Source organism: Dreissena polymorpha, chromosome 10 (assembly GCF_020536995.1).
Source record: "Dreissena polymorpha isolate Duluth1 chromosome 10, UMN_Dpol_1.0, whole genome shotgun sequence".
NCBI lineage: Eukaryota > Metazoa > Mollusca > Bivalvia > Myida > Dreissenidae > Dreissena > Dreissena polymorpha.
Genome location: NC_068364.1, coordinates 4,763,209 through 4,817,154, shown reverse-complemented (window position 1 = coordinate 4,817,154; position 53,946 = coordinate 4,763,209). Strand labels below are relative to the sequence as shown.

The following is a 53,946-nucleotide window of genomic DNA, read 5'->3' as shown; positions in this document are numbered from 1 at the left end:
TTAACATATTTCTGGTCTAAAGAAAATTCCAGGTCACCTAGTTCACGGATAGCGTCTTTATTATATAACGATTATTTTACTGGCCGCCAACTCCGGTGATGACCTGTATATAAACTCTGAATGTCCGCGAATTGACCCGATATACCTCGCGGGTTGAAATGCAATGCTTTAAAGTGAGGCCTCGCTTCCATTGCTCTTTATACTTTTACATGTTAACATGTTGACAGGAATAAGGAAGTAAGTACTAAATATGAGAACATAGCCTTTTAAGTATAAACGCTCTTGCGCTGGTAATACTCTGAAAATAAAAGGTGTACGCACAAACTGTATTGATGTCGAGAATTGAGTGTAAAACTGTTCTATCTATTAAGCCTTTTCATTCGAGATAAAATTGTTTCATACAGTAAAACAGTGTTACAAAGACGCGGATATGTTTCCAATGTTCTGGTGGTATACTCAAATCAGCCAATGGAATAAATGAAGTGTATTCATTCGTACCTAGCCGCGGGAAATTTTATTGGAATTTTATTGGACACTTACAAAGGTCAGGCTAAGGTGAAAAGCTGGCTTATGCAGCTTACGCCGAAAAATTACGCCTCAAAGTGTTGCCACGTATACATACCCAAAACTATGCGTATTCACAAGCAAGAGTCATAAGCTTTCGTCAACGGTGCGTTCAAGCTCGCCCGAAAGCCAGAACGACCAAGAATAGGCGCCGACAAGTCATATAAAGCAGTTAGGAACTAGTGATTATTGGGTCTCATTGTCGGTAAAAAATTTCACATTGATGCTCTAACTTTGTCGTTCCCGCCTTTTGGTGGGTTTGAAAGCCGAACACACATAGACACGCTAACACGAGAAGGATCTTTATTAGTCGTATCGCTCGGTATATTTGGTTTTATTTAGGTACCTTGAAAAAAACCTTAAACTATATGGTAAAAAATTACCATCCTATCAGATTTCGGTTAAAACGAAGTTTATCTTCGTTTCGATTCCCCACCGTAATGTGTCGTCTGCTTGAAAGATGTACCTGCGAAAAATCAATGTGATTAAATTACCTGTGAGGGAAGTTAAAAAGTGGAATAAACTGGTTTTTAAAACACCGTTGTTGTGTTGTTTGATTGGTAATGCTGTTTATTTTACTAATATTGTTGATGATGCTCGGGGCGGTGATGTTGTTCATTGTAATGTGGATAAGAGGTCGTGTTGGCTGCATTAGCAGTGTTTAGGGAAGGAGTCCTGATTATGCTGATGTTGATGCTGATGCGAATGCCGATGATGTTGATGGTGTTGTTGTTGTTGTATTTGCTGCTACTTCTGCTTCTGCTGATAATGTTTTTGTGGATGATGATGATGATGATGATGATGATGATGATGATGATGATGATGATGATGATGATGATGATGATGATTATGATGATGATGATGATGATCATCATCATAATATTAATTGAGCGTTAAAACAGTTTATTTTTTGTAAACCAGGATAAACAGGTTAATCATAAGGAAACAAAAATCAGAATGAATGTGTATTGCCCCCAGAATAGTTTTGTGTCATGGGTGGTAATTCGAGATATAAAAGACGACCCTGTATTTTAGTGTCCGATGCATCTCGTGTTAACGTCTCGTGCGGAAGACGAGTAAGTAGGTTTGGGTTGAGCGGGAATCGAACCGCGACCCGCCGGTCCTGACACCACTTTGTTACCACGAGATCTCGGATCAGCTCTATATTGCAAATGTGCTTGTGTATTTCAAAGTTTGTTTTGTGAAGTATTAACGTTCCTGTGGTTGTATTTTTGGAGGAGCCGGAGTGACTCCCAGCACTAAAAACTAGTGAACTCGATTAAGTTGGGACGCATGTTGAATTCTAGCTGCAATTTCCAAGCACGTAATTTTGAGTTATCTATGCTTATTTGGAGTTGGGGGTAACATAGTAAACGGAGGAATCCTCCCGTCCTGTAGGGTTACCAAGAAACAAACTCACTGACACTTGCGCGCAGGGAACGTGTATTTAACCCTTCGTCGGCAAGGTACCAACAACTACGATTACTGGGAAACCCCGTATCGTTTAAGTTTGCGAGTGTATGTCGAGGATTATGATGTCCGTTCGAGCCTGAGGCTGAACATCTAGTCCCAGCACTCTTATTTACTCTGTATTTAAAAAGCGCACGAAACTTCGAAAGAATTCTTCAGTATAGCTGAAATGTCTACTTATTAATTTTGTTTACTGAAATGCATTCTATTTTGGTCTGGCCGTGTGAGGTGGGAACACCCGGCGCAACCGGATAAAACCTCAAAAGTCCGACATGTTGATTAAAAAACACTCGCATGTATATGTCGAAAGTAGGAACTAAACCTTAAGCGGAAATGGTATTGTGTTTTCTCTTTGCCGTGCTTCTTGTGTAATTAGGTCGATACTACGAAACATCCATTAACGTGACACGCTAGTTTCCAAATATATTCAGGGCTTGCTTAATCACACCACGTAGCCTGGCCTAGGCAACAGCAATAATATTTATGTCACGCTGTTCACTGGTTTGCTAACTCCAATTCATTATTGAAAGCTGAAACACATCGATGAATATGTATGTTCAGGTTCATATTGAAAGGTTTTGTTTGGTAATTGATTTTTCAGTAGACGACTTTCATAATCGGGTGTGTGTGTGTGTGTGTGTGAGTGTGTGATTTAATTGTGGCCAATGATTTTTTAAAATAGATAGAGTTATAAGTTAGAAGAGTAATAAAAGAAAGCAATTAGAGTAATTATGTTTGATTTATAGTTGTGCGAGTGCGCTGACACGAGTAGGTAAATTAATAGGACTATATTAAAACGCAACATTTCACAAATCATAGTCATATCTTTACAGGGGTGAACATTGTGAAATTACTGTGTACGTTTGCTGATTTAATGCTTATCAAATGCAAATCGAAACAATTGCCTAAACTTTTGCACTTCTCGTATGTAAATTAAAGTCAAACATGTATGAAGGACTCGAAAAAATCGAATGTATATAATAATTAATAAAAATAATAATTAAATCGATCTGCAACACTTGGTTTGTAGTAACGAATAGTATTTGATAAGAGAAATGTTTAAAACCAGTCAAACTTCTGCGCGGTGGTTGGTCAATGATGCAGCGTATGTTTGAAATGCAATTCTATCATATTATTCTGTGGCACAATTGCATTTCCCGTTTTACATTCAAGACAAAACGACTTACAAGTGCGTCAAATTATAATTTGTGAAAAACGCTATTATACAATGCCATAGACAGCAATGTTGGTGTTCGGTCTTTGTATTTCCACAAACCCGACCGACCGGCACCCTAATTATATATGCCCATTTTTTATGATTGTTTAAATCTAACTGAGTTTTCGATCATAATTGCTGCATTCGATTATACCCGATAAATTAACTTGATTTAAACTATCATAAATGTATCAAACTTTCTAACAATTCTACTTCTGGTTTATAAGCAATTCTCGGCATTCAGAAATAATGAAATGCATAATCTAACAAAAATACTCAAAATGAATTAACTTAAATGTTAAATACATTTGTATTTGCTTATTTTTCATATTTGAATATTATTTTTAATGCTATAAAAACTACATGTTTTACTAGATTGAAACATATCAGGCTGATAAATGCTGATTCTTATGTGATGTTACTGATGCTATCGCTACCGCTTCTGCTTATGTTGTTAGTGATGTTGCTGATGATGGTTATCGTCTTTCTCCCTCTCGATCGCCGCTACACTTTGAGTCTGGAGGCAGTGATGAAACGGATGGTCTTCTGCGGAGCCTCTTTCTGACCGTAAAGCTTCCCCTACACGCTCAAAGGTCCCGTTCATACATTTTCTTTCAGTGGTTGGTGGTCCCTGAATATCTGGAAAATAGATTCAGCCATTCCCCACAGAGGAACCTTTCGGGCGAAACGAGGTTGAATCTCCTGTGCATTTGATGATTTAGTCTATTAATTGTACCATGTACGCAATCGGATCAGAATGATTATCTGTTTTATGGTAGCTAGCCTTTGGCTGATTAGTTCCGCAGTGGTGATGATGAAATTTCTTCTAGACTGACTCTGTTCTCCTGTTGATCTTCTGCAGCTCTATGCTTAACCACTCTGTCTTCCTCAGCATTTCCGCCTATCCGCAGTGGGAGGGGATCTACGTACTGAAGTACGATTCTGAAGCACTTGATGTTTTGTGGTGGTGCATGGGAACAGAGGCGGTTTGTTGGTTAATACTGACAATTAAAGTATCTGTGAGGAAGACTATCTGAAAGGCATGACCTACTTTGCTGATGCTGCTGTTTGCTGCATGGTTCAATGTATTCCGCAACAGATATGTAGTTTGTGCATTGGAGACCTGTTGATATATTGCCTTTGACTGCCACTATCCATGTGGATACAGCACCTATACTCCAACTCCCTTGCCCCTTGACAGCATATGTTGCAGATAAATATGTTCCTCCATATATTTAATCATAGAGGGGCTTGGGGGCACACGCCTGTATAGTTCAGGGACCCTATATTCGCAGGCAGCTGACCCTGCTGCTTTCTCAGCATTGCTTTTCCATGGTATGTTTTGTCTTCCAATGTCTAATCTAATTTCATTGCACCAAGAGATCCTCCGAGAATCTACTTCGTGGCTTCGTGGCTTCGTGGCTTGTGATTGTCTTAATTTCTGAAGTGGAAGAATGCCAGTGATATGTTCAATTATGTACAGTTTCCTTATGGCTTTTGCATCTGCTCTCTGTATACAGAGCGCAGATGCAAAAGCCACCTGTCATTTCATGTAATTATTAAATTGAATGTGATCCCAAAAATAAGTCTTTTTCTCTTTTAACTGGAGCGGAGTGCTGTCAAGGTTATAGTTTGCCAGATTGAACTTTCGTGGAGAGAGTAAAAAATGGGTGGCTGAAGATTTCTCCTTGTTTATTATCATGCATCAGTTGGCGGTTCAAGCTTTTTTGTCAAAAGCCAGCTGCAGTCTTCATGTGCCGCTTGTTGCATACTTATCTGTGCACTAAAGCACCGGGTCATATGGACTGGGTTTCTCTTTTAGAGTGCTCTGATTAGATGTCGTTGATGATGAAGAAACTGGTTCTCTGGTGTTGCTGGTATGCCTTGATAAACCAGTTTAATTTTTCTGTCGGTTAAAAGCTATTCGTAGCTTATGTTATAATGTTTGTATATCTACCGGCAATAAATAAATAATGATTTGATTTTCCTTGGATACCACTGCTGAGGAGCTTGTCATTTCATACTTTGTCGAGGTCCATCTGTAAGTCTATGCAGACAGAGAGTTTAACCTTTTGGGCCTTGAATGAGTCTTATATTACTTGGGAAAGGTGTTCTTTGCCTGGTCTTCCGTTCTCTTGTATTTTCTGAAACCAACTTCTTCTGGTGCTATGATGAAACTTGTGCCTTTGTCCAACTACCTGTGCGTTTTGACAATGCGCCCTTTGGTCTTGCAGATGCAGCTTTCTTCTAGTGTGATTTCATTTGTCATGCGTTTCACGATGACGACGATAAATGTTAAAAGACATTTATACAATATATTATAAGTTTGATGTAACCTATGTAAAATATAAAAATAGTTAGACCATTCCCAATTTCCGCGGTTTTTCTCGCGAGACCTTAAACATGGCGGATTTGTAATGAATTTTCACCAACAATAAATGTGTGATTTACAACATTTGCTCGCGTGTGCAGTGACTAACACACGACTTTAATTAGAATATAATTCTGTTTCCTTGCATATCTATAGTTGTATCTTGAAACATTGTTTCGATCATTTTAATTAATTTAAAGCATTATTTTTTACGATTTATTCGTTCGGAACGAACATCGTTTTGCAAAGAAATTTAAGTTCAGTCATAATTACCGAGGCCCATTATGGAATTTAAGCCATTTGACAAAATATTTGCCAAAGTCAAAGGTTTCCCCGCTTGGCCTGCACGGGTAAGTTAATTACAAGTAGTTATTTGTATTTTGTAAATAGAAAAATCTTTTTTGTTAAAGCACATGTTTGAATATCATTGTAAATTTTTCACACAAAAATCATCTGAGTTCACTTATCAGGGGTTTCACTGTCAAGTTGCCAAAGTGCAACATTTGTATAACAGGAAGATTTCCCTAGCTGACTCAATAATTTTTTGTTCTGGCAAGGCCAAGAAATTTTGATATGGAATTTGTCGCACTCAAAATGCAGGTGACAACTTGTTAATATGCTTGATTGGTCATTGCTGGCTCCGGTACTATTTAAATGAACCCTGGGTACTCTTTATGTATACTGAAATGTACCATGGGTCCAGAAAATATCTGAAAACATAAAGTACCTGGCTTATGTAAACTGTACCCAATTTTTATTTCCACCCAAAATCTGATGTTGTAAAACATGCTACAGACTACAAAACAAAATTCTCTTTGAACATAACCTTCCACAACATTCTTTTTTGCAAACACATTTTTATTATATAGCGGCCGTTTTAATAAATATTGTCATAAATATGAACTTAATTAATTAGAAAAAATATCTTACAAGTGAACTACCAATTTAGTGTTTGATTTCCTGGGTAAATTTTAGAATATTTTCCCTACCCGTGGTACATTTAAGTATACTTAAGAGTACCCAGGGTACATTTAAGTAGTACCAGAGCCAACAATGACCAATAAAACATATTTACAATTTGTAACCCACATTTTTTGTGGGATAAATTAATTTAGATTTGCAACATTAATAATAAACAGTTTAACTAGAGTCTTTGTTGCTTTCAGATCGATGAAGTTGGCCCAGATGCTAAAATTCCAAAAGGAAAATATCCAATCTTCTTCTATGGGACCCATGAAACGTGAGTTGAAGCTCATGACTTTATGTTGAAAGTTAAACTTTTTTATTTTGGTCTTTGAGTTGAGAATTGCCACAGGACACCTGTGAGTGTAAATCGGAGTATTATTGCTTAAATCATGAAATTTTAACCCAAAAGTCAATTTTAAGAAAAGAATTAAATTAACTTTTAAGTTTATGGAGAGGATGATGTTGTCAAAGTACTTACCTGTTAACATACAATGCCAAATGTGCAGTGCCTTCCCAGTCAAAATATGATTCTAAACCTGCTAAGAATATAATTGATTTCATTTCAAAGTTTGTGTTTTTCAGGTACACACTCGGACCTAAGGACATATTTTCCTATGAGAAATTCAAGGAGAAATTTGGAAAACCACAAAAGAGAAAAGGTTTCAACGAGGGGCTATGGGAGATAGAACACAATCCAACAGTCAAGTACCAACAGGTAACAATTATTAGAAAAAATGATACATCTAGATTATTTATGGTATTCCTGAATCATCCTACTTTTTTTTACTGTTTGCACAAATCTAAATCACTGATTCTTTCTCAAAGAATAATGTACCTTTTTTTCTCTACTTTTACAAAACGTATCCTTATCAGAATTAAAATAACTTATCTTAAAAATCTTGTATTTGTGTCTGTTTTAGAATATATTGTGGATCTGTCTATTGTGAGGGCATCAGTGTGCGACACATTTTTTGTTTTCAACAAAATTGCAGTTTATCCAACAGATTTGATGCAACTTTCATGGAAGTCTGAACTTTCTGGCCTCTGATTTTGGAGTTTCTCACAAATCCAGAGAATATCAGATTTGTGACGAAGCATCAGGAATTATGATTATCATAGTTAATGTATGAATTATTACACTTTCTGACGGTATCAGCAAGTATAAATTGAACTCTTCTTACTTTCCAGGCTACATCTCAAGAAGAGGTCACTGAAGAATTCGCAGAAGAGTCTGATGCACCTGTTGACCAAGAAGAGGACAAAAAACAGAAACAGGTTACACTGCACTGAATGTTTGTAAATATTATATAAAAAAAAAATTGGCTTTTGACTGCGCCTATTTACATGCAGATCCGTCAAACACAATTACAAGCGCATGAGTTTCATTTAAGTTTTGACAGAACATGACACATCCGGTGCATATTGGAATTTAATGAAATAAAGTATAACAGGTTGTTTAAGGCCATTACAGCTTCAATGCTTACATGCACATACATTTATACAAAACAGGTATATACTTAAAATATTTTTTTTCCCACTCACTTTTTCAACTGCGTATGTTGTGGTACTGATTGGTTCAGTATATTAATACTTGGTGAGAGTTAAGCTCAGGCCATAATATACAAATTTTCTACCCTATATGGCACCATACAGGGTCATTTAGAAGCTTTGTAATTAATTTATTGTCCCCTACCGGTTTCACCGGAGGGGACCTATGGTTTGCGCTCCATCTGTCCGTCCAGCAGTCCGTCCGTCACACTTTTCTGGATCCTGCAATAACTTTCAAAGTTCTTAATATTTTTTCATTAAAATTGGAAAAAGGATAGATGGCAATATGGACATTATGCACGTCATTTCATTTTGTTCCTACGTCAAAAATTCTGGTTGCTATGTCAACAAATAGACTAGAAATACTGCTGAAAATGGTGTTTTTCTGGATAACTTTAAAAGTATGTAATATTTTTTCATGAAACTTGCAACAATGCCCCAGCCCTACCGGCTCCACCATTGTCAGAAATTCCACCATTTTCAGATTTTTTTGGTTGCCATAGCAACCACAATTTTTGATGTAGGAACGAAATGAAATGACGTGAATATTGCTTGACAATAGCCTTGTTGTACCAAGAACTATTTTTTGTGAGTCGCTCTGTAACCTCAACGTTATAACAGTGATGAAGTTAGCTACATCTTATTTAGGACATTATCTTGTTTATTACTGTGATGCCATTTCATGTTAATAGCCTAATGAGAAAAGCTACTGACCTTGTATTGAAAAATTCATGGTCAGCATGTGGCCTGGCTTGGCCAATGAAAAACGCATTTTCTGTTTGAAGTAAAATAAAGGAATTCATTTACAAGGAGTTATTGTAGTTATAGCTTTCAGTTTGCATTTAGATGCAGGGCTTCCCCTGGCTCAAAAATTTCTTTAGCCAACATTTTAGCCAATTGGATTTTTTTGTAGCCAAATTTTAGAAACTGTAGCCAAAGTTTTAGCCAAGCATTTGGGACCGCCTCGTGAAAGTCTAGGGGGGTAAGAACACAAATAACTACAATATGAAGCTTAAATATATTTATTACTATAATCATCCTTTTAAAATATTGTACATAACAGAATATCAGTTTATAACAAAAAACATTTATAGATATGCATACATCTAGATATACATACATCAATGTAATAATCATACTTTTATTCTACATAACAGAATATCAGTTTATACATACATCATAAGCACATGTTCAGTTCACATTGTTTACAAAATAAGCACATTTTCATTATATTAAAGATATTCATTCTTGAGCACATATTTCAATCTTTGCAAAACATAACAGTTGATCAAGACTAAAGATGCTTTATTTTCAAAGCCTCTCACTTCATATTGTTAAACAGTAATATTTGGTCATTTGGATATGATATACATCAGCTTTGACAGCTTCTGTTGTTAAAACATTTTCTGTAAGTGGTGGATGATTTCTAGGCTCAAATAAATATATGTTTTTCACGCATATTTCTTGACAGAAAGGCCCAGATAATTGCCACCATCCATTCTAGTTGCCTGAAATATGATAAAACATAGTTTTACAAACTATCAACAACAAACCAACACATAAATGTCCGTATCTTTAAATGTCCGAATTTTAACATATCCGAAGTATATTACAACGAGTGAATGGTATACTTTTTATTTCCGAAATTGTTGGTTTCTTAATCAAACTTTACCTTTCCCAAAATATTATAATAATGAAACTATTAAACAGAAATGCTCTGAAATTACTGTTGAAACAAGATTTCATGTGTTTTTGTGAAGAAATAGTTTTTTTGTTAAATGCTTTTGCCAGGCCCGTGGTATTGACATAATGTTCGATAACACCTTTTGTTTTCACACCAGCGAGCGTTCTATACATAGATGGTGACGTCACTGCCAGTACACAATGCACCAGCAAGTTTCCTTTGTTTCGATGACCGGTTCTGACCGGTGTTGCTGCAGACTGAGTATCAAATTTTTTGGTTAATAACACGATGATGTATTGACGCACAGTCGACGGTTTAAAGAGTTTTCTATCTGGGATGGTACTTGACAGGCAAAAAACGTTTCGCCGAGCATTTTCGCCAACCAAGAATTTTATTCGCCGAATTTTAAAAACGTTTCGCCGAGCATTTTCGCCAACTGAGAATTTTATTCGCCGAATTTGCGAAAATTTCGCCAACGGCGAATTTGGCGAACGACAGCGGAAGCCCTGAGATGATTGCAGTTTACTATAATTTACTATGAAGCCATGGAACTTTTAAGTCACATACAAAGATGCTATTGCCGTCCCTGTACAATAACTGCCCATCATATTTCCAAATCATTGTTTACTGGCCAAGAATCAATGATGATAAATTAAAACAAAAATCTGAAGAGACTTATTGTACTTTAATCATGTTTTCTCTAGATGTCAAAGGGGCATTTATATATTCAAGTAAAAATACACCATGAGAGGCATATGTAAGTTAAAATCACTGTTTTTTTTATGCCCCCGGTAGGGTGGCATATAGCAGTTGAACCGTCTGTCTGTCCGTCAGTCCGTCCGTCCGAAAACTTTAACTTTGCCCATAACTTTTCAGGGGTTTTTCAGCACTGTCTGCGCCTCCGAAAACGGAGGCGTTCCCAAAGCAAACGGACCCAATCCCAAACCGAAATGAAAAAAAATCCCAATTTCCAAAAAAAAAAAAAAAGAAGTGTCTTTTGACTTATGATTATTAGATTATCAATGTTCAAACTCGTCCAGCTGATGTTTATCATATCAAAAAGCACTGCTGTGGTTGAGCCAGGATTCAGAATCATGAACCTGCTGTGCTCCCCATTACGCAGCACATGCACACAAACCAAACTTACTCATCTGTTGCTTACCTGCATTGAAGGTCTAGACATGAATGACAAAACATTGGATGACCCGTGTGATGCTTTCAAAAACAGAAATCAGAGATCAATTATGCTGTGACTTATGTGACTAACCAGTGTTTGTTTTGGTACAAAATATCTGCTATAAGTTTTTGACTGTACAGTTCTTATCTCAGAGTGGAACTGTAATAGAAAAACAAAATTGCAGTACTTGAATAAATGTTGAACATGCCCAATATTGCATGTGTTTATATTTATAAAGAAGACAAAATAACAAATGAAAACAAATTTATTTATTAAACCACTAACTTATTTAAGCATGATAAATTCACAATATTTTCCCAAAATGAGCCGTTTCATCGAAGCAAAAATTCCCCAAATGGACAATTTTGTCGATAAAAAATTCCCAATTTGGTCAGACTCGTTTTCCCAAAATAGGCAGAAAAAACCCTGCTTTTGCAACATTGAAGATAGCAACTTGATATTTGGCATGCATGTGTATCCAGGGTTTTTTTTTACTAAGAAAGTGACGCCGATATTCGGCGTCTTCCCCTACCAGAATTTTTCCCCTAAAAAATACCTTTTCCCCTCCAAAAATATAGTTTTTCACCAAAATATAATATTTTACCCTCAAAGAAATGTTCTTTTTGTTTTAGGAAGTCGACACTTATCCAATTTGTACCATGTACAACGATCTCGCTCTCTCTCCCGACGAACGCTCAAATCTGGGAATCCCAGTGATTCTATATATAGCTCTTAAATTACGTCATGGAAACCGGGCAACTTATCGTATTAATCATGTGACTATTTTACTGGATTCCGGTCTTGCGCGAGAAGGGTGTTTCGTCAATTAATTACCGGAAACCAGTCGAATTTTCATCCGGGTTATGTGAAAGCCAAGATATAAACGTTAAAACAGAAAAAAAGTCTCACAATTGGCGTTCATACACGAACAAAATAAAACGTTCGGACTCGGAAAATATTAATTGCATTGACGCATTTTTTAAGAATGAATCATCAAAAACCGTTGAAACCCAGCAGGATTTGGAGGTACATGTAATCAACATCGATTAATACTGTCGGATTATTGTGAAAGTGAAAGTAGACAATCGGCAGCAGCCGCACCTTTCCCTTCCAATACTGTAACAGATCTAGATCGTCAACCCATTATCATGAAATTGAAATCATAATATTGACATCGTTTCGCGCTAGATTTTCCCCTTTTACCCAGCGTCCAGTGTCTTCCCCTTTTTCTTAAAAAAAACCCTGGTATCTCATGAAGCTGCACATTTTAAGTGGAGAAAGGCTAACTTAAGGTTAAGGTCATCCTTCAAGGCCAAATGTCAAATATATGGCTGCAAAGCTGTGCAGTAGGGGGCATTGAACATTCATTGAAAATCACTTTCTACAGATCTTTCAATAAAATACAAAGCCCAGACTTGAGCTTTTTTCTTTCAGAAAGTAAAAGCAGCAGTGAAACGGAAAAAGAAGACCAGTCCGAGTGGAAAACCTGCAGCAAAAAGGAAGAAATTGGAGGAAGAAGAGGAGGTTGAGGACGAGGAAGAAGAGGAAGTAGAATCTCCAGAAGAAAACTCAGATGCTGATGAGGTTAATTTTGGTTTGAACTTCAGCTTTTTTATTTACAGCACTTGTTTCTTTTGAAAGAAGGCGCTTTGAAAACAACAACAATCTATATTGCACATCTAAGTACTACATGATCTTATTGAGCAAATTGCAGGTTTTGTTAGTTAAACATTATAAGCAAGGCACATCAATATTTACAATTACATAATTTAATTCCTTATCCACCAAAAATGATTCATACTGATATGGTTTCAGTTCTTATGAAGGAAATTGAGGTTTATTTCAATTAACAGCTTACGCCACTTGACACTATTCTGTTAATAAAATATCATTTAAAATGTAATTTACAGTATGGTTTGCACAGAATGTAGTGTACTTATTGAATTTAGCCCTTATTTTGCTTCTATTTACACAATATGCTTAATAATAAACAAACCTTAATTATAAGTGTGAGTAAATGAGGTTTTTGTATTTGGTCGGTATGATGCCCTTTGGAAGAGATATCTGCATAATAAACAGTTTTATGGGACTAGTGGTCTGATATAAGTATTTTGATTGATTAACTTAGTATCTTTCCCTTGCCCTTCCTTTTATTTCAGACATACACTTTCATTGAATGATGTACAGGAATTAATTGACACTACAATATTTAGTCGTAACTTAAACAAAATCTCTCTTGACAAAGGCCCCTGAACCCTGACCACAAAAAGCTGCGTTTCCTTAAGTAGTTTACAAACAAGTCCAAATCTTGTTATAAAAAGTTGCCAGTTGCCAAGTTATTCATAGGCTTAATAGCATTTAAGAAACTTTGTTATCTTTACCATATTTATGCACATGGACGCTTAACACCCCCCCCTTTTCCCACACCTTTTAATGACACAGGTTTAATGAGTTGTTGTGTCCAGCAACTCAGACTCTTGCTGCAACTGAGCTATCCTAGTATAATATGGCCTCTGTAAATTTACCATAACATGTTTGTGCAATTTTTATTGCAAGGATATTAATTGCCTTTTAACTTGACACAATTAATGTACTCCATTTAAAATTTGGGATAATTTATTGACAGGATTTCCAGATAGATGAAGCCTCTTCAAAGAAACCGAAAAAGCGGGGTCGTAAATCGAAAGCTAAAGCCACAACAGAAGATGCTGACAATGATGCTGATGAGGAAAATACGCCTCTGAAAAAGATTGCAAAGCCACGAAAACAGAGCACCAGCGCCAAGAAAGGTTATAATCATTTAGGCATATAAAAGTATATTTTTCCGCTAACTTGACTTACCCCTAAACTTGTTTTTAGCTCACCTGAGTACAACGTGCACAATGGTGAGTTTTTGTGATCACCTTCTGTCCGTCATCTGTCTTGCGTGGTCAACTTTTGCCTTGTTAACACTCTAGATGCCACATTAATCAGAAGATTTGTCCTAATGATATCTTTGACAAGTTTGAAAATGGTTCGGGTTGGTTGAAAAACATGGCCGCCAAGGTGGGGCATTTTTCCTTATATGGCTGTAGTAAAAACTTGTTAACACTTTAGAGGTCAAATTTATAGTCCAATCTTCATGAAACTTGATCAGAACATTATTGTGTTCTAATGATATCTTGGATGACTTTGAAAATGGTTCTGGTCTGTTGAAAAACATGGCCACCAGGGGTTTGGGCTTTTTTCTTTATATGGCTATAGTAAACCTTTTTAACAATCTAGAAGCCACATTTATTGTTCGATCTTAATTAAAATTGGTGAGAAGATTTTTCTAAATGATATCTTGGAGGAGTTTGAAAATGGTTCTTGTTTGTTAAACATGGCTGCCAGGACTCGTGGGGCATTTTTCCTTATAAAAATTATGGCTATTGTAAAACTTTGTTTACACTCTAGAAAACACACTTATTGTCCAATCTTCATGAAACTTGGTCAGAAAATTTGTTTTTATGATATCTTGAATGAGTTGAAAATGGTTAGGGTCTGTTGCAAAACATGGTCGGCAGGGGGCGAGGCATTTTTTCTTCTATGGCTATAGTAAAACTGTTATAGGTCAATCTTCATGAAACTTGGTCAGAACATCTGTTCTAAGGATACAGTACACTCCACGCGTTTTCCCCAATTTCCCTCCTTACTCCGCAGGGATTGACCTGGAGGAAGATTAAGAAAATCCCGCGAGACGCGGCGTTTGCATGATTTTGGACGCGGCGGTTAACGATCGGCAAAACTGATAAGCCGACGCGGCGGCCCTTGGCGTTGGCAACGCGGGGGAAACTCCGCGTTTTACGAGATAACGATCAATTTAACTTTGTTTGACTTCCTGATTTTCAAATAAAATTACATTTACATGTATACAAGTACATATATATATATTTATTTATATATATTTAATTTACCATTAAAAAAACAACCAAGTTAGATCGATCCCCACGTGGTTGTAGAAGTAGTTGTATAGAAAACTCGTTGATTTACGACAAACAAAACGTCGTCTTTAAACTGATACTTACCAATTAATATAATCACAGTTTGCAACATTGTTTTTATTTGATAACTTAATCCAAAGTTTTCATGTAAGCAGGTGTTTTTTCTATACTGAACATGTAAACAAATGACCAAGGACCCTAAAAGTCTCGCAAATCTGTGTGGATTGACAGTTTGATGTTATCAAAGGAAAGCCGCTTCCTGTCTGAAGGCATAACTTACTCAAGTAAACACGTTCAACGAATGCATAAGGAATGGTTTTAATTGTTGGAACAAAGTCGATTCTCTGCACACTAATGCATTTATTTTCTCTTTGTAGGTAGGTTATTCCATTGATTGCTAAAAGAAGTTGGTAACTTGAGTTGATAGTTGCATTAAATATTCACAGTTGTATTCTAATTGCGTCGACATTTAAAACAATGTTTACCAGTAATTATGGACCAAATCGGAAGAGTGACATTCACACATGTTAATCCCTTTTGTCAAAACACCGCAGACAGCAGTCTACACAATAGGTCAGTAGACAAGCTTTGCGTGTTTTCATAACGTCGAACACTTAATCCAGTTCTGCCCAGATGTCTTCTTTAATCTGTTTACAGTACAATTACTGTTATAATAATTACTCTTCTAAAATACCGTAACGATAAAGATTCGGCGTGCTCGATTTGAAATTATTTTGGAGGAAATATCAACTTATTCGCGATATAATTTTGTTAAAAAATACCAAAGAAGCTTATATCCGAAATCAACAGAATTAAGTGTTCTCTGCGCTACAAAGTTTGTATAAAAAAATCAATACACGCACGCTTTGCAGGAGTATACCTTGTACATTGCAGCATAATTTTCGCGCGCTTTTGTCGGGAAATATACAGGATGACTGTATATTGGAAGCGTTTGTAAACGTCGTGTTAACATTTAAAATCGTAGTGTGTTTCGGATTACTTATTATTATTCTCATTTGGAAATTTTTACGGAACATTTATCCTTATAAACGTTCAACGATCTCCTGACGTATTAATTCATATTGTAGACGTACCTGTGAATTAAAACATATATTAATTTTCTATACAATTTTCTTTTTTATACATGTACTACAGTATTTAAACAATTTATTATAACAATGTTTTTATTTTTTGGCATGCCCAGTAGCACACTGCTAACGCGGCGTTGCGCGGCGGTCACTGATAAGAATGGAAATTGCCTGCATTTACCGACTAGGCTAAAGTAATACACGCCGCGGGAATTAGCAAACGTGGCGTAACGCAGAGTGTTTTATTGAGTTCACCTCGCTTTTCCAACGCCGCGTGAACACTCGCTAGCAGAAAAAAAACGCGGAGGGAGCGCGTTTTTTGGGGAAAACGCGTGGAGTGTACTGTATCATTGACTGATACTGGTAGGTTAATTCCATTTTATCTCAGGTGAGCAACTTTGGTCCTTTCAGGTCCTCTTGTTCTTATTTCTGATAGAGTTGATGATTGCAATTAAGCCTAAATTATTTATTGTTGGTCAAAATTGGATCATTTGTGTCATTGTGTTTCTGACAAACACACCTCTTGTTCTATTTAGCTCCGAGAAAATCTGATGGCGGTAGTGCTAAAAAGAAATCAGAAGCAGACGATGTGGAAGTGAGTGACAGCCTGAGCTCTCTTAGTGAAAGGTTTGTTTTTAGTTTAGTAAAGCCATATTAAAATAATGTATTTAAAATTTATCGGAGATTTTTTTTTTTTAATTGTTGCCTGAAAGGGAACCATTATTCATGCCTATCCAATGTATGTTTAAACGATTGGCACAAAATCTGCGTCATTTTAGGTCAAAATAGGTCTTACTTTTTCATGCATTAAAGAGTTTTGTAAAAGAAATTAATAACACCAATTTTGAACTATTTGAGTGTGTGTGTGTGCGGCACTCATGAACTGTATTGCCAATGTAAAGGTCAAGATCATATTTTTAGTTCAAAGGTCAAAATATTTTAAAAGTTCACAAAAATTGATAAAAAATCGTTTAAGAAAACCATGACTAGCTTGAATGAATAAGTTAGTGGAAGACCCATGTTTGAAAAATTGCAGTTCAGACGATGAAAATGACATCAGTGTGTGGAAGAAAAAGGAGGAAGAAAGGAAAGTGGCCTTACAGAAGAAAATGGACGAAGCGAATGAGAGGTAAAGATATGATATTGTGGTGTTCATGGCATTGTTGATTGTAGAAAACAGGGCTTACCCTAACTTGTGCAACCTTTCATGATAGCCCCTAGAACAGTTGTATTTGAAGTGATGATGATGATTTTTTCATGTTGACCTTCATCAGGTTTCGGCTTAAACTAGTATTGGTGCTGAAAGTAGTCTTACTTACTCAAAAAAATGAAATTGTAGATACAGCATTTCCTTGGTGTTATTTTTAAAGCTCAAGGTATCCCCTACTCAAATCAAGTTGAATTTTATTTGATCATGCATGCATTATTTTTTTATCAAACATTTTCATCCTATGGTTTAATACAAGTTACAGACACAACACTAGTCATATAACATGCAAGAAAAACATAGCAGAACTATAAAACTTCAGATATTTTCACTGTAACATCAACTACAGGTTATAAACTGTTGAAATAAAGCAAAAAACCAAAAGTGATTACTATCTTAACCAAAAAAAATCAAAGCATTAATTAATCAGGTATCAGACCAAAAGAGAACCAAGCAAGAAACTTTTCTATAACTTTTATTATAGACCCACAAGATAGCTAATTAGGCATTTGTCTTAAACCAGGAAGTATATTCAAACAAAATAAATCGAAACAATTGGTTTTGAAAAAGCATAAGTTTTCATAAAAGGTAGAATTGCATGCTCATAAGTTTGGTTACAGACACTACCAAAATATATGATTCCAAAAACAGTTGCAGAATGGCATAAAGCATTAAAAAATGCACTATAAAAGCAAGTTTTCATAAAGACAGTGACTTGAACATTATATCAAATGATTTTTGATCAGTTAGAATTTTAGTTAAAACACATTTTTTGTGTACATGATCTGAGTTGGTTACAGACACTACACATGGGGTAACAATAGCTGTCCAGGAGACGTGTAGCTTGACAATTCTCAGTGCTGGGCACATACAAGTCAAAGAAGACTAATCTGACATTATGAGTTTGGCATCTCATATGAATTGGCACACCTGTAAAGAGTTTCAAATTAATATAATCTAGAATTTCATTATGCAGCAATAAGCATTACCAAATAATGTGCGAAAAACTTTCCAAACATTTCAGTGTAAAAAAAAAGAGTAATTTTGCAAGCAGCAATCAGTGATGTATTTATAACCCTTTGTTACTCTAGCTATCAAGATAATCACAGAGAAGTTTAAGCTTTAAGTCCACTTTCAAAAATATCTCTCGATCTTGTGCGCTATAAACAAGATGACATCTATTGATTCCTGTAAACAGTCATCTCTTCCAGGCCAAATTTGCTTAACTTACAAAATAAATGTGTTCCAATCTGATTTCTGTTCCAAAGCAAACACTAAAATGTCCTTTGATTCCATTCTTTTGCTCTGGCCTAGCAGCTACGAAGGCATCATAGTTGTATTTTAGCTTCTCATATTTTTCGTTTGTTTTCCCAATGCTTAACCTTCATGCAGCCAAACCTAGTCTTATTTTATCTTTTCTTTTTTGCTTGATTTATCTTTGCTTCCTGAAACAAGAACGGAAACAAAATTCATTTTCCTTTCTTCAAAGCTTCTGCTACTAATAAAAGTATAAGAATGTAAATTTATATACATGTAGTGTAAAGCATACAGTGCGCATGTCTTCATTGATCGATTCATAAGCAAAGGAAATGATTAAATGCAGCCATTTGGATCAAAGTAAAAAACAGAAGTTACTTCAGACATGGTTAAACTCATCACTTTAGCTTTAAAATGATTTCATATGCTCTTTAATAGCATGAACAATAATAAGTTAAATGTGTAGGCATTGTAGAGTCTGTAACCATATGTCCATCAAAACAAACTGTTTGATATTGTGTCTGATCTCAGTAAATTCTAAAATGGTTTTGTTTGGATTAACTGTTCTCATGATATTTAATGCAAAAAACTATGTTTCCAATTGCATATTATAGGAGATAATTGAAAAAATGCCAGTTTATAGAAAGCTACACTCTGAAGACAATTTATTTACATTATTATGATAAATATTTCAAATTTCAGACAGAAAATGTCTAAATAATGCACCTTAGACATCAGCAATGTAATACAAATTACAATTTTGTTTCATTTTACTCACATATAACAAAAAAGGTTTAAGGCTTACAGAAGGAAGTTAGTGGTTACAGACACTACAAATTCTAGCGTAGCATAATAAAAATGGTAGATACATACCTGAGTCATTACAAGAGGTTTGTTCTTGTCTTCTCTCCATATTAAAGGGTTGTATCATCGTAAAAAACACAGACATATTTAGATAAATCATTTTAGAAAAAGAAAATCGGGTTATATTGTTCCTAAATAAATTGTTCATAAAATAATTCCACAAGAATGCTTACAATATTTCATCCCAAGAGATCTTGCATTACCTTTTTTTGCACATTAATCTATTGCACAATGTATGATATAACATTCCAACATAAAAGATGGAACTTTCTCATGAGTAAAACAAAATATTTATGAGAAATAGAACAGGGATTTTTTTCCTTCAGTTTTTTTACACCTTTTTGTAGTGTCTGTAACTTTTTCTAAGTAGTATTTTTTCAATAATGATAATATTTTAGCAAGGCAAATTTCAGCCAACTTAGACATGACATGAATACACATTAGCAAATGTAGTATTTATACGTTTGTATGGAAAAACTTCTAAATTATTGTCACATAAAACTTTCAATGGTTACAGACACTACAAAATTTTAAATAAAAAGATTTTCCAATGAACTATCATTATTGCTAAAACCCCGGCTTATCTAGTAGTTTGAATGCGCTATGTACTTATCCTAATACATAACTGAATTTTTTATGTTAATACAAGTTTAATTTACTGAAATTTTGTACCAATAATTGGAGTATAACAATAAGTATATGTTTAAATTTGAGTGTTGAAACAAAATTCCTGCTGGTAGTATTTTACTTATAAAATCCATAATATTTTACCTCTTTCATTAATTCAAGCGGCAAATCCTACCGGATACAAGTCTGTGTAAGATTATACTAATGTTTGCATCATTTGTTGCTGATATCAAGAGCATTTCTCATTTAAATTAATAGATTTTTTCAAGTGACACTGCATAACGCTAAAAAAAGGCCATTTTTAGAGCATGTTTCAAGGTACATCTCAAGAACGTGTAGCACTAGCCTCTTGAAATTTTCAGGAAAGTAAGATGGGTATTTGCCAGTGTAGTGGACCTTTAGAATTAATTCCTATCTTGTATATTTTTTCTTAGCCATGGATATAACATAAAAAAATGCAAATCAGCACCAATACTGTGTTTTAGCTGTTTGTGAAAATAAGTAACAAATAATGACGATGCCATCAGACATCAACAGCAACGTCAAAATATGAACTACAATTTGCGCCATGTTTGTAACAAAGAGTACACCAATATGCAATTTTACTGGTTATATGCAAAATAAGCAAGAATATTAGGAGGCCAGTAATACCAACTGGTATAAATCTAATTTCCTTTGATTTTATGCACTTTTGACATGCTGTAGAACGATATCATGATGCATATTTATTTATTATATACCAAATACACTGGCCTCCAAATATTGTTGCTTATTCTTTCTGTTTCCAATACAATCCAACAATCCAGTAAAATGTATTTTCTGGTTTCAGAAAGCGAAAAGAGGAACAAGAGCGACTGAAGAAGGCAAAGGAGGAAGTGAAGCGAGAACGGGCCGAAATGGCGGAAGAACAGGACGAGGAATCATCTTCACCTGGGGATAGACCCAAGAGGGACCGGAAGAAAAAGAAGTTCTTTGATGGGGAGGTACTGAAAGACTTCACATACTGTTTGACGGTGACCGGTAGAAAAAAAATTATGTTTGAAAAAATTGCAGTCTTTTACACATTGTAATTAGAATTACATTTTGTCATTTGGTGTTCGATCTCTTTTTACTGCCTTAAACAGTAATATATAAATAAGATAATCAGTTGGGCTTGTCATAATAAATAATATGAACAATTATTACCCCTATTTCAGGAAGCAGAAATATCAACATCAAAAACATCTCCTGAAAAGTCTTCTGATGCAAAAGACACAACGCCTAAATCTTCTAAAAAAGACTCTGACAAATCATCCAATAAAAAAGACGAAAAGACAAAAAGTGTGGACCAATCAAAAACAGATACGTCTGACCATTTGGAAAACAGTGTAGGTGTTAGTAACAAAGACAGCAAAGTGAAATCTGAAAAGACTGAAAAGAAAGACAGCAAAGGTAAAAATGAAGTTAAAGATAAAGAAACCCCCAAAGGGGGAAAAGGTGAACTAAAGGACAAAGAAAAGAACAAAAGTGATAAGAATGAAGTGAAAGACAGCAAGTCTAGGGAAAGCAAGGACATTAAATATGCTAAAGAAAAGATCTCAAAGCCAGAAGAGAAAAAAGACATTGAGAGGAAAAAATCAGATTCGGATAAAGAAGGACAAGTTGAAAATCAGGAGGTAAAAATATTGTGAAAATTGTACTTGTATTTAAAAAGGTGTTTGGAATGACTATTTTTCCAACCAATATATGAGAAAATCTTCTTATAAAAAATGTTGGGCAAATATAGATATTTTAAACAATCATATCAATTTCTGAGTATTGATAAAAATGCAATATGATTATTTATAGCAAATTGTAAAAATACAGTCATGTTTGACGTTAGAAAAAGGAAATAATATAATCGAACTTGTGAGATCTATAGAAAAGAAGGGGTGCTTTAGACCAAATTATTTAAAATATTGCCGGATATTTAGCGTATGGGAAAGAGTCCACACTTAATCAGCAAATGTTATTTTAATGCAAATGTCTTTAGCAAGGTTATTTTACATGAAGTTTAATTTACCATTGTTGAGGCCAATCTTAAAAATATCAATACCAGGTCAATATTCTTTTAAAAACATGTTGTAGGTGAAACGAATGTTGTTATGTGTGAGCTCATTAAGTATGTTTAGTATTTCAAGAAGAGAAAATTAATGGCATATTAAAAAAGAGCCCAACATCTGTTGACAATTCTCTTTCATAATGATATCTGAGGTGTAATGTTCATACATGTACTTCATGTTGAAGCATCTGGTAAGTGTATACATGAAAATGATACTTGTGAATTTGAAGCATGTAAAGTTGTTCACCATAAAGACACATCAGTACGATGCTACTGAACATTAAAAGAGCATTAAGTGAATTGAGATGGGAGTAGCTTATTCCCAAAACCTTGCCTATGATTTTTAAACGTTAGGGATGCAACCTTTTGATGTTACTTTGGGGTGAAATTTGTATTAGTTTTGGTATTTCAGGCAAAATCTTCCCATCATGGACCATGTAGCCTTGTAGGTGAATGAGGTGTTTGGGGTGAAACCTGAACTTTTGTTTTTCAAAAGAATATTCTAAGGGGAAATTCAGGCTATTATTCATTGAAGGAAACAAGCTCTGAACTTGCAATTATGTATGAGGCAAACCCTTATAAAACCAACATATTCTATTGTAAATGCCTATGCTTCTTTTCAGCCAAAGAAGCCCGACTCCTCAACTGATACAGAGGAGGAAAAGAGGAAGATAGAGGAGGAAATAAAACGGAAGAAGCAGGAGAAGTTAGAGAAACAGAAGGAGAAGGAGCGGAGAATGTGAGTTTGGTTTGTTGAGTTTTAGTATGAGCTCCCAGATATTTAAATTAGCGAGAGCCAAAATGCGCATGACCCCTACATTTGTCTGGGTTCCAAGAGTTGTCTGTGTCCCTAGAATTTGTTCTGGTTACCTAAGATTTGCTGGGTCCCTAAAATTTGTCTGGGTCCCTTAAATTTGTTCTGTATTTAACATTATTGTTTACATGACATGATGATAATTACAATTTTTTTGCGCACTGTTTCTTAGGAAAAGTGGTCTGCCTTGTTATTGCTTCAGTATTTCTCTATTGAATTAAGTCTATATTTTAAAGGCGTTTTTTTTTTTTAAAGCACTTGGTATATTCACACACTTTAAAAAAAAATGTAGTTCAATGTAATCTTAAAAGAATGATCAAAGGGATGTCAGTTACATAAAGACTGGAAAAATTGAGACCAACAAAATTAGTCTCAAATAGTTATAACTTTAAACAAGCTGTGTTGTAAATTTGTTAAAGTTTATGCTCAACACATAGTTATTAACAAAGTTATTAGTCAAGGGTTAGATTTTGGTCTTAATTAGTTAAACAAATGCAAATTATGCAACCGTTAAAAATATCTTAGAACCAAGAAAAATACTATCATTGTTCAGGGGGTTTTCTGCTATGTAAAAAAGGCTGTAAAACGGACCAGATCCCAAAGCAAACACACCCGATCCCAATCCGAAATTAAAATAAAAATCCTAATTTCGAAAAAAAATATATATATTTATTTTTTTAGCAAAGAAGTCTCTTATGATTTATGATTATCAGACTATATCTCAACTTTATTTTTTTAACATCCTACAAAATATATAACATTAATTTAGTCCTTTTTGTCGATAAATAATTCCCAAATTTGCCACTTTTATCGATTAAAAAAATCCCAATTTCATCAGACTCCTTTTTCCAATATGGCTAGATTAAACCCTGCAACGCATAATAAAAGAAATAATTAAATCTTTGATTATCCTGTAATGTAGGACACAATGATGCTGGACTGTGATAAAAATTTAATACTATGAAAATAAAAGTTAATAAACCATTGAAAGTTCCTTCCTCCTTTTGTTTCAGACGTGAAAAAGAAGAAGAGAAAGAACGATTGAAGAAGCTCAAACTGGAGAAGAAGAAAGAGGAAAAGAAAAAGGAAAAATTCAGCTGTATGTGTAAAAAAAACTGAAATTAATTTTAATATTGTAACATAGCTTAAATTTGTTATATGGAACTTGCAGAGAGCAAATTATCCCCACGATCCGCATTGGAGCGGGGGGATGATGAGGTTAGTGCACTATTTGGAATTTTGATCTGGCCCCTGTGTCAAAAGCTGTGGCGTCGGGATACACGTCGGCGGCTGCTGCGCCATTTCTAGTATTTGAATGAAGTTGAGTGAAAATCGTTTTCTTGTTGATTTATGTCAGTTTATTTGTAACTTTTGTTTTTTTTGTTCAAATATGTCAGATGATCGATTGGATGCAATTGTATTTCAGTACATTTGGATTGTTTTCCATCTGTGTCAGTTAATTTATTTGTTGCAATTTAACTTCAGTTTATTGGTTAGTTTCTATGATATTTCTCATAATTTATTGTTTGCTTTTGGTGAGATGATTGATTGGCATTCAGTTCATCGATTGGTTGGCATGGTATTTCAGTTGCTGTGACAGAAGCCAAGCTGATACAGATGGATGTGGAGATCAAAAGGTCCTTGCAGAAAGCTGGGAATGCAGTAAGTATGCAGACATTTCAAAGAAACGGGTGTTTTTATTTTGATAGAGAATCTTGATTGTTTTAATCATTTGTCAAATAAGCCTATACATTTAAAACTAATTTACATGGCTAAATAAATGTATGCTCGGTACAAGTGTACAAGTTTTGTACATTTAAACCCTTTGAAATACACAAAATGTAGCACTTAAAATAAAAAAGTAGTCCCAATTATTTCATTTTTGGGCATAACAAAATATAGTTCTCATTTGCAAATATATATTTGTCATGTTTGAAAGAATTTTTGCTTAATTTTGTATTAGCCAGTTGTTTCTTTTTTATTGGTATGTTTGCTATTAATACATTTGGGCTAACTCCTTGCTGGTTTAATACCTATGTATCTAAACTGTGATAAGCAATGACTCTTTGCGAATTTTTGCTTAATGTCATTCTGCACAGCCAGGATGCCTTTTCTTTTCTTTATCATCTGCTTTCATCTGCAAAAAGTGTTCTTAGTTGATCAAGATTACATTTAAAGCGGGTATATACGATCTTGTCAAATATTTAGTAATAAATGTAAAATGTGTAAAAAACTTATTATTCATATATTTCAATATAAACTAAAATAAAAGTTAAGAAGAACATGTGTCGAAAAATGCTAAATTAGCCAGATATTTAATTCTGAAATCGAAAAAGGCTGTACAGCCGAATTCGCCAGCATATATATCATGCATGTACGATGTGAATCTAAATTTAGTTTAACGGTTCATTTGAAATTTCTGCAGCGATATCGATTCATACGACACATGAACACTTACAAAAAAGACGAATGCGTCGGTTATTGTAGGAAAATAATTACGAATTATCTTCGTCACAATCGGCTCGGGGCGCTAATTTGTATTTGCTGTATTTTATGAAATTCGTCTTAAATGTATCATTTTTCTTGCATAGTGTGTGTTATTATAACATATTTGTATCAATATTTTACAATTCAGCACATATAAACATCGTATATACCCGCTTTAAAGGAAAGGTTTCTTTTATTTTTGTGACAACAGGATGTTGACAAGTGTATTGCCATCATGCAAGACTTGGAGCAACTGCCGGTCAGCTACCTGATGCTCAAGAAGAACCCAGACATCATGAATACTGTGAAAAAGGTAACTTCTTGTGGTTTAACAAACTTTGGAGAGTGGGCTTTGAACTTAAGTAGCTCTTGTGAACATTTCGATATGCTCTTGATTACAGGGTGTGATTTGGTAACGCCTACGGCAGGTCAAGGGGCTGCATCAAAGGGAACAATGACTGCTCGTGAAATCAAGCAGCCAGTTGATTATAATTATTTGTCTGAGTGTTTGTGGACATGATATCTCTGCCAAATTTGATAGCCAGAAAGATCCCATGAAGTAATGCAGAAATATGGCACTTGCATTGCCTATAAACTTGTCGGGTCTCTAACTCAATCTGAATGTTCTCATCATGAAACTTGTTGATGATGTTAGTAGGCATAATATCTAGCTCACGTTCAGTAATTAGTCAGATTGCTGAGGCACTGCTGAATAATGGCCCTTGAATTGTAAAAAGAATGGCCTATTTAAAACTTTTCCAAATCTCTACCTCAATTTAACTCAATTATTTCTTTGTTGGCATAATATCTCGGCAAAGTTCCATAACCACACAGATCACTCATAGCACATGGGAATTATGGCCGTTGAGCTATAAAAATTAAGATTGTCCATTCCTAATCACAATATGTTTGAGCTTTAAATCTCGATTGAGGTTATGATAAGCCATATCGCAAGAAGCACTTCTTAATTATAGCCCTTGTTTAATCATAAATTCACCAAATTAATGTTATCTATCTATTCTGTAACATAAATGTTTATATTATAGTAATATTATCAAACTTCAGAAAAGGCGTATTTAGCACTCTTGTTTGTTGTTTGTAAACACGTGTATATTGAAAAGAATTGAATTATCTGTTAATTGTTCCAAAGCTTTTAAACGCTTGTGGTTTTGTGAACCTTCAATGGTTTTTAGCACTTTTTTCTAGAATGTGATTGAACACAGGATCTACTGCTATGTAGTGAAAAATACAAAACAAATTATTGAAAGGAAGGAAGAATCTAATAAAATTCTATATTTGATTGAGAAGCATATGATGCAATACCAATATATGTTTCTTTGTAGATCCGCAAGTACAAGGGAAGCGAAACCATCAAGAAAAAGGCAGAGTATCTCTATGCTAAGTTTAAGCAAATTTTCATGCTTGGGGACAGATTATCTGAAGAGGTAAGCTGTAATAAATGTAATTACTCTGAGTTTCCGGAAAATTTATATATTTATAAACAAAGTACTTGTGTTCAAACATTTAGAGACACTACAAATATTACATTGATGATTGGATAAGGGTATGCAATGTGTTAGTGTTCATTGTTTCAATGAATAACACTAAACAGCACGTATAAGACTATAATACTCTTGGCCCAATGAACAAGCATAATGTTTCTTGCATTACGTCCACTCACGAAGTTAGTTTTTTATGAAAGAACAAGAGGTCAACTATTTTATCTATGACATAATTATGTGCAGAATGGATTTCAGGTAGAGTTTGGAAATTAGGACTAGTAGCTTTTTACAATTTTTTTTCGTTCAGATAGTTCGGAAATTTAGGATTTTGTCTGATGAAAAGCATTCAATTAATATGTAAGTCTGTTGTTTGTTTTTACCTGTTAAACAATAAAATAATAAAACTTGTATTCATTTGCAGGGCCTCAAGGAGCTGAAGGAAAAGCAGAACAACGACGCAGAAAAAACTGACAACAAGGCCGCTAATGAAAATCAGGACAAAAGTGTCACCACAAACACAAGTTCATTTATCATGTCAAGTTTCACAGGATTCATGTCGTCAACAAACATTGTAATTCCTGGATTAGATTTAGTGAATGCCGATGAAAACAGTGACACTGAAAAAGGGATGAATGGGGGAGATGTGGGTAGCAATGGGCTGGAAACTTCGATGGTGAATGGGGAGAATAATGTAGAGGGTTTTGTGGGTGCAAAAGGTTTACAGGTGTCTCGTGCTACTAATGGTGACAATTTGACAAATTCAGCAGAATTCTCTGATGCAAAAGTGAACAATTTTGAACAAATGGATGTTGATGTAACAAACAAAAGTGTTTCTGAGAATATCCGTGGTGACCAAAGTTTTGGTGTAAAAATCAATCACATGGATAGCAAGTCAAAGGCAGTGTCTACAAAATCCAAACCTCATGAGAATTTTGATGAATTGGACCCAAGAAATTTCTCCCCAAAATTAAAACTTTCTGATGATCATGAAAGTCAGGATTCTGAAGATATTGACGATGATTTAGCGAAGTTTACAAAAGCGTCTGAAATGCTCCACACAATTGCTAAAATGGCACAAGCCGACAGCGAACTTGCGGAACAAGACGATTTCAAGAGTGAATCTGAAAATGAGGATGAAGAGGTAACAGATGGTAGTTTAATATTAATGTCATGCTTTAATTAGTTTAAAGGGATATATCATAGATTATTGAAGAATGACTCCAAAATTAACTATTGACAAATTGTGAACATGAAAGATAACAGGGCTTAACACTAAGGCACGTCTGAACGACATTCACTGCCTGTACCTAGGTCCGGGCTAGCCAATGTCCCAGGAACATGCCCGACCGGTCGTGTGTATTTTGGGCGGGATTATGTGTTCTATATCAATAAACTGGGTTTTAAATAAGCTTTTCAAAGATGCAAAAATCTTAATGCAGTATGAGCAGATGACAATTAAATCCCAGAGTGAAGTCAGAGACAACAAACGGATCGTAACTCGAAATAGATTTGGAACCCCCTGATTGCAATCAAAAAGAGGCCAACAATTCAGAAAATCCCCGGCAGTTTTCCTGGTAAAACACGTCAGTACCTATTTTTTAACGGAATTCCGCTAGATACGGTTTTTGATTGGTTTCCTTGAAGTGACGTGTTTTCTCTATACAAATAGGTTTTAAACTAAAAGCCGGGATTGCCCTGATTGTCCGGGATCGATGAAGGTATAAAACTCGACATTAACACAAAGTTACTGTAACATTATTAGATATTGATCAATTTTAAATCATTTTAATTTGTTTGATCAATTAGAAGTGTTTTGACAATCTTTTTACGCAATTCAATTAGCAAAACTAATATTAATGGTCGATCTTGGCCTTTAGTAGAGAGTTAACCCTGTACAATTGTTACGACTACCATAACACGTTATTTTGCGTCACCTAAGATTCACTTACCGTTTGTTGTAAGACGGCAACCGCGGCAATCTATGTAAAAAAAGTTTTAACGTTTCATGTCGTTATTTAAATTTGGCTTTACGGGTGGGGATGGGGGTTCCTCGGATAAGAAAAGAAAAGGGTAGGAGGAAAGTAAGAGAGAGTATAAGGGGAAAAAAACAAGAAAATTTCTCCCGAAATGGCCTGAAGATTACAAATAGATGTCTTAAGTAGATGAATATTGAATTCATTAGCATTAGTAAGGCAAGCTAATAAGAATGATTGAATCATAATTGCGCATCTCCACGCACAAGAAAATACAAGCTGAATGATAAATATAAAGGTTTTGATAACACTTGGGTCTGGGCACATGAAAGATTGGTCAGGGCTAGCAGGTTCTGCATTTACTAGCCCGAATGGGCTAGTTGACAAAAAAGTTAGTGTTAAGCCCTGTATAATTATATAATATGCATGGTTGAACAGTAATTTGCATGGTTTAACAGTAACTTTAAAGACAAGTGTTGGTTTATTTGATAGATTTTTTATTTATTTTTTCATTTTGTAAAAAACTCTTATTACTCTATTATCTTCAGAAGCCAACAAATATCCTCTTATTTTTGTAACGGTTTACAACAATGAATTACTTACAGAGGGTAGATCTCGATGCCAGAATAGCAGCCATCATTCAGGGAAAGGACTTCAATCAGTCCCCATCTGACACAGACGAGAAAATGGAACCGGAACAAATGTACGATCCCGAAAAGCCCACGTCTGATGATGAAAAGGAAAAGGAGACAGAAAAGGAGGCGGAAGATGTTAAAGAAGAAACAACAGTTGAGAAGAGTTCAGAATCAGAAGATGAAATCATTGATGATGATGAGTTACATAATCTGTTAGGTGTGTGAGAGTTGGTAGGTTAGTTGGATTTTAATAAAAATTTGTTAGGCTGCAGCTGATTGGTCCAAACTATTGTGTCGGTCGATTGATAGGTTGAAAAAGATGTTGTTTTTTTTTCAAAAAAGAAATGTGGTTGATATGTTTGTTATGAATGTTGGAAGAAGGTAGTTATGTTATGAATGTTGAAAGAAAGTAGTATGCAATTGACCAGTCGCCAAATACGCGATCGCTCCGCCCACTAAGTTGTTTTCATAAAACACTTTTTCCATTACTCCGACAGTCTTTGTTTGTCGGACCATAAGGCCGCAATAAAGAAATCTGATTGATTATTACATGAGTTCGATTGACAGCTGGCGAGTGGTCAATTTTAAATGGAGCAGTATAATTAGTTTAAATTTAAGTGTTTAAATGATGTGTTTGGATGATGAACTTAGAAAAAAACATTACTTGGCATTACTTCAGCAAATGTTAAACAAGAAATATCTTTAAAAAAGATATACGGCGTAAATAGTTTAATGAATGAGATCAAGGATAGCGAATGTCTTTTTCTGTGCAGTTCTTAGCTGCATCACACGCAGTACGGGATGTTAAGGGGAGTTTTCGCGGCTTATTTTACATTATAACATATTGCTGGTCATAAACCTATAGATACAAAACAGAAAACCAAAAGAAGAATGGAAGTGAAATTTAAACATATGAGTCAACCGGCCACACGAGAACAAACCTGTTTTAGTGGTCTGTCGGGCATTGCTATTTGATTCGATGATTAACAGTATCGAGAATCATCGTGCTCATGCTTAAAGTGATATTATGGGCATTTTGCACTGTTGAATTGAGCTGAAAAGAATTAACAGGTCAAAATAGTTAGTTAAAATGTGGTTACTGATCAATTATCTGCAACTCACCTTGCTACCAGTTGTTTATAAAAATATATTTTATATTCGATATTCTTACGTGACCCACCCAGTCCTGTAAGCCGAAATGATCCGTAAAACAATATTGTGTTTTTGTGTCGTATGAACAAATCTGCACTAAAACTAAATTTAGGTTCAACTCGTAAACGCATGATCAGTTGTCAAACGAAAGTACGGTTAATATTCAAATGCATTATTTTTCTCTTTCTGGTATATTGTTTTAGTATGTTGATGCTGCATTAATTACTATAAGTGTATATGAAGTAGAAACATCAAAAATAATCAACGGTTGCGATAGACACCTATAAACTGTTACATGCTCATAATATCACTTTAGTACATTAGGCAATATGGTGGAATAATTATTGTTAAATTTATTAAAAATAATATTTATCATTGTATTGTTGAAAACACATTAAGAATCTATTATTGACATACCATAATTATATTGCTGAATATCTTCTTTTAACATATTTCTGGTCTAAAGAAAATTCCAGGTAACCTAGTTCACGGATAGCGTCTTTATTATATAACGATTATTTTACTGACCGCGAACTCCGGTGATGACCTGTATATAAACTCTGAATGTCCGCGACTTGACCCGAAACCTCGCGGGTTGAAATGCAATTCTTTAAAGTGAGGCCACGCTTCCACTGCTCTTTATAATTTTACATGTTAACATGTTGACAGGAATATGGAAGTAAGTACTAAATATGAGAACACAGCCTTTTAAGTATAAACGCTTTTGCGCTGGTAATACTCTGAAAATAAAAGGTGTACGCACAAACTGTATTGATGTCGAGAATTGAGTGTAAAACTGTTCTATCTATTAAGCCTTTTCATTAGAGATAAAATTGTTTCAAACAGTAAAACAGTGGTTCAAAGACGCGGATATGTTTCCAATGTTCTGGTGGTATACTCAAATCAGCCAATGGAATAAATGAAGTGTATTCATTCGTACCTAGCCGCGGGAAATTTTTTTTGAATTTTATTGGACACTTACAAAGGTCAAGTCAGGGTGAAAAGCTGGCTTATGCAGCTTACGCCGAAAAAATGTGTCCAGAAATTAAACAGGGCTTTCAATTTTCTAATTATCTCTTAATTTTATTGTTAGAATTCGTTCAAGTGTTGTATTCTTTAAATTGTTCAATAGAACTGAGCTTTTTCAGTAAAACCACAAGTAAATGTAGGCAGAGTCTGAACAAAATTGTAATGAATTTTAAAAGCATGAATATAACTATAAGAAAATGATGCAAATTAAAAAAATGTACTTTTTTTTAATTATAAATCAGGTCTAATTCTGTGTTTGAAAACACTTGATACAAATGGTGCGTATTATATGGATTCTTAGTATAAAAATATCATAAAATGTACTTAATCCATTTCTCCAGAGGTTTATCATGTAAGCAGAAACAGTTCATATTAAAGTTACCAGGGCATTATGAATCGTCTAATTTCAATATGAACATGCTTTGTGAAAAAGGGTTTTGATGCATGTGCGTAAAGTGACGTCTCAGATTAGCCTGTGCTAAGGGATGACGATTTCAACCCAAACTGGATTTTTGCAAAGAAGAGACATTTTTTTAATAAAAAACATCATAAAAGCGGTCAAGTTATTTGGCGTAAAAATTGCCTGCTCAAAGAAAGTGAGAATATGCACTGTTGTTGATATTCTATGTTTCTTTATGTTAGTATGTATTGGTTTGTTAGTTATACAGCTGCTGTATTCTACAAGATGTTAATGTAGTTGTGTACTGTAAAATTGTTTTAATTTGAGGTGGTTTGATTTTGCATAGCTGGTATCTAAACCCCCGTCCAAATTCATTTATTTACAGCAAATTATATATGATGACAAATAAAATGGTTAATCTTACCAAATGTAAGTACCATATATTTTTACTGTATATTCTCTAATCAATGACCCTGCGATTTTTCAATGAAGAAAATTTAGCAGGCTCAAAATTAAAGCTCGGAAAATATACTTGCACGTACCTGGCCAATTTAGACTGTAACCGAAATTTATTCCCGCCTCAAATCCGATGTTGTAAAACGCGCTCAAATTACAATTCTCTTTGGGAAAAAAATCTTCAAAATGCTTTTTGAGCAAGAGTTTCGATAATATAGAGGCCATTTTACAGAATATTGACATAAATATTTACATAATTAATTTGAAGAAAAAAAAGCCGACAACGACCAATTTAGCATTTGATTTCCCGGGTATGTTTCAGTATATTTTTCGTAACCGGAGTACATTTAAATATATTTTAAGAGTACCCAAGGTACATTTCAGTATTACCCGAGCCGACAATGACCAATCGAGCAAAATTAACCTTTGAATGTACTTGTCCACTTGGAAAGTTGCCTTTAACTTGTTACATTTGATGTAAAAAATGTGGCCACCACAAAATAATATAATTGTTCAGTAATTTAAACTACAGATTGGTAAAGCATTGTTTGTTGAAACAATACATTTTTGTTTAATGCATATTTTTATAACATGAAATGTATCCATTTTTATGAAGATTTAAGAAAAGAAATATTTGAAAAGTTAAACTTAGATTAATAACATTTTAAGGTAGCGCACCTCTAATGATTTCCCGCGATTTCTTCGAAGGTTGAAGAACCTACTATTAGGTGCCGTAGCCTAGTGGTTAAGGCGATAGACTAGAAATCTTTTGGGATATTCCCGCGCAGGTTCGAATCCTGCCGACGACGTATACTTTTTTGCGACGCGTTTTATTTATTTTCTAACGTAATTTGATTTAATATGGCATATAAGCTATATTTATTGTTAAATATGTTACAATTTTTATGCACATTCTTCAATTATTAAAATTAAAACAATGTTATGGCGAAATTGGGTGATTTACTGTTGAAAATACGAACCATGCATGTTGCATTTTTATTTCAAAAAGTAAACGGTAAATCTGTCTATTTCTTGGTATTTTTGCTGTATATAGTGTTTCTATAAAAACGAAGTTTAAAATATGACTTAAATGATACTATTTTGAATTTTATGACACTTTGTTTTTAACCGACCCAATTTTTTAACTTGGCTGAAATCACTTACATTTCATGGCGCTCTTCCATAGATAAAAATTTGTAAAAAATAAATGTCTGTAAAAGAATACTTATTTCATCTTGTTTAAACTTTAAACACCTTTACAGCATCTGTACACACCAACTGCATGCCCATATTTGGAAATTTGAATGAATTATGGAACTTTTATATACCCCAGGGGTGAAAATAAACTGGACAAAAGCCGAGCGTGGGGGTGGTTTTGAAAAAATCGGTATATTTTTTGTTAAAAGCATGGAAAGCCTACCTACAAATTTGCATGTAGTTCAGTGAAATGATGCTGATTAAGAAAATAATTACTTAGATTATATTTGGATATGTGCCCATTAGAGGTGCGCTACCTTAAGATGTTTTCAGTACAAGAGAGAAGTCCAATCGGTAGAACTCATTACAAAGAATAGACTAAAAAGTTAAGAACTCACACAGAAGTTTGTATATTTGCGAAATAAACAGTATTCTTATGTCATCAGCACATTGATCTGAATATAGAATGATGTCACTCAGGGGTGTGGTATCTTAACCCTTTCAGTGCGGGAACCGAACTTTAAAGGCCTTTGCAAACAGTTTGGATCCAGATAAGACGCCACAGAACGTGGCGTCTCATCAGGATCCAAACTGTTTGCTATTCTGATAGTATTCTTTGAAAAAAAAAGAAGAAAATGCTAATTTTATAAATTCAGCAGAAGACATTTTAGCAGATGACAAATTTCCCAGCATGCAAAGGGTTAATACTTTGGCCGAGTTCCTCCTTTAGAGTTTAAAAAAGGCTTTACAAATAGCTCTTAAAATATTCTGATGAATTCAATAGTATATTTTTGTGTTATGCAAGTAATGGAGGTGGAATATTTGCATCACCCAGGTTTCCAAAATCACCCCTCTGTTAAATTGGAGGCATTAAATGCCTTATTTAGGCTGAACATTAAAAAACTTGTTGAACAATAGTTAAAGATTTTAATAACTTGCTCAGTCTAAAATTTGTAAGTGAATACAGACACTGGTCCTATTGTATTTATGTACCAACCACAATGCAGTAGAGAGGGTACTACACTAGATTTACCATGCACATCTGTCTGTCTGTTAGTAGACACAAACTTGTTCGACCTAGTACTCCTACATGTTTGAATGTGCAAAGGTGTGCATTTTGTGGAATGCATTTCCCTACATTTAAAAATGCTTAAGTTGCGACAGTTTTTTATTCGAATTTTGATATGACTTCCTATAAAATATGACTTAAGTGCTCGGGGTGTGTCTCATGTATTTGTACAGCGACAGCTTTTGTTTTAAATTCATATTGGATGCCCTTTTCCTAGCAAAGAAACTCTTTAACCCATTTATGCCTAGTGTCTAGGAAAAAAGGCCTTGGCAAACAGCGAAGACCCAGATGAGATGCCGCATGATGCGGCGTCTCATCAGGGTCTGCGCTGTTTGCTTAAAGGAATTTCTGTACGAAATAATAAATATAGAAATTAATATACTAGACATCCCTAATTTTGGAAATTAATTGATCCAATTTAGAAGGATGGGAGAGTGCACTAGGCATAAATGGGTTTAAATGTTCCTGTTTAAGTTTAAGCTTATTTTGTAAAAACAGAGTTTCTTTATCAAAGTCTTCTCATGTTGTTTTATTATTTTGGATAATTTTGTGTATGTCAAATATGAATTATTATACAGAAAAGTGCATTTTATTTATGTAATATTACTATGCCACTTAAAATTTTAAGACTCTCATATGGACCTTTGTTGACATGGCCCTTGTCAAATATATGAGATTTTCTTTTACAATTTAAACTGTTGAGTCTTTAGGAAATATATATTTTTCTTATAATAAAAAACTATTGTATTCATCATCACTCTGTTGTTACTGCATCATCATTGTCATCATAAATATGTCCTCTTTTTCATTACAATCATAACATCATAAATTTTTGTTGTAACTGTAAATAAATGTAATTGAAAAAGAGTTTGTTGTTTCTTAGTGGGTTGATTTTCTCATGAAATATGTGTTATTATTTTCACAACTGCCTTTGAAAATAATACTGTGAATTTCTAAGTTTTTATTTGTTCATTTTTCACAGAAAATCTCACCAAAGCCAAAATTATTAAAATTTTGTGTTTCAAGCTGTCGTCTAAACAAAAATACATGTAATGAAGAGATTGTTCAATCTTTAAAACATGTAATAAATAAAATGAACATCAATTATTATTGGGCTAGTTTTCTTTTTGCGTTGTAGAGAATCGCTTCTGGAAACACCACATTTTGTATTTGACCTTGCCAACAGATTTATTTACATGTACAGAACATTATTTACATATAAAAAACATGTTGCTAACATTCAAAAATTACATTGATATGTAAAAAGCAAAATACATCACACTTTTTAACAAGCAATTTTCTATTTATGTTTGCCATAGGTAGGAACAGAATTAGAAATAACCAGGTACTTTATATATGAAAAAAACATTGAGGTCTACAAGTACATTAAAAGGGCATCGCACTCTGTCTCAACCCATACATAAGGGTATGCATGTAGTGTTAAATCATTTTCTTTCAAGTGTGCAATTTTCACACTCCAATTGGGTATTGAAACAATAAAATTAGATTGTACCAATTGGCACGTTAAAACAACCTTACAGAATCATAATGCTTTCATAAAACAGATTTATTTTTAAATCCAATAACCAAATATATAAATCATTCAAAACAAGGGCTGTTTGTAAAACATGCATGCCCCCCATATGGACTGTCCGTTGTAGTGGCAGCCATTGTGTGAATACGATTTTTGTCACTGTGACCTTGACCTTTGATCTAGTGACCTGAAAATCAATAGGGGTCATCTGCGGGTCACGATCAATGTACCTATGAAGTGTCATGATCCTAGGCAAAAGCGTTCTTGAGTTATCATCCGAAAATCATTTTACCATTTCGGGTCACCGTGACCTTGACCTTGTGACCTCAAAATCAATAGGGGTCATCTGCGAGTCATGATCAATCTACCCATGAAGTTTTGTTATCCTAGGCGTATGCGTTCTTGAGTTATCATCCGGAAACCATTTTACTATTTCGGGTCACCGTGACCTTGACCTTTGACCTAGTGACCTCAAAATCAATAGGGGTCATCTGCAAGTCATGATCAATCTACCCATGAAGTTTCATGATCCTAGGCATATGCGTTCTTGAGTTATCATTCAAAAACCATTTTACTATTTCTGGTCACAGTGACCTTGACCTTTGACCTAGTGACCTCAAAATCAATAGGGGTCATCTGCAAGTCATGATCAATGTACCAATGAAGTTTCATGATCCTAGGCCCAAGCGTTCTTGAGTTATCGTCTGACAACCACCTGGTGGACGGACCGACCGACAGACCAACCGACAGACCGACATGAGCAAAGCAATATACCCCCTCTTCTTCGAAGGGGGGCATAATTAAAGGCTAGCATGAAAACTGTTGTATATATATTAATGAATTGTTTTACCAATTATGAATATTAATAAGGCATTGTTACTTAATAAATAAATAAAAGTAATCAACAAGTAAAAGAAGATTTAGAATTGTTCACATGTTACAACATACATGTATTCGGATATGCTCCTTCAATTCTGATGTGGCAAATAACATAAATAAAAAAAAAACAGTGAAATGATCATATGTTCAAAATATAGATGTAATAATACCATGCATGTATCATTTAAACTTTCAGTGCATCACCAATCAATTAAAATAATTTATAACAATTATTACATTTATTAGTCAGTACCAAATAGCGTGAAAGCTACTGGGGTTATTAAACTCTAATTTTGTTCTAATACCATAGAATTAATGAAGAAATTTCTATACTTAACCAAAGAAGAAATTTAAATGAATTAATGCCACATGGTCATGGTTTTGGTAGACCAAATACTCCTTTTAGTATTTATTGTGCAATTGCTCTGTTTTGTAAAAATGCATCAGCTAATTGCAGATTTATAAATTTACCTATTACAACCACTTAAACAAATAAATGCAGTTAAACCTTAATAAACTTTTAAGTATTCTTCCTCGGTAAAACTCTTTTTGGTTCAGTATACTTGGAACTATATGTGACCCAATAGATCAGTAAAAAATATTAAATGTCACAATCATGACTGAATAATTCAATAAATCATTTTTAAGTACCTGTATCATTTAGAATCCCCAAACTAATTAATATTGACTTAATGCATATATTGTATGAAGCAATAAAAAAATGTCATTATCATAGCTGACGATATTATACACTAAATTGCACAATTTTAAGTATCTATATCATATTGGAATCCAGAAACAACAGTAACTAGTGATTAAGTGCATATCAAAAGAGAGTCTAGAAATGCCTTGACTAGTGTCAAAAATCACACTCAACAAGATGTGTTTGTAAAACACAAAGTCCCCTATATGACGTTTGACCTTGAAGAATGACCTTGACCTTGACCCTTCACCACTCAAAATGTGCAGCTCCATGAGATACACATGCATTTTAAATATAAAATTGCTAGCTTCAATACCCCTTGAAGGATGACCTTGACCTTTCACCATCAAAATGTGCAGCTCCATGAGATACACATGCATTGCTATCTTCAATATTGCAAAAGTATTCATAAAATAAGCGATTTGGGCCACATATATTTGACCTCTGACCTTGAAGGATGACCTTGACCTTTCACCACTCAAAATGTGCAGCTCCATGAGATACACATGCATGCCAAATATCGAGTTGCTATCTTCAATATTGCAAAAGTATTCATAAAATAAGCGATTTGGGCCACATATATTTAACCTCTGACCTTGAAGGATGACCTTGACCTTTCACCACTCAAAATGTGCAGCTCCGTGAGATACACATGCTCACCACTCAAAATGTGCAGCTCCATGAGATACACATGCATGCCAAATATCAAGTTGCTATCTTCAATATTGCAAAATTATTCATAAAATGAGCAATTTTGGCCACATATATTTGACCTCTGACCTTGAAGGATGACCTTGACCTGTCAACACTCAAAATGTGCAGCTCCATGAGATACACATTCATGCCAAATATCAAGTTGCTATATTCAATATAGCAAAAGTTATTGCAAAATGTTAAAGTTGGCGCAAACAGACCAACCAACCAACAGACAGGACAAAAACAATATGTCCCCCACTACTATACTACTATAGTGGGGGACATAAAAATGACAGAGAAATACAATGTTTTAACAAAGAGTAAATTGATCAACCCATGCACACATAAAAGAAACACTATAGCATCTTTCTAAATTTACATCCTCAACTGAGCAAAGAAAGAAATCTAACATGAATCTTAACAATATTCTTCTACTCTAATATTGCTGACAGAGATGTGTTTCTTCATAATACAAAAAGCATGCTATCAGGCAGTAGTCTTGTTTCAATTATTAGAGTAAATCCACCCTTGACCTAGGAAAATAAGTTTAAAGTAACTGCAGCCTTCAATTCACTTGATAGATGCTATAGGTGTATCTAATTGCCCAAAGACCTCTATTACTGCTCTATTTATGCAAGACCAATAATAACAGTGTGCGTCACCCCATTCAACATCACCGTCCCTATTCAACATCACTGTCCCTTCTCTTATAATGCAAGTTTATATCAGACCAAAGAAATGCCCTTTCTATAATTGTAGTGTAGTAGAATTTGTCCTGTAGAATCAACAACTTTTAAACAGTAAAGCAAATGATAACTTTTTGAGCAAAATAAAACCGTTCCTAATGGACTTTTTTATCTGCTTTAATAATTTTATATTTAGCCAAATGTGCTTATTTTCCGCTGTTATGTGGAATAAGAGAATACGAACTTCAGTTGGTTGATATCATAGAATCATAGAGTGGTAGAATCATAATACAAATGGTATAATTTTTGCAGATGTTTTGCATTCTTGTCTTAAACTGCGAATTGAAATAAGCCCACCATGATAATCTCTTTGTATTCTTCTAAAACCACGATTCTTTAACCAATGTGCCATTCTACACTGCCAATAAACCCGCCCATACAGTATGTACAGTTTTCTTCAATCTGTTAAAATATCCATGCTGGTATCATAGTAGAAGCGTGTAACATCGTTGGACAGTGCTTTCCATCCTCTGCAGTAACACTCCATGAGTTCAAGTAATGAGCATCTAGCTTGTGGACTAGCCCTGGAATAGAAGTGAAAAATCTGTAAGTTTGTGTGGCCAATGCAACAAATAGATCGATATAAGTCTCGAAGTCTTGGCAAAGGTCTATTAACCATGACTTATTGGAAAAGATCAAGCAGTCTCCTCTTAGCTTTAAATCACAATCAATAAAAAAAAGAGATAAATCCATTATATTATAACTATACTCAGTATTTTAAATAAATAGTTTTACAATTTATATATGTGCCGCACTCTGTGAAAAGGGGGTTTTATGCATGCGCGAAAAGTGTCATCCCCGATCAGTCTTAGGCCAATCATGTACGACACTTTCCTCATTTATGATATTTTTCATGTAAAGAAAGTCTCTTCTATGCAAAAATCTAGTTTAGGCGTCAAGTGTCGAACTGCACAGGCTAATCTGGGACGAAACTTTACGCACATGCATTAAAACTCCTTTTCACAGAGCACAGTCTATATGTTTTTGTTTGGACTTCTTTGTCATATTTCTGAGTTCCGGTATTTCAATATAGCTTTTTATTTTGCTGACCTGGGCCTGTATTCACCAACGGATTCTTAGACATAAGAATATAAAATAGACGTAGAACAAGAAAATTATGCTCAGTGTTTGAGTATTTACAGTCTACCACTGGTGATTTTGCCATAAACAAAGCATTCTTCATAGAAAATGATGAAGATAGAGGTGATTGATGCCAAGTTTGACTCAGAAATAAAGCAGCTCTTGAATATCCAATCTAAAGAATATTCTGAAGTCTAAGAATTGGTTGGTGAATACGGGCCCTGGTCCTTAACGATTTATGTTTCTTCCTCTTCCTCTAGGATTGATTTACATGTACTGTAAATGAAATCCCTAGCCTAATTTTCATTATCATATGACTAAATTACAAAAATATGCTTAATAACAACAATGGTTGACACAATCATTTGCAAAATGTCCACTTTGTTTATTTGTTCACAAAAATGTGTAAGCTAATGACTTTTGAGCATGAAAGAAGAAATTTGAATCCATATGCCTTTATCTAAACAGTAAGAACTGGACCACATACAAAATTCCAAACTGCACTTTAATCTTTACTCCAGTAACATTTAGGGAAATTTTTTAAATAGTTTTGCTAATGCTGAGAGCTGAACCATATCCACACTTAAGTACAACAAAGAATATTGCAATATCAACTCATTTGTTGAACCATATGCCAAATTAAAGTACAACTTGGAACATTGCTGTTTCCAACTATTTTGGACGTGCCTTCACGACTTTGCAAATGCAACATTTAGATTTACATGTGTAAACAAGAATATCAGTGAAACTGATGGATGCTCCCCAATATTGCGCTTTGTCAATCTATGTGTTAAGAACCACCAACAAAAAAACTATTATTTGCCTTGGTGACCTTGAGCCCAGTGACCTCAAACCTCATGAAAAGGTAGAGGTCCAAGCAAGGTACGTACATGCCAAATATGAAAGAGATCTTTAAAGTATTGAAGGTGCTATGAAAAATTGTAACAAAAGTGTGACAGAAAAATCTATTATTAGCCTTGGTGACCTTGACCTTGACCCCAGTGACCTCCAACCTAATGAAAAGGTAGAGGTCCATGTAAGGTACGTACATGCCAAATATGAAAATGATCGGTAAAGTATTGAAGGTGCTATGAGAAACTGTAACAAAAGTGTGACAGAAAAATCTATTATTAGCTTTGGTGACCTTGACCCCAGTGACCTCAAACCTCATGAAAAGGTAAAGGTCCATGCAAGGTACGTGCATGCCAAATATGAAAGAGATCGGTAAAATATTGAAGATGCTATGAGAAACTGTAAGAAAGGGTGAAAGAGAATCTATTATTAGCCTCAGTGACCTTGACCCCAGTGACCTCAAACCGCATCAAAAGGTAGCGGCCCATGCTATGTACCTACACGCCAAATATGTAAGAGATCAGTAAAGTATTGAATGCGCTATGAGAAACTGTAACAAAAGTGTGAAAGATAATCTATTATTAGCCTCAGTGACCTTGACCCCAGTGACCTCAATCCAAATTAAAAGGGAGAAGTCCATGCAAGGTACCTGCATGCCAAATATGTAAGAGATGGGTAAAGAATGAATGCGCTATGAGAAACTGTAACAAAAGTGTGAAAGAGAATCTATTATTAGCCTCAGTGACCTTGACCCCAGTGACCTCAAACCGCATCAAAAGGTAGAGGTTCATGCAAGGTACCTACATGTCAAATATGTAAGAGATCGGTAAAGTAATGGATGCGCTATGAGAAACTGCAAAAAAAAGTGTGACGGAAGTACGGAAGTACAAACTGGCAACTAGATGCTCCACCGAAAATATTTTGGGGAGCATTATAACTACCCCTCCATCGCTGACAACTACCCACCCGTCTCTGATAATTTTTGTCCGTATCTTCTCCATAAGCTGATCCATTTTTTCGCGATCATTTTGTTCAAGGTCACGCCCAATACACTGTAGCTGAAATGTTGAATTACAAATAGGATCATTTGAAACAAAATAGGATCATTTGAAACAAAATAGGATCAAAATAGGATAAACAATAAACTTCTCAAGGTCATTTTATTCAATGTAACTGCAGCTTATCATAATGGGATAATAAATCGGATCATTAATAGGAGCAAAACAATCATAAAGGGGCAATAATGGGATCATGGGATCACAAATGGGATAGTGACAAGGAATTAAATACTAATTATGAGAACCATGCAAATGGAAAATAGTTGCCTACCTGCTCACATACACACTCATATTCGTCAGTATTGCAACGTTTGTCATCAAGAATGAGTTGAAAACATTCAAATACTGGCCCCACCAGCGGCTTGAACACTTCTCCCCCTGCCGTTCTCATAGTTCCAAATATCTGACACATCAGACTGAATGAGTTGAGGAACTTTGAGACAGATTCCGCCCTGAGTCTGTCTTTTTCTGCAATTACATAATAAAATTATAAAGTCAAATTAAGATATATATTTGTCTTACATTTGAACATGGAAGTTTAAAATTCCTAGCCTGATTTCTGTTTTCAGTAGTTTTACTCATTATATTTGGAAGTGATGACAGTATTGAGTAACATTACAAATTAGATGTTCACAGCGTAATACAACAATGGTATTTTTATTTATTATATATACCTGTAGATAATAGCGCTAATAGTATAATACTGGTGTATTACTGGAGACAAGAATCTGGTCACCAGTTTGCAATGCAGTATTTAAAACTAATAAATTATTTTAAGTGGCTTTAACAATGGACAATGGGATGATGTAAACAATTAAAACATGAAGTCATGTTAATATTTGTGTAGTTCAAAATTATCATGCTATTTTTATGTCCTGAATGTCAATACCATTTGTTGCATTGATGACATCACGGACTCTAGATTACAATATACACTCCGTGATGACATGTAATGATGTTGTTGTTTTTTTCATTGCAAGATGGTATGTAATCAATTAAACACTTCATGACTGTTATGTTCAGGTGAATTATATGACCTTGTTGCTTGTGAAAAAATTGTAATTTACTCAACTGATGCCTTGTGAAATACATTTATTATTGTTATTTTAAGATAAAAGGTTAGAAGTTATTACTTAAAGTTGGATATAGCAGGGGCGGGCTACCTCTGACTCAATTTTTTTGCAGCAAAATTTATCTTTTTATGTCTTCATTCATATTATTTTGGATATTTTATGGGTGATAATGTAGAAAACCTTGTAGCCAAATGGATTTTTTTGTAGCATATTTGCTTTTCTGTAGCCATTGGCTAATTTGGCGAATGGCAGAGTAAGCCCTGGATATAGGATGTTGGTACACAAAAACTGGCTGTAAAATTACTCTAAAATTGTTGTTAATTCAACCCTAACAAATATTTTTTCCAACCTACCTTTATAATCCATCTGCACAAGTGAAAGTAAAGAGGACCTAAATTTTGTTCCATTATTTTCTACTGCTGCAAGTTTATCACAAATGAAAGCACCCGTTTTCGAAAATTCCCTGTCTTTTACACATTTAGTATAGACAATTTCCGCCATTTTCTTGATTGATGCATCATCTGATGGCGAGTTCTGGGCAAGTTCGAGTAAAGTTTCCAACTCCATGTCTGTTATGTCTAGGTTTAAATTACTTATAAGGTCTTCAATTTCTGTCAAACTCTGTGAGTTGGTGGAGCTACCGTTTGATGACACCTTAAAAAAATTAATATTAAAAGGGTTATGACCAATACTGTGATTGTTATGTTTTACATTAAACATTTGACAACAACAGTTACCACAGGAGCGATTTGTGCATTCTTTTCCATGCCAAATTTGCTCAACAAATAGTGCTAAATTTAACAGAATACAATATTATGGACTTAGCTGTTTTCCACTACTGAACAATTTCCAAACTCACAGTCCTGATTGCCTTTGTTAAGGCAGAGAACAGTATGTTGAAAATATGTCACTAATTAATATTTAAAGGGGCCTTTTCACAGATTTCGGCATGTTTTGAAGTTTGTAATTAAATGCTTTATATTGATAAATGTTAACATTGGATATAAAAAGCTACAGTAAAAAATAAGAATACAATTAATAAAAGAAAAAAAAGGTAACCCTCAGCAGGACTCGAACCACTGACCCCTGGAGTCCTGGAGTAAAAAGTCTACTACTGAGACCACTCGACCATCCTTCCGGATACAATGTCAGACGTATTTTATACTTTATATAAGCAATCCTCGTAGTTTCCCAAAATATAACGACAACAACAAAACTCTCCAAATTATTAATTCGTTTTGCGTTGCAACGCGTTATATTTTTCGGGTTTTTAAATCGTCAAAACATGCATATAATGGCTATTTTAGAGCATTGTAAATGTTCAGTATTACTGTTTCCTCACAAATATCATAACTAAAATGAAAATTTGCGAATCTGAAACTACTTTTTTCAATTTTGTCAATTTACCCAAACGTGAAAAGGCCTTTTTAAAGTAAAGAACAAGTGTAAATATAGAGAACTTCAAACCTGAAAGGAGAACATAATGTATAAAAACCATATACTAGTATTATGAATGTTCGGATTAGCGCATTCTCTGACAGCAAATATTTTTTTAATGTTGTTTATCTTCATTAACAGAAAAAACATGTAATAATCACCAAAATACAAAAAAATGATTTATTTAAAGCCAACATTAACTGTATTATATTCATATGCTTGTTTGAAGCATGCAAGAAGCGCAACTGCTTTTATAACTTATTTGTGTGAAAGACCAATGAAAAATGCCAGTTACATATCTATCTATCTATCTTTAAATACTGCTGGACTCCCCTCGCGGGTATTACTGGCAGGTGCGCATGTCAGTGCAAGATAAAAGTGGTTTAAAAGCATTGAAAGGGAGACTTCAAAGCATGAAAGTGAGGTGAAGAAAAAGTGTGATAGTGTTAAACAAGAGGAAACATATTTATAGGTTAAAAGTTGTTAAAAACACTGCTTTGTGCATTCAGGGACAACTGGGGAGTAGAGTAGGGCTAAGGCAACGCTTAAACCCCTCTAAGTCTGACTGCTGTACAACTGAGGCAGGTAGGCTGTTTCAAAGCACTACGGTGTTAGGAAAAAGGGAATATTTAAAGTAGTTGGCTGATGTGTGGACTTGTCTGAATGAGAGTGGGTGCATATGACGAGTCATCCTTGTAAGCCTCACAAGATATGACGGCGGCGAGATGGCTACCAGGTCGTACACAATCTTAAAAAAACATGGTCAGTCGGTAGAGGTCACGTCGGTCAGTTAAAGTCTGCCAGCCAAGCTCAGTCTGCATACTGGTGACACTGCTGTAGGATGAGTAGTTGTTTTTCACCCAGCGGACTGCTCTACGCTGTACTTTTTCTACCTTGCAGGGGTGTAAAATTTTGCTAAAAGCAACTCGCCCTGCAGGGCCACCAGCTTGTAAAAGCAGGTCGCCCATACTGATTTTGTGGTCGCTCTGCTTTTTTCACAGCAAATATGTATAATTAATATTTGTGTTAAAAACAATACAATTGTTTACTTGACAAGCTATTCTAATTTTGTCTGTAAACATTAACCATGTGTTGACTTGTGTAAATAAACAATATGACCAAAAATAACCTCGTTTTTCACATTTTATTCACCCATTGTCCTAAATTCATTCATGTCTTACATATTATCCAACAATAAAACTATCCAGTTTGAAACGTATACCTGATGTTTTCTTTTTGACTGCTCGTAATTCCTTTGTTCTAGCTTTTGTTTGTTTATTTGGTCAGATTTTGGTGTATCATTATCTTTATTTTCTTTACAATTATTCGCTCCTTAAAAGTTACAAATGTCAATTGGTTTCGATGACGACATAATGCGGGAATATAAACTGTGCCCTGATAAAGATTACCCCGAGCACACTGCAGATCGGTTACAGTTCTAGCATAAAGAGCAGCATTTCTATCGTTATTAAACGACCGCACATTCTATTAACATGACAACCAGGCTAGCACCTGTTACCTAATCTAAGCACTGGCTGATCTAGTTATGTGGTCGCCCGGTCGGGCGAGTATTTCGGAGATTCCATTTGCCAGAGGCTAAAATACAGTCACCATTGCAAGCGGGCGACCGTTATTTTACACCCCTGCCTTGTCGATATTATATTTGGTATGTGGGCTCCAGACAGAGGAAGCGTATTCTACCTGGGGTCTAACCAAGGTCTTATAGGCTACTTCTCTGATGTTTTCATTTTAGTTTGAATATTCCTGCGGATGAAACCAAGAGATTTATTAGCATTTGTTGCAATATTGGTAATATGTTTATTCCAAGAAAGATCATCTGAAATAGAAACACCTAAATATTTAGCACTGTCTACATCTTCAAGGATTTGCCCATGTAGCCTGTAATTGAAGATGAATTTATGCTTTTTTCTTAGAAATAATAAGGACAACACATTTACTAGGGTTGAACTCCATGTCCCACAGGTTTACCCAATGTACTAATTTGTCTAAATCATTTTGAAGGGAGGCGCAGTCTTGCAAGCTGTTAATAGCCAAGTATAGAGCGGTGTCATCTGCAAACAAACGAACTTGAGAGGAGATGGAAGTAGGAAGGTCATTTATGTATAAAAGAAAGAGTAAGGGACCAAGTACTGAACCTTGGGGCACGCCCGATGTTACAGGGACTTCTGATGAACTTTCTCCTTCCAGTACAACTGTTTGCGATCTACCTATGAGAAAAGACTTGATCCAGGAGACTGTAGATTTGTTAACTCCATGTTGCTGTAATTTAAAAAGTAATTTGAGGTGGCTGACTTTATCGAAAGCTTTGCTGAAATCTAGAAGTATGAGATCTGTTTCATGACCATTTACGAGATTGCGAGCTAGTTCGTCAACAAGTTGGATAAGTTGACTTTCGCAGGATCGACGTTCCCTGAAACCATGTTGAAGGTGATACAACTGTTGTTTGTTAAAATGAGCTGTGACTACAATATGCTCTAAAACTTTGCAAAGAAAACAGGTTAGCGAGATGGGTCTATAGTTGACTGGATCTTCTTTATTTCCTTTTTTGAACAGAGGTACGACATTTGCAGTGGTCCATATCTTTGGTAAGATACCTGCTTCAAGAAATTTCTGAAAGAGAAGAGATAGTATAGGTAAGATTTGATGACGAAGATTTTGAAGGATTAGTGGCCTGATGTTGTCTGGACCTGCAGCTTTGTAGGGTTTCAGGTTGGAAAGGAGCTTCAGAACGCCGTTGACTGAGATAGTAATTTCTGGCATGATGGGGTATCTGCTACTTGAAGAAGAATGAACATCAGAATTATCCAGGGCTAAAAAGCAAGATTGAGATAGAGTTAGAGGGGACATGGGGCTAAAAACTGATTGAAATTGCTCGTTCAGGATATTGGCTTTGTCTTTATTTGAGGATTTTGTACCTGAAACTTTATCATATAATGTTGAAATACCGCATGCATCTTGTTTGGCGCACTTGATTAGGCTGAAAAGTTTTTTCATGTTAAATTTTGAGCTTGATTCATCTGTTTCTCCATTTTGGTCTTTTATACCTAAAATGTATTCAATGTAATTATTATATGACAATTCGATGGTCTTATTGATTAGGTGTTTTAGATTTAAAAATGTAGATTTAAGTTTGTTGTTTTTAACAAAACATATAGCATTTTAGGACAGCAAGATAACAAAAACTTTGATTAAATGTTCCTCATAGTCATAGCATTAAACTTCTAGCTTATTTAAAATTGCCTGATAGCCAGACCAAATTTTAGTCCATGGAGAGTTGTTGGTCACTATTTTCAGAATAACTTGACACATTTCATACTGCTGAGGCGCCATATGGACGTACTTTTCAATCTTAGTTGTAACCAGGGTTCCCTCTGGGCTTTAAAAAGTTGTCGCCACTTACTTTCGCCAAATTTAAAAAGTTGTCGCCACATTGTGGCTACATTTGGGCAATGAAGATCATGTTATTATAATACAAAAAAACCCTGAGAATTTTACAGAATGTTAAAGGAATTGACATTAACAGTATTATTAATAATAACAACACATTTAACATTGGTCATTAAATAAAGGCACGTTCAATCAGTTGTAAGTCTTGTTGATTTACACCTTCTTAGCAGCCTGAATATGTTGCCACAGTTTATGTGCTCCAGGAGCTTTCTGGTAATCTGAAAATATAAAAAGGGAAATATAATATTAATATCAGTGTTTTTTTTCACCTATAGAGGAATCGTGGCGGGGCCTGTCCAAAGGGGAAAAACGCGTCATTTTTTAGGAAAAGGGGAAAATTAAAAATTCACTCTTTCATATGTAATCATATTTATTATGTGAATACACATGTATGTATGAATGTAATATTCACAGCTGAATGTCTCTGTCCTTTTTCTTAAATACATATCAATGATTTTTTCAACATTAGTTTCAGACAGTTCAGCCGTCATGCACAGTCTCAGCTTTTCAAGCCAATTTGAGTCTATTAATTGGGATTTTTTTAAATTGATAAAATGGCAAATTTGAGCATTTTTTATCAATAAAATGTACCAAATTGGAATGTTTTTATCAACAAATATTGACAAAATATAGATACATCAGGCCTTTTCCTAGCCATTTTGGGGAAAAATGCAATTCATGTCCACTGATTTGGGAAAAACTAATTTAATATAACTTTATAATAATAAAAAATCATATTAATTACAGATATATACTTTGTTAGTTGTTTATGAAATAAATTTGAGAAATATTAATCATTAGACATTTGTTTTCTTAAAAAAAAAAAAAAAAATTCTTTTATTTTGGAGGGGATTTTTTTTTTAAATAGGGGAAAAAATATATACTCTTTTTGGAGGGGAATGGGGCAAAATATATAGGCCCCGAAATTGACATAAAAAAAACTGAATATAATACTAATAATAATCAATTAATGTGTAGTATATAAATAATATAAATGTGTGCTAGCATATGACCTACTTCATAGAGCCCATAACACAACAGTAAAATAAAATAAGCATTTGTGTATATGAAATGGATTTTCATGTGCTTAACCTTAACTATGTTTACCTTTTTTTAAACAGTACATCCGGTAGTGAATGGATTGATTAGTTTTGAGGATATAAAGAATTCACACAGCATAGATTGTGTGTTGGAAATCATATTGAAGGAAATGAAATTCTGATTAACAACTGTCTTTGTTTGGTTTTTGTTTGTTAGCTGGTGAATATTAGCGGGGGAACGTTTGCATTTTTGAATGAGTCTCAAAATTATCAGAATCTAATATTCACATTCTAAAAGTCATTATAAACTCTGAACTTGCCATTTTGACGAGTAAAACAGAAATATTTCACCGTTAAAATATAACCAATACATGTTAAATGTTTAATTATCTTCTATAATTACACCGATTTTTCTAAAACCAATTGATACTTACCTTTTTGATTGTCATGGTTGTCCATGTAATGATCTTGAATCTGCTTCGAACACTGTGACAAACACTTCACATTTAAGCGCTAAGTCGGTATATGTCAATGTTGCCTTATCTCTGAAGCAATAAAACTGCCGACCAAATAAGATAACTTGTTACAAACCCCAAATAATCACAATTATCATCATTGCATGCCACTTTGCAACAGTCGCATGCTCCATTGATTTATCTGATCATTGATCTCTGATTACTGCCAACCGCTCTTTCGAGTATTATAGGCAGATTTGGACACTGTCGAGTCCGTTTCCTGGGAAGAACCAGTACTTGGTGTCTATGGAGGAGATAATGAGAACGCACCCCTAGTAGGGATTGAACCCACGAACTCCCAATCGCTAGGCGGACACCTCATGCACGACACCACCGCAGTGTCGCTTACATTACAGAAATTGATTGCATAATGGCTGCCGTAAAGCGGCTGGTAAACAGAGCGTCTTATGTCATTTGAAGGAAATATTAAGCAGAAAAAATGCGGATTTTTGAAAAAATGCCATTTGCGAAAATTTGTCGCCAGAATATTTATTTTGTCGCAATTGGCGCCAATGGCGATCGACAGCGGGAACCTGGTTGTAACTTGAAGAATTTTTCTTTTCTAGAGCCTACTAAACTAACTAATAAAGAGCAATTAAAAATGTCAATGCAGGTCTAACACACAATTTATTATGAACTTAATAGTTACTATACCGTGGAAACTACGCAGAACATACCCGATTCTTATAAACATAGCTGAAACCAAATTACCATACAATCGTATCTCAAACATACCCCACCCACAAATTTAACATCGACGCTAACATAAAAGTCAAAAACGCAAAATATTCACGGAAAGCATCAACAAAATAGAATCACAAAATAACCCAACCGAATTTCTCGACGAATCTCCATCTCCAGGGCGAGGTACTGCACCATCGGCCAGGTCCCTGGACGATAAACCCCTTCCTCTTCCACGACCACGAACAACAGTCGCCATTTTGTTCAACCAGAGCCAGTCAAAACGGTTGTCGGAGAGTTCGGTAATGAAATAATAGCAGACAGGACGGTCTAGATCTTATGGTAACGGTTCCCTGCCGCCAGAAACACACAATATGACACCAATATCACAATCATGACACCTTTTACCTTCTCTGTTAGCATATTTGCTCTTTCGATTAAAGCTTTGATCAGCCCATTGAAACATTTCAGGCAAATACTTGGGGGTTTAAAGCAGTTGAAAGATATGCCAAACCTCGCAAAAAACACTAAAAAAGAAACAGTCGAAATAAAGGTTGATCTCAAAACACCGCAGTTCCAATTTTCAATTAAACATCAATTACAAGAACACGGTGTCGATTTAAATGCATGTTCACAACTCAATTAAGTAATATTTATCAGAACCATCTGTGAGGCACGATGCAGTTATTTAAAACATATTTATCTTTTTATGTCAACGTTAGAAGGCGGCTTTTCGCCATGAGGGCCGTACGCCATGCGAATTTGAGCGCACTGTGACTGGTTAAAACCTTCAATGCATATCTGATAGTAATTTATGGTAAGTAGTATTTTTGTGTGCATCGTAAAGACAAACAATGCCTTTAAGAGAAGACTTGAGAAAGGTAACATACAGTTCTGTCGTGATAATTTTTCTGTTTTATTACTTCTCCTTAACCCATTTATGCCTAGTGGACGCTCCCGTCCTTCTACATTGGATTACTTTATTTGCAAAATTAGGGATGTCTAGTATATTTATTTCTATATTTAGAATATTTCTTTCAGAAATTCCTTGAAGCAAACAGCGCTGACTCTGATGAGACGCCGCATCACACGGCGTCTTATCTGGGTCTACGCTGTTTGTCAATGCCTTTTTTCTAGACGCTAGGCATAAATGGGTTAATATGATTTTCACTAAATTTCTGCAATTTTGTGGAAAGAATCTAAACGCATAGTAAGAGCTTTATTGCCACAAAGATACCCCCTTCAATAAGGCGAAGATTTGATATAGTCTAAACTGACAGCTATCCTTTACGTTTGACCTTGAAACTCGACATAATGACTGGAATGCAGTCCGCACAGGCTAATCAGGGACGACACTTTCCGCTTTTATGATATTTGTCGTTTAAAGGAAGTCCCTTCTTACCGAAAAACTTGTTTAGGCGGAGAGTGTCGTCCCTGATTAGCCTGTGCGGACTGCACAGGCTAATCTGGGACGACACTTTACGCACATACATTATGCCCAATTTTCTCAGAACGCGACACATATGATTAAGAATCTGTTTCCGCATTTAAAATGCAATTGTTGCCTTGATGGATGGACCTGGGTCTAGTGTACAACACTCCCTCAGATAATACATACCATGTGTAAAGGTATTACACAACTACACATAATGGACAAAGTTATACTAAAAAAAGTCAAAGCGTTACATGATGCTTTCTTACATTTGATAAATGCCCTTTTTGCTTGTACCGTGACCTTAATTTTGGGCATAGTGCTTGTCGACGATTTTATTTTCGAATAATGCTCGTCATTTCTATATATACCGAACAAAATAGTCCATGCTGGACTTAGTTATGCTTTGTAAACTTAATCGAAATTGATCTCTTGTTTTGTTCTTGAATTTTGACTATGAACTTGGAGATCTGGATATTGTTTTTGAAACTCTTACAAACAACCACTGTCAATTAAGTCCAGCTATTTTAAATACATGTTTGTTCTACACAGTGTACTGGACTTTTATCAAATATTTAACAAAATCTCGTTCTTCTACTCGACAAATCTTCAAATTATTCCGATCTCTGTTGCCAAGTTAAAGCATTTGAAAATCCATTCATAATGGAAAAGGTGTTCTCTAGACAATATTGTCGGGACTGATTTCATGCGTTTTATTTTTGACCTTGATATTTTATTTTTGAATTGGACCTTGTGAACTGGTTCTTTAGCGCGAGAAACCGTCTAATCATACTGATTACTTTTACTAATTTGTTTGAAATCCCATCTATTCTGTAAAGAAATATCCAGAAAAACTGTTCAGGACTTATATTTTTGACGATGCTGCGAAGAATGTAACCCGCCTCCCAGTTTCGCTGAATGGATCAAGTTCCCAACGGGTACTACTTTCCCGTACCCCCAATTTTTTTTCGTACCCTACATTTTTCGTACCCAATTTTTTTTCCTACCCATTTTTTTTCGTAACCAAATCTTTTTTCGTACCAAATTTTTTTTTGCATAATTTTTGTACCCAAAATTTTTGAACCCATTTTTTTCCTACCCAAAATTATCGTACCCACATACACAATTGTGGTGATGCAGATAAAATTAAATAGATGCTTTTATATCAATCCTCTTCAAAAGCATCGTCACACCAGTACTGTCAGTACTTTGATTTAATATGGCCTTATTCATAGAACTTTGACCTGGTACGTTTGAACCTACATGTTCTTCAGCGTGATTCTTCGTCTCATATTGTTTCTCACTTCAACTAGTTGTTTGAAAATCCGTCATTGCTGGACAAAGTTTATATCAGGACATAGTTTTAAGTACAAGTGTCGCCTTTTGACCATGGAATTTTACTTTTTATTTTTACGCACGGAAATGATTCTATCCTCATCTCTTCACGCATGTCCGTTACACCAATTTTTAACAAAACAAACACATCCATAGTTGACAAATTGATGCTCCTGTATACATTTTTCCGCCACCCATCATTCCGCCATACCGTCCGACTGTTCAGGCTTTCTCATAGTATTGCGGTTTATCAATAGTTTATATATAAATACATTGACTGGTAAATCACCTCTATTTTGCCTCACGGAAAGAAATGTCTGTTCCAGAAGATTCTTTTTCAACCAGGACTTACAGCAATTCAGACATACTTTAACCCGGTCCATGAAAATCATAGCTGAGACGCAGTCTGCGCACACAAAGAATATTATAAATTGTATTCTATACGCCCGGTTTATACAAGCTCAACACAAGCATTCAAGTATGTTTGTAACACGAGCTCCTCGCGTAACGATTAAAATTTGTCTAAACGCGTTTTACCAATAAATGAACAAATCGACTCAGACCTTGAAAACGAGCTTGATCAAATAAGGAAGTTAATACACGTGTTAGGGCTTAAACAGAC

At 34.8% G+C, this 53,946-nt stretch overlaps 2 protein-coding genes and 1 long non-coding RNA gene across 4 annotated transcripts; 2 read left to right on the top strand and 1 right to left on the bottom strand.

Moving 5' to 3' along the window:
- The first annotated feature begins 5,634 nt into the window (after nt 1-5,634).
- LOC127848160 (hepatoma-derived growth factor-related protein 2-like) lies at nt 5,635-30,179 on the top strand. The gene is made up of 17 exons (XM_052380456.1): nt 5,635-5,971; nt 6,788-6,861; nt 7,170-7,302; nt 7,776-7,862; nt 12,431-12,580; nt 13,623-13,785; nt 16,583-16,673; nt 17,083-17,175; nt 20,831-20,984; nt 21,198-21,656; nt 22,705-22,820; nt 23,909-23,994; nt 24,484-24,557; nt 25,594-25,695; nt 26,726-26,827; nt 27,306-28,025; nt 29,463-30,179. The coding sequence occupies exons 1-17, from the start codon at nt 5,906-5,908 to the stop codon at nt 29,715-29,717; spliced, it is 2,925 nt and encodes a 974-aa protein (XP_052236416.1). The 5' UTR covers nt 5,635-5,905; the 3' UTR covers nt 29,718-30,179.
- Nucleotides 30,180-31,677: 1,498 nt separating this feature from the next.
- Nucleotides 31,678-35,660, top strand: LOC127848492 (uncharacterized). The gene is made up of 2 exons (XR_008034540.1): nt 31,678-33,198; nt 34,050-35,660. It is a non-coding gene; the product is annotated as an uncharacterized LOC127848492 (long non-coding RNA).
- An 81-nt stretch (nt 35,661-35,741) lies between these two features.
- Nucleotides 35,742-50,837, bottom strand: LOC127848488 (CBP80/20-dependent translation initiation factor-like). Of its 2 annotated transcripts, XM_052380981.1 has the most exons (7): nt 50,709-50,816; nt 49,796-49,847; nt 48,481-48,539; nt 43,770-44,070; nt 42,615-42,811; nt 42,252-42,343; nt 35,742-39,877 (listed from the first exon to the last, which is right to left on the bottom strand). In XM_052380981.1, exons 1-7 carry the CDS (start codon nt 50,814-50,816, stop codon nt 39,751-39,753), a joined length of 936 nt encoding a protein of 311 aa, XP_052236941.1. In that variant the 3' UTR covers nt 35,742-39,750. The 2 variants fall into 2 exon arrangements, with proteins under 2 accessions (XP_052236941.1, XP_052236942.1); XM_052380982.1 differs by lacking the exons at nt 48,481-48,539; nt 49,796-49,847 and having other exon boundaries at nt 50,709-50,837.
- Nucleotides 50,838-53,946: the final 3,109 nt, after the last annotated feature.

What these genes read in the sequence shown, in the direction of transcription:
- LOC127848160 (XM_052380456.1), top strand. Translation starts at nt 5,906, where the DNA reads ATGGAATTTAAGCCATTTGACAAAATATTTGCCAAAGTCAAAGGTTTC. An exon ending in CTGAGCTCTCTTAGTGAAAG is followed by an intron (nt 16,674 to 17,082) that starts GTTTGTTTTTAG and finishes GAAAAATTGCAG; the next exon opens with TTCAGACGATGAAAATGACA. An exon ending in GACAAGTTGAAAATCAGGAG is followed by an intron (nt 21,657 to 22,704) that starts GTAAAAATATTG and finishes GCTTCTTTTCAG; the next exon opens with CCAAAGAAGCCCGACTCCTC.
- LOC127848488 (XM_052380981.1), bottom strand. Translation starts at nt 50,816, where the DNA reads ATGGCGACTGTTGTTCGTGGTCGTGGAAGAGGAAGGGGTTTATCGTCC. An exon ending in GAGATTCGTCGAGAAATTCG is followed by an intron (nt 49,848 to 50,708) that starts GTTGGGTTATTT and finishes TGTTTGTCACAG; the next exon opens with TGTTCGAAGCAGATTCAAGA. An exon ending in ATGAGTGTGTATGTGAGCAG is followed by an intron (nt 42,344 to 42,614) that starts GTAGGCAACTAT and finishes TCAACATTTCAG; the next exon opens with CTACAGTGTATTGGGCGTGA.